The sequence below is a fragment of the Carex rostrata genome, chromosome 9 (genome assembly GCF_964058835.1).
Source record: "Carex rostrata chromosome 9, lpCarRost1.2, whole genome shotgun sequence".
In the NCBI taxonomy this organism is placed as follows: domain Eukaryota; kingdom Viridiplantae; phylum Streptophyta; class Magnoliopsida; order Poales; family Cyperaceae; genus Carex; species Carex rostrata.
The window spans coordinates 10,735,805-10,807,893 of record NC_135926.1 but is presented as its reverse complement, the minus strand read 5'-3'; the positions used below and the strand labels follow the sequence as shown (position 1 = coordinate 10,807,893).

At 33.4% G+C, this 72,089-nt stretch overlaps 5 protein-coding genes across 6 annotated transcripts in view; all 5 read left to right on the top strand.

The window, feature by feature from the left end:
* The first annotated feature begins 1,904 nt into the window (after positions 1–1,904).
* LOC144559136 (phospholipase D alpha 1) lies at positions 1,905–5,899 on the top strand. The gene is made up of 3 exons (XM_078308094.1): positions 1,905–2,008; positions 2,830–4,732; positions 5,173–5,899. The coding sequence occupies exons 1-3, from the start codon at positions 1,907–1,909 to the stop codon at positions 5,604–5,606; spliced, it is 2,439 nt and encodes an 812-aa protein (XP_078164220.1). The 5' UTR covers positions 1,905–1,906; the 3' UTR covers positions 5,607–5,899.
* A 13,764-nt stretch (positions 5,900–19,663) lies between these two features.
* Positions 19,664–53,283, top strand: LOC144559135 (putative RNA-dependent RNA polymerase 3). Of its 2 annotated transcripts, XM_078308092.1 has the most exons (20): positions 19,664–20,065; positions 21,623–21,657; positions 41,950–42,260; positions 42,672–42,801; positions 42,999–43,073; positions 43,231–43,423; positions 43,804–43,999; positions 44,281–44,374; positions 44,724–44,828; positions 45,047–45,112; positions 45,202–45,273; positions 45,808–45,917; positions 46,003–46,151; positions 46,426–46,651; positions 46,888–47,113; positions 50,171–50,325; positions 50,751–50,901; positions 51,294–51,441; positions 52,259–52,425; positions 52,680–53,283. In XM_078308092.1, exons 1-20 carry the CDS (start codon positions 19,720–19,722, stop codon positions 52,920–52,922), a joined length of 3,198 nt encoding a protein of 1,065 aa, XP_078164218.1. In that variant the 5' UTR covers positions 19,664–19,719; the 3' UTR covers positions 52,923–53,283. The 2 variants fall into 2 exon arrangements, with proteins under 2 accessions (XP_078164218.1, XP_078164219.1); XM_078308093.1 differs by lacking the exons at positions 19,664–20,065; positions 21,623–21,657 and adding an exon at positions 40,842–41,410 and having other exon boundaries at positions 41,915–42,260.
* LOC144559137 (putative RNA-dependent RNA polymerase 3) lies at positions 21,707–28,652 on the top strand. Its single transcript, XM_078308095.1, has 17 exons — positions 21,707–21,953; positions 22,503–22,632; positions 22,830–22,904; positions 23,069–23,261; positions 23,643–23,838; positions 24,122–24,215; positions 24,559–24,663; positions 24,832–24,897; positions 24,991–25,062; positions 25,597–25,709; positions 25,830–25,978; positions 26,251–26,476; positions 26,696–26,921; positions 27,047–27,201; positions 27,652–27,802; positions 28,193–28,349; positions 28,526–28,652. Exons 1-17 carry the CDS (start codon positions 21,754–21,756, stop codon positions 28,570–28,572), a joined length of 2,355 nt encoding a protein of 784 aa, XP_078164221.1. The 5' UTR covers positions 21,707–21,753; the 3' UTR covers positions 28,573–28,652.
* Positions 53,284–66,629: 13,346 nt separating the features above from the next.
* LOC144559106 (transcription factor MYBS3-like) lies at positions 66,630–70,156 on the top strand. Its single transcript, XM_078308051.1, has 3 exons — positions 66,630–67,014; positions 68,734–68,942; positions 69,470–70,156. The coding sequence occupies exons 1-3, from the start codon at positions 66,720–66,722 to the stop codon at positions 69,899–69,901; spliced, it is 936 nt and encodes a 311-aa protein (XP_078164177.1). The 5' UTR covers positions 66,630–66,719; the 3' UTR covers positions 69,902–70,156.
* A 1,737-nt stretch (positions 70,157–71,893) lies between these two features.
* Positions 71,894–72,089, top strand: part of LOC144559776 (uncharacterized) — a 1,679-nt gene continuing 1,483 nt past the window's right edge. Inside the window, exon 1 of the mRNA XM_078308896.1 lies at positions 71,894–72,089. This exon is cut by the window's right edge and continues 183 nt beyond it. Coding sequence (XP_078165022.1) covers positions 71,950–72,089 — 140 coding nt within the window. The 5' untranslated portion in view covers positions 71,894–71,949.

Genomic DNA, 72,089 nt, shown 5'->3' with positions numbered 1-72,089 from the left:
CAGATAAAAAAGTGTCATTAACATTTTAATTTGTGCTTTCGATAAAATATTTTTCAAAACAAGAAAAATAATAATAATAATGAATACAACTAATTTGTATTATGAAAATTTAATAAAATACAAACTTTATTGTATCATGTATCATGTATCATCTTCATACAAATATATATCTATATATATATTTTTATTTTTAAAAATTATCTTATACAAAAACTGATAAAATAACGAAAAAAGATCGTTACCTTTACCTTTACCTGTACCTGATAAGCTAACGAAAAAATAGATACGATACGGATCAAATAAACAGATAAAAGGATGTCATTGATGCCCCTAATTAAGGGTGATTCTGCTACAAGGAAAAAAAAAAATGCCAATATACAGTGACCATTTACAATTTAGAACTGAACAGATCAACCCTCTAAGCTTGAATGACAAATTTGCCATCTTTAAGAAAAAAATTGGCGGGTTATTCGCCTATCGCGGTTCCTTGAAAAAGAAAATCATACACGTGGCTTCTTGTTCGTCGGCAATCTCTAATCATTCTTCCGTGACTTGATTAATAAATCATTAAATCGTCACCGAAAGAATTAGATACAGATATTTAAATCCGGATTCATTAAATCATTAATAAATCATTAAAACCTCAGTTTAGGGGTGAAAACGGGTCGGATGATATCCGATCGAATTCGGATATGTAGTAAAAAATTAGATACAGATATTTAAAATTAGTTGTGCAGACAGTGAGACAGATATTATTTTAAATTTTAATTATCCGTATTTAAATAATAAATGTATATCAAATAAGTTTATATATATTATAAATTTTTTGTATTTTTTATAATATTTATATGTTATTTTAATAAATAATAGTTTAAAAAAACAGATATCAAATCTATATTCGGTAAAAAAAAAAAGATGCATATATGATTTTACCACCATCCGATTCATATCTGATCCGTTTTCACCCCTACCTCAGTTTGGTGAATTCAGCAATCCAGTGTATCCGGATCTTCACTTAATATTGGATTTTAAAACCTTATCTTATTGTATAAGAGCTAAGGTAACTCCTATTTTGATATTATAGCAAAGTAGGTCCTTGTTATAATTGAAAGAAGTCATATGCGAATATAAGATACCAACAATAATGCCCATATCTCTATTTTCTATCGGATTGGAATCCTCCATGTTTGGGAGAGAATCGGATCCGCTAGCACCATAAGAGGAAAGGGATACTGGGCCCCCACCGGCCCACCCTATTGAAGGACGCGGCACTCCATGAGTCGCCAATATATCTAAAAGATATTTCACAGAAACCCTTAAAAGAATTTGTTATTGCTGGACATACAAAAACAATACACATCATTGAAAATTCATGTTTCGGTCAAATGAGTGGGTAAATATTTTAACAGAGTGGTTTTAGCTTCATGCAGCGCATTAACTATATTCAGCGATGTTTTAATTCTATGGTCTGTGCGCTGGATTAAGCCAATACTGATCTGTTAAAATCATTACCCCAAATGAAGAAATATATTATAAATTTAAGATTTTGCAGGGATATACAGAAAAATTCTCATAAATAAAGCACCGGTGTCAACTCTGATCTAATCACACATTCACACTAAATAAATATTACAAAAATATATCCATCTTTATATCGAGATCTCTCTCCATTGTCTAAGCACTGTTCTGAGATCGGATACCTCGTCTCCTCCTCTCCTCTCTTCTCGGTACGACTTAATCATCCTCTCTGATATTTTTCTTTGCATTATAATCTCAGAAAATCTGACAAGAGAGGTGCGATATTTAGTTTTCTAGATCTAAGTTGTATTCATCTAGCTGATTATTATTTCTTCTGAAAGATTAATTTTGTTTTTTCTTTTGCTAAAAACCGTTAGAAGGTACAGAAATGGCGCAGATATTACTCCACGGGACCCTCCATGTGACAATCTATGAGGCGGATTCTCTCGACCATCGCAAAACTGGTGGCGCGCCAAAGTTCTTCCGCAATGTATGAGCTTTCTATTTTCACGATCGAACAAATCAGATTTGTACTGTTAGAATAATCTGTCTTTCTCTTGTAGCAGATATTTCTTTTTCTTATTTTCCGTGGCACTATGTCTTGAATCGAGTCTATTATCTCAATGTGTGTGTGTGTGTGTGTGTGTCTGTGTGTTTGTTTTGTAAATCAAAACATCCCCTTGAGCAGGATTGGTTCTACTTATTAGGGTACTTGATCAAGGATCTGAGTAAATAATCTTATATGACTGCTTGGAAATATCAAATTGTCCGTTACTGTTTTTTTTTTTTTTTTACGTAATTCTACGACGAGCTATTGGCTGGTTGACTCTTTTTTTTTTTTTTGTAAGACTGATCTAATACATATCGTAGAGATTATGCAGAGTTTGACTTTAAATTTTAGGACCATTTTTTTTTGCACGAGTTATCGTTGATTGTGGTTATGTAAGCATTACTGGTATCGCCTTGTCAGCAATTTTGTCTTGGGACCGTACACATTCATACCCTTTCTTCAAATTTGAGAGAGAAACTGGTGTTAGGCTTTTCCATTAATATATGATACAAGTCAGGCTTGAGTACCATACTATGAGAATCGGATACTGAAACTGTCTAGGAACAAATTGGGACCTTTTCTGCTGAGGACATGCTCGAAATCATGATGGGAAGTGGTTTTAATTAGGCTGTGCTTGGTACATTTCTGCTGGTTTTCATGTTTGAGCTTAACGCGACCTTGTTGGTAGCAACCTGAGCAAAAATGATACTAATTCACTTTCATTAGTTTTGTTTAATTCTTTATACTTCTATTGATTTCAGCTTGTTGAAGGAATTGAAGAAACAGTGGGACTTGGCAAAGGCACCTCAAAACTCTATGCCACAGTTGACCTAGAGAAGGCACGTGTTGGGCGTACCCGCTTGATAACCAATGAACCCGTCAACCCCCGCTGGTATGAGTCCTTCCACATCTACTGCGCACACATGGCAGCGGATGTCATTTTCACCGTCAAGTTCGACAACCCGATTGGTGCCTCCTTGATTGGCCGTGCCTATCTTCCCGTCACTGACCTCCTTGATGGTGAAGAAGTTGACCGGTGGCTCGAGATCTGCGATGGAGATCGCAAACCTCTGAGTAGCGGGGCCAAGATCCATGTCAAGCTCCAATATTTTGACATAATCAAAGATCGTAACTGGGCCCGCGGCATCAGGAGTGCCAAGTACCCCGGTGTACCCTACACGTTTTTCTCGCAGAGGCAGGGGTGCAAGGTGACCCTGTACCAGGATGCACACGTGCCTGATAATTTCCTTCCCAAAATACCCCTTGCCAACGGGAGCTTCTATGAGCCACACCGGTGCTGGGAGGACATATTTGATGCAGTCACCAATGCAGAGCACATGATCTACATCACTGGTTGGTCGGTCTATACTGAGATCACACTGGTACGGGACTCGAAGCGGCCAAAGCCAGGGGGTGATGTCACCCTTGGTGAGTTGTTGAAGAAAAAGGCAAGTGAGGGTGTGCGTGTTTTGATGCTTGTTTGGGATGATAGAACCTCAGTCGGGCTGTTGAAAAAAGATGGCTTGATGGCAACCCATGATGAAGATACATTTAATTACTTTAGAGAAAGTGAGGTGCAATGTGTGCTGTGCCCAAGGAATCCCGACGATGGGGGCAGTATCGTCCAGGATTTGCAAATCTCAACCATGTTCACTCACCACCAGAAAATTGTGGTTGTTGATCATGCCATGCCTAACCAGGGTTCCCAGCAGCGCAGGATTGTCAGTTTTGTTGGTGGGATTGACTTGTGTGATGGCCGTTATGATACCCAGTATCACTCTCTGTTCCGTACCCTTGACACAACTCACCACGATGACTTCCACCAGCCAAATTTTGAGGGCGCGGCAATAAACAAGGGGGGACCACGCGAGCCCTGGCATGATATCCACTGCCGCTTGGAAGGTCCTATTGCATGGGACGTTCTGTACAATTTTGAGCAGAGGTGGCGCAAGCAGGGAGGAAAGGACCTCTTGGTGAAGTTGCGCGAGGATCTTTCTGAGACGATTATACCCCCATCTCCTGTTGTGTTCCCGGAGGATAGGGAAGGATGGAACGTGCAGCTATTTAGGTCGATTGATGGTGGGGCTGCATTTGGCTTCCCTGAGACTCCAGAAGATGCTGCCCGGGTGGGCCTTGTCAGTGGAAAGGATAACATCATAGATAGGAGCATCCAAGATGCGTATATAAATGCAATTCGGCGTGCAAAGAACTTCATTTACATAGAGAACCAGTACTTTTTGGGTAGTTCCTATGCATGGAAACCTGAAGGGATCAGGCCAGAGGACATCGGGGCGTTGCACCTCATCCCAAAAGAACTTTCCCTCAAGATCGTCAGTAAGATTGAGGCAGGAGAAAGGTTCACGGTTTACGTAGTGGTGCCAATGTGGCCAGAGGGGATGCCTGAGAGTGGGTCAGTCCAGGCAATTCTTGACTGGCAGAGGCGCACAATGGAGATGATGTACACTGATATCACTCAAGCTCTTCAGGCAAAGGGGATTGTGGCAGACCCAAAGGACTATCTGACGTTCTTTTGCCTTGGAAACCGGGAGGTGAAGAGGGAGGGTGAGTATGAGCCCGGGGAGAAACCTCAGCCTGATACAGATTACAGCAGGGCACAGGAGCACAGGAGGTTCATGATTTATGTGCACACTAAGATGATGATAGGTATGTGTTACATGAGGACCCTTCTTTTTGCACATTGGTGCATTTTATTTGAGAATGGCACCCATATATGATAAGCAGTCGGTACCCACCAAATGAGTTTACTGTTTTTTTTCTGTGGTTTAATTGCATCTTATTGAGGTTTAGGTATGTTGACGTGCCATATTTATGTAGTTTTGAAGCCAGTAGTGAGATGCTCGTACTCATGTTGAGACAGCTGATCTTTTTTTTGGCAGTACAATGGTATAAAAGTACCATACTGGTTGATATACTCAATATTAGACACCAGCATATATCATTCTTCTCAAACAATCGGATACGGTGTTTGCAAATTTTAAACAATTGGCAATGGTATCCATGAAGTTGTTCCATTGTAATTTAGCAGCATATATCATTCTTTTCTCACTAAAAAAAAGTTGCTAACAAGAGATTCTTTTTTTCAGTGGATGATGAGTACATTATTATTGGGTCAGCGAATATTAATCAGCGTTCAATGGACGGTGCCCGTGACTCTGAGATAGCCATGGGGGCATACCAGCCACACTACCTGTCAAACCGCCAGCTGGCAAAGGGGCAGATTCACGGCTTCCGTATGGCCCTCTGGTATGAGCACATGGGCATGCTTGATGAAGTGTTCGAGCATCCCAACAGCCACGAGTGTGTCCAGAAGGTGAATAAAATTGCTGAAACTTATTGGGACATGTACGCCGGTGAAACAATTGAGCAGGACCTACCTGGTCATCTCTTGATGTACCCAGTTGGAATTGCCAGTGATGGTACAGTGACCGAGTTGCCTGGTATGGAAAATTTCCCAGATACCAAGGCAAAGATTCTCGGTGCTTTAAATGCCTACATGCCCCCAATTCTCACCTCTTAGACTCATCCTTTTATGATTATCTTTTGGTAAATTTTCATCTTCTTTTTTTATGTAATTTTAATAATAACACTCTGTAGCACCAGGAGTGTGTCTGGAATTTGTTACGGTAGTGGGGGATTTTGGTGTTGCTTGTTTTGCTTATCTTAGGTGTTGATTGAAATGAGTCTGTTTAGTTTTTAATTGTGTTTTTGTGAGTGTTCTAGAGGGTTGTATTATTTTGAGTTCACGAGGACGAGACCATTTCATGTTTATATAGATTTACTATTGCTGGTATGATATAATAGTTAACTGTACCACTATTTCAATACCGCACCATTCTGTACAATTTACACTTCTGTTCTTCTGGACTTGCTTACCAGTAAACTTTTGGTGAATATAATGCTTATTCATTTTTTTTTTTTTTTAATTTTCTGATATGCTACTGTCAGCCAACATCTACAGGATTGTGCTTTGCAAACACATTTTTTCTGTAGATCATTGTCAATTTCAACTTTAACTGAACTTGATGCATGCTGGAAAATAAATCTACAATTTTTAATTTCCAATCTCAATGAATTTTAAAGTCTGTGTAAGAGTTTTTATTAAATAGATAAAGTTAGATCTCATCAGGTTAAGCAGTCTGCGCTGGACTTTAAATGTTAGATTATTTTTTGTTATTGTTGTTGTGGGCATGAGGTTCAGAGCTACAGCTAGAACTAGAACTAGAAGTCATCCATGTAATTGGTAAAATTGCTATCCAACCAAATTTAAATTTGAAATGCCAATATTTCTCATACGTTAAAGATAAAGTGCACCAATATTATGTATTTTTTTTCAAAAAAAAATCACATTACTATTTACTAACCAGTCTATATAAAGTCAGGAAGACCTGTAGGCTGTAGCAGTTTTATTTCTTGTCACCGGAGTTGCTGTAATAATAATCCCACAAGTGACATGTCCTGCGCTCTAATAACCAATTTGTTATTCAAAACGGACTAACTAAGAGACTGATTTTTTTTTTAAATATTCTAAATATTTTTTTCGTTTAAAATATGTAATATAGTTTTAAAGTTCATGTCGAACTAAAACAACCGTTTCGGATCTAATTCTCTATACAGAATATCTACCCGAATCCGAACTTCTTAACCTTGAATGCTCGAACTGTCTTTTCTTTGAGAAAGCTTGAATACTCCAACTGCCAATTGTCAAAGATTAAATAGGACTTATTTGAGACGCAGACGGGCGAAATCACTTCTGTCGTCCATTTGTTGTTTAGTAAAAATCATTGACTTTGACTACTATCTCTGCCATCTCACCTCAAAGGAACACTCACGATGCCACGTGTACTGTTACTGCTAGCTGTTGCTAGAGGTTTGCTAAACCCCTAACGGGTTGAGCCCGTTTTGCCCGGCCCGTTACCCGTTACCCGTGGTACCCGTACCCGTTGCCCGGGTACAAACGGGTAGACGGGTACGGGTAATAAACGGACCGGACACCCCTATTTTGAAATAAACCCATTGTACCCGTACCCGTCTACCCGCCAACCCGTACCCGCCTACCCGTACCCCTATACCCGCCTACCCGTACCCGTACCCCTTTACCCGTACCCGTACCCCTTTACCCGTACCCGTATCCCTTTACCCGGTTGCCCGTACCCGTTACCCGTTACCCGTACCCGTTATCCGTTACCCGTTACCCGTACCCGATCCGTACCGCAAAATTCAAATTTGTTTGAATTTTCCGCCGGTTCAAGACGGGGCCCGGGCCAGGTCAAATCAAACCCGGCCGGACCCACCCGGGTCACCTCAACCGGTGGTTTTTTTTTTTTTTTTTTTTTTTTTTTAATTTCAAATTTTATTCCCTCTCCAATTTTTTTCTTTAAATACACCCCTCTAATCCTCTTCCTCTCCACACTCAAATTTTCAATCTCTCAAACTCAATCTCAAATTCTCATTTTTCATTATTCTAAATTTTTAAATTTATTGTTTGAAAAACATATGGTTGTAATTTAATTCATTTTACAAATACGCAAACGGAATTAGAGGTTCGCTAAACCCGTGACGAAATTACGAAGGTATCGAAATTACAAAGTTGTGCACCTCCCGCAAGATTTCTCCGCGAAATTTAAAGGTTAGATTTATTTTATGTTAGATTAATTTATTTTTGTAGAGTAATTTAAAATTTCATATTAGATTAATTAATTTTTGTAGAGTAATTTATTGTTGTAGATAAATGTATAATTTAAATTGAATGTTAGATTTAGTTTATGTTAGATTTGTTACATTTATTTAATTTATGTTAGATTTGTTAGATTTATTGAATGTTACATTTATTTAATTTATGTTAGATTTATTAGATGTGATTATGTGAACTTGTGAAATAATTAGATTTATTTTGAATATGTTAGATTTTATTTTTGAAATTCGGATTTATTTTTAATAGGTTAAAAAAATATGTTAGATTCATTTTTGTGAATATGTGAAATATTTTGAATATGTTAGATTTATTTTATGTTAGATTAATTGATTTTTGTAGAGTAATTTAAAATTTCATATTAGATTTATTGTTGTAGATAAATGTATAATTTAAATTGAATGTTAGATTTAGTTTATGTTAGATTTGTTACATTTATTTAATTTATGTTAGATTTATTAGATGTGATTATGTGAACTTGTGAAATAATTAGATTTATTTTGAATATGTTAGATTTTATTTTTGAAATTCGGATTTATTTTTTATAGGTTAAAAAAATATGTTAGATTCATTTTTGTGAATATGTGAAATATTTTGAATATGTTAGATTTATTTTTGAAAATGATAGATTTATTTTGAATAAGTTATATTTTTTGAATATGTTAAGTAATTGTATTTATTTTTGAATATGTTAGATTTTTTTTAAAATAGATTAGATTTTATTTTTGTTTTTTCAAATTCTTTTTTTTGCTGTTTTTTCCGGATTTTTTTAATTTTATTTTTTTCTGTTTTTTTTTAAAAGAAGTTGTATTTGAAATTCATTATATAACTAGGTTAGATTTATTTGTTGAATATGGTAAGTAATTGTATTTATTTTTGAATATGTTATATTTATTTTTAAATATATTATATTTTTTTTCTGTTTTTTCCAGATTTTTTTAATTTTATTTTTTTCTGTTTTTTTTTAAAATAAGTTGTATTTGAAATTCATTTTATAACTAGGTTAGATTTATTTGTTGAATATGGTAAGTAATTGTATTTATTTTTGAATATGTTATATTTATTTTTAAATAGATTATATTTTTTTCTGTTTTTTTTTCTGTTTTTTCCGGATTTTTTTAATTTTATTTTTTTCTGTTTTTTTTTAAAAGAAGTTGTATTTGAAATTCATTATATAACTAGGTTAGATTTATTTGTTGAATATGGTAAGTAATTGTATTTATTTTTGAATATGTTATATTTATTTTTAAATAGATTATATTTTTTTCTGTTTTTTTTTTCTGTTTTTTCCAGATTTTTTTAATTTTATTTTTTTCGGTTTTTTTTTAAAAGAAATTGTATTTGAAATTCATTATATAACTAGGTTAGATTTATTTGTTGAATATGGTAAGTAATTGTATTTATTTTTGAATATGTTATATTTATTTTTAAATAGATTATATTTTTTTCTGTTTTTTTTTTTAAATAAGTTGTATTTGAAATTCATTATATAACTAGGTTAGATTTATTTGTTGAATATGGTAAGTAATAAACCTTATTTTTGTGAATAGGTTTACATTTTTTAAAAATGTCATCTCATCGTGATTCGGTGCAAGAAGATATCGCGAGAATGTCGGCCGATATTTTTGGCCCCGAAATACCAACTACAAATTATCCACATCCACAACCTTATTTTGATAGTTCCTCTCAAATGCCGCCACCTAATTATCCACAACCTCCCCAAAATTATCAAAGAAGAGACCAAATGCTACAAACAAATTATCAACTCAACCCCCAAACGGGTGCACCGTATTATACTTCAAATGATCCAAACATATTCATTCCACAAGAATCACATCAACTACCACCACCGTATGCATATGGAGGCACTTCTTCTGTTGCATCGTCGAGTCAACTCAACCCCCCTATTTCAGGTACTCCTTCGACAAGTGTCACTGAAATTCAAGAAGAAACTCTCGCTCCTCCTCCGCCAATTGTCCCCCGCCCCCCACAACAACCAGCAGCAAAGAAGGCTAGAAGACCTCCCGAATACAACCAATATTGGTTTGAATGGTATGATGTGACCAAAGATGACGACGGTTACATGAAAACTCTTTATTGTAAGGTAGACCATTGCAAGAAACCTTATTTTGTTTATAAACAAGCTAGTGGTATGAGTAGCTTTAAAAGACATGTTGATGTGCATATTAGAAAGGGTGAAAACTATAACCCGAATACTACCGCGCAAATTCAAACTGAAATCACCCCGGATGGTACTTTAACCAACCCAAAATTTGATGAAAAAAGAATGCTTAGTGAATTGGCACGGTACATAACCCACAAAGAACAACCAATCAGTATGGGTGGTTGCACAGCCTTTGCCCGGTTGGTCATTCGGGGGTGTGCTCAACCAATGTACAAGAGGATGCATCATAGAAAGTTGGTTGGTGAAATAAAAAAACAGTTTACAACCATAAAAGATGACCTCAAAGGTACATTTGCATATCAATCCAATAAGGTCTCAATTACCTCCGATATATGGACTGCTGGTAAACATGGCCTTGGGTACTCTTGTATTACTGGGCATTGGATCGATGATCAGTGGATATTACAAAAGAGGATATTAAGTTTTCGAGTGTTAGATTCTCCGCACACCGCAAATGTAATTTTTAAATCTATTATTGAGGTTTTACAAGAGTATAACCTTAAGAGGGATATGACTAACAAGGTTTTTTCTATATCTTTCGATAATGCTAGCAACAACATTGCTTCCATTGAAATTTTTAAACGGTCACTAAACCCGATTATGAATGGTGAAATGTTTCACCAAAAGTGTGCTTGTCATATACTTAACCTCGTCGTGAAGGCGGGACTTAAAACAGAAGCCATAAAATTATTGATAATTAAATTTAAGGATGCCCTCAACCACATTGTTTCAAACCATGAAAGAAGACAAGAGTTTGCGAAGTTGTGCGTAACCTATCGAGTAAGCAAGTTGAAAGTACCTTGGGATATAGATACCCGTTGGAACTCAACTTATAGGATGTTGAACCGATGCCTTCCTTACAAAGCTGTCATAGGGGAGTTTTTGAGGGGATCCACCCCTGAGGGAATGCAATTGGAACCCACCGGCAGGGAATGGGACCAACTAGAAAGGCTTTCAGCATTTCTAGGAACCTTTTTTGAAGCAACCGTCAAACTATCCTGCTCGTATTCACCGACGGCATTTGAGTTGTTGGGGCAAATCTATCAAATTTCCAAGATTTATCGTAATTTGGAACAAGCAGAAACTCACGATAAATCTCTCACACCGATTGTAGAGGCCATGAAACTAAAATTTCTAAAATATTGGGAAGATATACCCCTCTTGGCCATTATTGCAAGTTGCCTCAACCCGGCATACAAGAAATATTACACGATAAAAATGGTTGAAGCGTACAAAGATAATCTACATTTAGTCGCAACCGGGGTCGAGGCATACGTGGATGCGAAGTTCGCTGAGATGTTTAACATATACAACTCAAGAATTAGTGGCAACCAGAACCCCTCTTCGTCCCGGGCTGGTCCTAGGTATGAATAAATATACATTATGCTTTTAATCTTTATTATTTATAATATCTACATTATTTGTCCACTAATTTTTTTTATTTTTTAATAGTTCCACTTTCAGGAGCACTAGCAGTAGTGGATTGTTAGCAGATTTTCAATCAGATGGCGAACCGCACGCATCCACAAACGAGTTAGTGAGCTATTTGAATATGCGCAACGAAAATGAAAACGTTGACATCATGACGTGGTGGAAGAGAAATCAAAGGTCTTATCCAACACTGGCGATGATGGCCCGCGACGTCTTTGCCGTACCCGTGTCAACCGTCCCTTCAGAAAGTTGTTTTAGTTCGGCGAACAGGATCCTCTCCGACAAACGTAGTAAATTGGGTCCACATGTTTTTGAAAGACTTGTGTGCTTGAAAGATTGGATTAATGCTGACGAGCGCAACCAACATCAAGCTCAAGAATCATCTTCTGCAGCTGATACTGAAGAAAGCGTTACCGAGCCTCAGCCTCAACCTAATTCAGATTCAGACGGTGCGGAAGAAAACGAACAATGGTATATGAATCCAAACTACTAGATAGGTAGTGTCGGTATAATTTTCTAACCTCTTTTAATATTTATGGTTATTTTAAAAATTATAATTTCTAAACATTTCAATTAGTTTTTAAATTATTCATTTTAAAGAACAATTACTAACAAAAAAAAAAGTTAGAACTCCGCCTATGTTATTTTACATAGCCGGTCCCAAGCCCGGAATAAAGGAGGAGGGTAACTTTTATTTTTTAATCTATTGTTTTCAAATTATTCATAATTATTTTTAATGTAATAAATTAATTTAAGATATTATTATTTATATTTTATTGTTTTAATTATAATGAGAATTTGAAAATAAAATAAAATGACTTGCTTAAAGAAATAAATAAATAGATTTGTACTTAGCCGTATAAATATACAAATTTTCGTACGAATAATTTTTATATATAAGGTACAAATTTTATTCATTTATAAATTATAAAGACGCGAGTTGATAATTTCATGTATATATATACTCTATTTGATATCGAACTATTCATATTATAAAAATTGAATTATAAACACGTAATAATATTTATACGACACTGTAAAAAAAACAGAAAAAAAATATTAAACAAAACAGAAAAAAAAAACAGAAACAAAGACAGAAAAAAAAAAAAAACTGACAAAAAAAACAGACAAAAACCGGAAAGAAAAACAGAAAAAAAAACGGAAAAAAAAACGGAAAGAAAAACAGAAAAAAAAAGGAAAAAATAGAAGAAAAAAAAAAAAACCGGGCGGACCGGACCCGTACCCGTCAACCCGCAACGGGTACGGGTAATAAACGGACCGGATATATGTTTTGGGAGTTTTACCCGTCTACCCGTTACGGGTTTTACCCGTACCCGTTGTACCCCTTTACCCGTCCTACCCGTTACCCGTAACGGGTAACCCGGAACGGGTCACGGGTAACCCGTTAGCAATTGACTAGCTGTTGCTGTTCAGCGTTATGGGGAGCGAACTCCGCCTGCTCTTACTCTATTATTCCAAATCCAACCGTTTATCTGTTTTGAGATTCGTGCACAAAAAAATCAAAGGTTGAATTTGAAATAATAGGGTCCTGCTGTCCTATTTGAAGAGAAACGGAGTGGCATCCGCGTTATGGACCCGAAATTTTTATTTATACCATATTTAAAAAAAATAATAATAATAAAACAATCATGCATTGGAGATTTCAGAAATATACCGGAGTCAAACTAATATGCGTCTTCGTTCTTAGAGGACTGCAAGTTAGTTTGAATGCCTCTCAAAAACATAAAAACACACAGTAATATTAAATATATTTACTTATTTAGATATTTAAAGGATCTCCAAATCAATATGCGGCCCTTTAAAAATGAAGTCGCATATTAATTTGGAGACCCTAACATTTTTTGAAATTCTCAAATTTTTGGTTTTTTTTAATATAGTATAAATAAAAATTTCGGCCTTTTGGCCGCTACAAATCATTGAAAAATTTATTACAGGCATAGGCGGATTTAGTAAAAGATAAATAAGATCAATGGACTTAACTCTCATTTATTTTTAAAAATATATGTATTTACATGCGATTTATTTATAGAATTTAAAATAAAGTATTGTATTTGCTATAAAATTGATTTTTATATTCACGTGGAAATTTTATATAATTGATTTCTAATATATGTTTGATTCTCATAGCTTAAAAGTCTAGTTTCGGTCTTTGATTACATGATTAGCAATAAAACATACATCAATTTTAATATTTTTTTATATATAATATAAATTATACGTAATATAAATCATTACTTACATCAATTTTAGTATTTTACACATAAATTATACATAATATAAATCATAATCATAACGTTGATTTTCAAAGTTTAAACTTTGTTTTGATTAAGAAAATATATTATTTTAATTATTCTTGTTCGGTTAGATAAGCACTTCATCTTTCAGACATTAATGCTGTCATAAGAAGCACAATACTTGAAAATCAAAGTCACCAAACGAACACATGTTAAATCATATCGGGGAATTTGCAAAATGCAAAAGGCCTTATTTTGAAATCCCAAAAAAAAAAAAAAAATTTTACATTTAAAAAAAAAGTTAAATTAAATAACTACGATTTGGTTAGAATTTTATTTTTAACATAGCTGTAACGTGAAATTGCAGACATAAACTGAATATTCGCAATTTTACGTTGAGAACACATTTTATGATCCAATCAAATGATTTTCTTAATCAATCAGTGTTGAAAATCAAGTTTCAAGAAAAAAAAAAATGAAATGTGTCCTCAACTTGAGTTGCAGACACTCAATTTCACATTGTGACCGTATTAAAAATAAAATTATGGAGAAATCGAGGTTATTTTTCTTTTTAAATTTCAAATTGTGGTAGTATTAAAAATAGAATTATGGAGGAATCGTGGTTTTTTTTTAACGGTATATTTAAAAATTTCGGTTGGAAATCACCACTTCAAATTCAAAATCAAGATCATTTTCTGAAATACCATTCATACAATGTGTTTCGGGATAAAGTTTTTTTTAACGGTATATTTAATAATGGTTCGCATTTTGTTTTTAGCATATGAATTCATATCTGCTGTTTTTTTTTCCCCATTTCAAATCAGATGTCTGATGTAAAATAAACGGACCAGATTAGTCGTCATCATTTAAGAAAGGACTCTTTGCTATGAATCCAATCCGTTAATTTTAGATTGATGGTTATATTTCGAACAGTGAGGTCTTAATTTTTTTTTTAAGAAAATAGTAGAAATAAAGTCACAGAATTTCGTTAATATTGTATTAATGTGAAAATGTGTTAGGGATTCATTCCTTGATACAAGGGCCTCATTTTGATATTTAATTTCGTAATTTCAAAACATGATGCAATTTCTCCAATATAATTTTATCTCTAATAATTTGAAGATTCAATTTTGAAAGGCAAAATTTTCACTATAATGCCTTCTGTTTGACATGTACATAATTGACACATAACTTGTTAGTAACATAAAGACTTCATCACGCAAAAAAAAAAAAAAAAAAAAAACATAAAGACTTCAAACCGACTAGTTTTTTTGGCACATCTGTTTGACAAAATGCTTTATATTTACGAGAAAGCTCCATGTACGAAGGCTTTACGACATTTTGCAAGTTTTTTTCTATTTATGAGAAAACTTCTCAGTGCTCCTTAGTGTTCTAAGGAGTCTTAAGTTTACTGAACGAGTGTTTTTTTATCAAGCTTAATGTCACCATTTTAGTGTTCTTTTTGTCAATCTTTTTTAAGCTTGTCTGAGTTTTTAAGTTATGGTTTTACATGACGTAAGCATTTTGTCATGTTTAAAGCTTTCTTAAAAAAATTGCTTTTCGATTTTATTACCGAGCGGATGTTCCTTAATGCAGCTTAAAATTTAAGCTTTGTATAGTTGTCGAACACTACCAATCATCTTAAGTGGAGCTTGTACGAAGAAATTAAAGTCAAAATACATAAAAAATAAAAAATAAGGATCAATTGATTTTTATTTATTTCATTTAAATTCGTCCCTGACCATTATAATGGTGAGGCCTATCGATTGAAGGAGCATCAGAGCACCATGTTTAAAGCTTTTAAAAAAAAAATTACTTTTCAATTTTATTATCGAATAGATGCTCCTTAGTGTAGCTTAAAATTTAAGCTTTATATAATTGCCGAACACTACCAATCATCTTAAGTGGAGCTTGTATGAAGAAATGAAAGTCAAAATACATAAAAAAAATATAAAAAATAGGGATCAATTGATTTTTATTTATTTCATTTAAATTTGTCCCCGACCATTATAATGGTGAGGCCTATCGGTTGAAGGAGCATCAGAGCGATGCGTCCGAACGATTTCATTTTATGTTTTTAATATGTTTCAAATATTTGTAATGAATTTTTTTCCTCAATAGATTATAGATTTATACAATAATAGTTTTCAACATAAAAAATAAGAAATAATAAAATCATATATATATATATATATATATATATATATATATATATATATATATATATATATATATATATATATATATATATATATATATATATATATATATATATATATATATATATATATATATATATATATATATATATATATATATATATATATATATATATATAATAATAATAATAATAATAATAATTTCTACGATGATTCAAACTTTATTTTTATTTTTTTTAAAGGGCGGGACTTCATTCTTGAAAGAGAAAGCTAACTTTCGTATTTGTATTCTTGAGTTTTTTATTCCGACTAGTTTAAATTTTGTAATTCATTTTTTAATTCTAAAGATTTTACGAGGTTGGTTAAGGTGCTATGGATAGCATAAGATGTTTCATATTATTGTTTTAAAAATCTATTAGATTAACTTCAAACGATGAATTCAATATGTTTAAACTGATATACTTTTAATGTGTTTACATACCAAAATTATAAAATTTTGAATTCATTTGATATAAAGTAAAAAAATTATAATTTTTAACTTAATTTTAATATATTAATTTTTCATCATTTTTTTACTACTGGACCTAATATTAAAGTGTACTCGAAAATTTATAAATTTGACATGTAAATACATCAAGTCATCAATGATAAAATATATCAATTTTGATGAGTAGAATTAGGGTGTTCCTAAGTTCCTCGAGTTTCTTTGTGAACTCAACTCTAAAATATATCATATTAACTTTAAATGATAAATCTGAACACTTGAAACCTGTCTACCTTATGAGTGATGCATTCAGATACAAAAATTTCAAAATTACTAATTCATTTTCTATAAAGTCAAGTGGTAAAAAATAATTCAAAAAATGAATTCATTAAAATTAATTTATAAGCCTTTTAATTTTGACCGCTTAACTTCATACTAAATTAATTCGAAAGTTAAAATTTTTTGTATGTAGACGCATCACTCGTAAAGTAAATAAATTTCAACAGTTCAAATTCGTCATTAGAAATCAATCTCATAAATTTTATAATTAAGTTCACATAGAAACTTGACGAAGTTAAAAACACTCTAGTTCTAATTCAATATTAATTCCTCATTTAAAAACAATCGAATAAATTTTCAAAATAATAACACTAAATATCTTATGCTAAAAACACTCTAGTTCTAATTCAATTTTAATTCCTCATTTAAAATCAACCGAATAAATTTTCAAAACAATAACACTAAATATCTTATTCTATCAACGACAGCTCAGCCAAACTAAAAATCTACATTTATTTAAAAGTTTTCCGACCTAGATTCCAACAATTAGTCTGAAATTAAAGAACTCGAAACCTTGAAATTTCGTTCCACAAAATTATGTTCCCACCAACTACCGAACAAACAGTGCGCTAAAATTTAGAATCTCACATGTCACAAAAATTCAATAGAAAAGACACATCAATGTTTATACGAGAATCAGTGACCTTTACTCCGTAGACTTACTCTACGTAATGTCCTATTTCGACAAGACAACACCTTCATCTAAAAAAAAAAAAAAAAAAATATAAGACAACACCTGGCGTGCACAGCTGTCCTGAAATTGTATCTGAAAAAAAAAATATTAAGAAAAATTTAGGTTCAGTTTAAGTTTTACTATTTATGTGGAAAAAAAATTTACTCAATTTTTTTTTTCATTTTTTTACGAAAAATAGTGTTTCTGTAATTCAAATTAGATTCGAATTCAAATTTATTTCTGTTTCCGATTGGTAGCCGAACAGAGCCTTAATACGCACCTTTTCTCGCCTACGATTCGGTACACATTCTTTGTTTGAGACATGCAACCCCTTTTTAATGTCCTATTTTCTCGCCTACGATTCGGTACACATTAATTAAATCTTATAATACCTTTTTGATGTTAAGGATCTTCCAGATCTCCTTCTGTTGGAAGTGGACAGAAGTCCAGAACCGACCCAAGCTTTGGACCTTCTGGTGCAGGGTTCTGGGGATGGCAATCCCCCATCTCCAATGTATGGCGACGAAGAGGATGAAGACTTATTAGATCTGTAGTACTTAGTTTTATGCATATTATTGTTGCCTTCTTGTGCTGTGGACATGGAATTTTGTTTTGATTTTTGTTTTCTATTGTTTTTGCTTATGTTTTGAACAGATACATACTTGTCATATTTGATTTGGTACCAATTTTAGGTATTAGGTCAAATATGTTATGGTTCTTGATTTCAATGAAATCAGTGATAAAATACCACTATTTTTTTAAAAAAAAACTTGAATTATCAATAAAATAATCGTTGCAGTTAGGATGGGCACGTAGAATCATCAGTGTTGTAACTAACGGTATACAGTCATCGGACAGATAAAGTACTGCCAAGTGATTAATCGGTATGTGGCTGATTAATCAGAATTATAAAGATAATTTAACATTTTTATTAAATTTATATATATATATATAGGCTGTGGCTAATTTGCTGCCGGCAGCATTTCTGCCGGCGGTGCTGCCACTGTTTTTTCTATTTTTTGATGTTCAAACGACAAATCTAAACCGTTAGATGTTTAATCTATATTATAATCTACTTGGAGACCAAATTTTACATTTTTTGGAATTTTTTTACTATATATTAAGCTGGTTTGAAAACCGCTGATTTCAATGCTGCAGAAATTTACTGAAATCAGCAGTTTTCAAACCAGCTTAATATATAGTAAAAAAATTCCAAAAAATATAAAATTTGGTCTCCAAGTAGATTATAATATAGATTAAACATCTAACGGTTTGGATTTGTTGTTTGGACATCACACGGCTAAATATAGCCCCGGCAGCACCTCTGCCGAAATGCTGCCAGCAGCAATTTAGACAGACCCATATATATATCATAATTTATTAAAAATAATTTATTTAACTCATTAAACTTTTTAAATAAACTTAATTTAGTATAATTTTATTATTATAACATGATACTGCGATTATTTCTTCTCAACACATTTATTTAATAAAAAATAATTTGAGAATTAAACATTTTTAAATACTAATAACATATTATTCGAAAGAAATAAAATATTCTCACATAAAATCACTAAATTTAATTTATGATAGCAACTTAATTTTATAAATGAATACGTCGTACTAATTGAGAAATTTACATCGAAAAAATTAGCATTAGCATCAATAAGAAAGAAAAATATATGGTGTATAAATAATAGAATAATTTATCAATTTTAAAGTAAGAAGAAAAAACTTATATAAAAAAATATTAGATGCACACATAAAACTATAAAATATAATTTATAAACCTTATTATTACACGCTATAAAAAAAAGAATGTGAAAATAAATATTTATTAGAATAAATAGCAATAAACAGAAATAAACGAACAATTAAATAATAAAACAGCTGATTAATTGAAAAAAATGGACGATTAATCGTTTAATTCACAAACAGACATCACCCGCCTTTGTAGAATTAGATACAAGATTCTAAATCTTTGATAATTAAACAGTTCGATCTCTGCTAATAATTAAACGGCCGATTAAATTAAGACTGTTTTTTACGACAGTGAGAATCATGGCAGCTAATAACGAGTCTCTACCGCCTTTCGTCCCAGAAATTGATAATTGCACTAAAACTCGAGAATATTTTCCTTTCCTGTTAAGTTATTAATTACGGAAATAAATCTTTTCCATTCCTGATTTCTTTGGATTCCTGCAGTAACTGTTACGTCTATAAATATCAAAATATATATTTTTCATTACCAGTACCATTCAGTCCCATCATCATAGCCTTTTATCAGTGTTTTAGTCGTTGGTCTAGTCTCTCTCTTTACTCCTGGAAGTTGTATTTTGAGTTCCAGTTGTAGTCTCTCCCTTCCTCTACTCCAAGTATACAACCAACCTTAAACCCTAAACCTTAATTTCAACTATGGTGCCTCCACCACCTCCTTTTTCCAGGACTTCTCCCTTCTCGCCGACATCGAGACACCGCCATGTGTCACTTCCTGAACTAGTCGAGTATATGATCGCTAGAATCTGTGCAGAGAAATCGGTGACTCCACCTGACCACCTCGCTCGGCAAGAGCTTGACCGATTAGGCGAATCTGAGTCCTTGAAAATTTTAGGTGTGATTGCTTCGAGTAGTACAGTGTACAATTTTTCAGGGTATATAATGTTCTTGGCAAGGAAATCCCAGTCCCCGATTGCAATGGCGCACAACGCGGAGGGTTTATCCACCAGGCTGAGTGGCTGTTTTTCGGGACCATCTGACAGAGGTGACTTTTTTGAGTTAGGCTAATATGACATTGGTGTTGTTTGAAACTAAATAACACCAAATCTTAAACTCTTAGATCTGCTTTAAGATTCGTACAAAATAAAATATTTGAACAGTAAAAACGGATATTACGAATCTTAAAGCAGATCTAAGAGTTTAAAATTTGATGTTATTTAATTTCAAATAACACCAATGTCATATTAGCCTAACTCGACTTTTTTTTATTATTAGATAAAAGGGCGAGTCGTAGCTCGGTAAAATGGTTTTTTTTTTTTTCCTTGTCGGACAGTAAAGCTCTGTTCCAACGGATGATGTAGTACTGAGATCTTGGTCTTTGCATATGTTTATACCACTAGCGACTAATTTAATAAATGTTTTCATTTTTTCATTTGTTGATTTTCTACGAAAGTTAATTTAATAATTCTTTTGCCAGTAAGAAATTACATTCTGCATGTCTCAGAATATATTAACCAAATGTATTTGAACCTTCATTTAGGTCTGTTAAGGAGATATCACACAATGAGACATGTATATATATATATAGAGAGAGAGAGTGAGTAATGTGCATTCGAATGTATATGGGCCGAAATACATACGGTTCAAATTCGACTTTACAAAATCCAAACGGTTGATCCGAACCATTCATCTTGTTCTCCATATTAATATGTGCTTGGAGAAAAATTTTACATTTTTTTGAATTTTTTTACTATTTATTAAGTACTTTACAAAATTGTTGATTCAACCGTGGCTTAACAAAATAGTCACCGTTGGATTAATAATTTTGTAAAATACTGAATAAATAGTAAAAAAATTCAGAAAAATGTAAAATTTGGTCTCCAAGCACATATTAATATAGAAAACAAGTTGAACAGTTCGGATCGACCGTTTGGATTTTGAAAAGTCGAATTTGGACCGTATGTATTTCGGCCCATATACATTCGAATGCACATTAGTCACTCTCTCTCTCTCTCTATATAGAGTTCGGCTAATGTCATAACGTTATAATTTCAGCTTAAGTTATAACGAGTCAGTTTTTGAGATTTCAAAGTCCGAATAACTGATCCGAACCGTTCATCTTGTTCTCCATATTAATATGTGCTTGGAGACCAAATTTTACATTTTTTGAGATTTTTTTACTATTTATTAAGCCATTTTGAAAATCGCTGATCCAACGGTGCCTTTTGGTTTTATTATTGCCATTGGATCAGCGATTTTCAAAGTGGCTTAATAAATAGTAAAAAAATCTCAAAAAATGTAAAATGTGGTCTCCAAGCACATATTAATATGGAGAACAAGATGAACAGTTCGGATCGGTTATTCGGTCTTTGAAATCTCAAAAACTGACTCGTTATAACTTAGACTGAAATTATAACGTTATGACATTAGTCGGGCTCTCTCTCTCTCTATATATATATTTTTTTTTATGAGAATCAGACATGTATTATTATATCTAGTAAAATGGGAATGACACTGACCTGTGGAACCCACCTGTCCTTCCAAAGAAATCGGGCCATCAGTTTAACATTATTTACTTTCTTCTGATCTGATCTCTGAACAGATGATTCAGACACGAGCTCAGTTGGATGGGAAAAGGTGGAGCGGGAGTCCATCCTGTCTGATCAAGAGATGACTACTGATCAAGAGACGACAGTAGTGTCAAAACAATTATCTCATTTCGGAGGCATCAGCATGGTGAATGACAAAATGGTTCAAAGAAGGCTTGAGATGGAGATGGATCAAGCCAGACCACAGAATTATGATAACAATTGTCATAGTTCAATACCTCAAAGAGCAGGACCCTCATGTCAGAGAGTACTAAGTCCTCAGATGAAGGCTCTTGGGAAGTTCGAATTCAGGAAGGCTTTTCTGATCTTGAGTTACCTGGGGAGGTTGATGTGTTTTCCTTTTTATTACTTCTATAAGTGAGGTATTGCAATTGCCAGGGCCGGAGCCAGACTTTCTGGATATGGGGGTCAAACATATGAACTTTTTATGCAGAAAATTGTGTATAGGTACAAAATTTTTGAAAAAAATGGGGGTCAATTGACCCCCATTCCCTCTTCCTAGCTCCGCCTCTGGCAATTGCGGTATCTGTTTTGCTATGTTTTTTTAGTTTAAATTCTCTTAATCTTTTTAATTGTGCTTATGGTTCATATTGATGCTTGTTTTAGAGTCCAGTGTCCATCCTGGCAGTCTGGTACCAGCAGCTATGAGGTCCAATACTGGCAGTGATGTAGTCACACAATGATTCAGGCAAGGCAAAGCCTTCAAAATTCAACAGTGGGTTGAGATATGAGCTCTAGCTGCTGGTCTGGCCTGTTTCAATTACTGAATTATTCAAGATTTTCCAAAGAGAAGATCCATTTTGGTTTGCTGTGTTGATTGGTTAGTCTGAATCTTTTGTTGATATTTATATTTCTCAATGGTGATGAATTTAGGGCTAAATTAGAGGAGACGGTTTCAATGGAATTGTTAAGTTATCTTATTGGCATGTCGATGGAAGCATTCGAGTTTCTTATATGGAAAGAATTTGGGATGAAGAATATTAAGCCATCCGACAGAAGAAAGGTTATGGTCTTTGCCCTTTGTACTTGCACCGACTTTGATTGCTACCTGTATGGCACCTAAAGACCAGAAATTAATATTACACTGCATGTTAAATGAAGACCCATCTACTTTTTCTTGTTGCATTGCTTGCTGCTTGATGTGGAGTTGATTTTTATTAAGATTACATCAAGGAACTGATTTGTTGTCTTTATATACAGCTTTTGGACTGGGACATGGACAAAACACATGTCTATCACTGCTATGTCGATCTTCAAGGAAAAGCTACATTCAAGGTTCTTTATACTACTTTTAAAAAAACTTATATTATTATTAAGGAAAACGTAACAAGGAATTCTAAAATTAGATGCTGATATATATATATTTCTCTTTAATTGCTGTGCCCATCACTAGTGTTTCAACTTTTACATTACATAATTGTTGATTTTCTGTTATACAGGGTCCTTTCCTTGAGTCAACCAAGACTCACCTACAACGCGTTCTTGGTGATGAAAATATTCTTCAAGTGAAATTTGAAGATGTTAGTCAGGAGAAGAAAACTCACAATGACTTTGATAATTACTACTGCGATGTGTACCACAGAGTCGCAGAGCAGGGAATTGAACTCGGAATGCGACAGTATCAGTTTTTGAGTATGTTATCATATGCACTTATGCACTGATTACTGGTCCATGTACTGACTTGAGATGGTTTTATTTTCATATTGGCTGGGTTTTATTAGTCTATATTTTGTCTCTATCGTGATTTCTGGATTTTAGTTTGCACGGTTTTTGGATAAATATTATTATGCATGGACTGGTGTCCTATAGTCACTGGTACCTGATTGGTACCAAATGGAAATTTTGATCACTGATCCAGGATAACCTTAGAAAAAGAAGGAAAAAGGGAAGGGCCTTCAAGTCTTACATCCACCGGTATCATCTGAAATACTTTCGTCATACCAGTGTAGTTTTAATCAGATCTGTAGTAATATTTGGTCTTTTCTTTACTCTATGCACCCTCCGTTTGTGCAGTGTACAAAGATGGTGGGAAGGAGGAGAAGAAGAAAAGCGGTACCAAGTCCCCTGTGAAGTGCTACTTTGTGTGTACTTCTTCGGGCTGGGACAGGGACCAGAATAATAATTTTCACTATGGCAAGACCGTGAACCAAATACGGCGTAGTTTTATGCATATACATACTGTCCCCAGCTTAGCAAAATACATCTCTAGGTAGTAGTTTTTTTTTTTTGAGAGAAAAATGAGGGTCTGAGCCCTTGAGTTCCATTGATAAACAACACCAGAAGTGTCCAATTACTTAGTTTTTGGAAATGTGAAAAAGAAAGAAAAGAAAGATCTTACATGAAGACAAGGTCTCTAGGTAGTAGTTTATTCTAATTTTTTTGGCACTCTTATATAAATTGTCCAGACTGGGGAGTTATTTGTATTTGACCCCTTTTTTTTATTCTCTAAGAATGAATTATGAAAGGACTTCTTACAAATCATAAACATGCAGGCTTTCTTTAGTTCTTTCCAAGACACTCAAGCTCGACATTGATTTGTCTGATCCTGAGTTGAAGGTTGTAACTATTCCAGACATCCCCTGTAAGGTAAAGCCGGTGATTTTTTTATTTGTTATTTTGTATAATTTTACAAGTCCCTGTCTAAACATCAAATGTTATGGAAATGGTATTTGATGTTTGTATGGTTAAATGTCAAATTTGCTCTGTAGAAGGTGTATGTATATGCATGATATTGTTTGTTTCACTAGGCATTATGATATTCCGTGGCCTTAACTTTTAAGAGATGCAAATGAACTTGCTCCTTTTCAAGAATTTGTTACTTATAAAAGGTTCGGATGATGCAAAAGATTATTTTTGCTACCAGCCTTATAAAAGGAAAACCTGGAAATATATTATTAATCAGTACAAATTTTACTTGATTGATTTGTAGGATGGAAGCACTGAATTGAAAGGCATCCATACAGATGGAACCGGTTTTATTTCTGAAGACCTTGCTCTGCAGTGCCCCATTTATGTGTCTAAAGGGAGCATTCAGGTTCATTATCTTTTTCTATTTGCATTGCATAACATGAAATTGTTTGAGGCTATTTAGGAGCTTTTGGTGCTTAGACAAAGTGATCATAGAAATTATAATTGTAGTTTGTAGACAATACCATACTGACAATACCATCTCATTTCAATTTTTTTTTTCTAATTCCTTCAGGTTGGGAGAGATGGCCTGAGTCCTGCTAGTTCAAAAAGACAAAAGATTTTTGATAATGATGGACCAGTATGCAATAATTCATTACTTTATTTGTAGAACTTTAAGTGGTCTCTGGATTTTCTGAAAATTTCTCTTGTTCACCTTGGTTTCCTAAACTAGCCTCTTCTGATGCAAGTTCGGCTATTCTACAAAGGATTGTGTGCGAAGGGAACACTTCTTGTCAACAGGCTGGTAAGTTCAACTTTTCACTATTGTATTGAATGATATTTCAGGATTTTTCCTGCTGGAATTTTAGTGGTTGGACTTTTTTTATGTTTGTAAGAACCTTGGTATTATGGATTTACCAGTCAGTATTAAACAATTTAATTTTTCTTTCTGGGATTAGTTCCTTGTATTTGTGTAGTGGTATCCTTCTTGAATATGTTATGTATTTTTGAGAGTGATTTTTGTGATAACAATTATTAGTGCTTAAATGAGACATTTTACTTCCATCATTTGCTTTTGAAAACAAACCACATAAGACCTAGAGAAGAAGAATTCCACATAAAAAAAGTTCTTTAGAGAACATTTTGTTTTTGTCGACACGTTAATGGTACAATATACATGTCACAGAACCACTTGATTTGTGTGGATCATGCAGTACCTTGTACTTAATTTTGGATATTGCATTGCCATTATAAAGGTACTGCTGTTTTCTATTAAAGTGGTGGATATCCTTGACGATGTCTTTTGTTGACATGTTTATTTATCTTCTGTGTCATATAGCTGCCAAAGAAAACCATTCAAATTCGCCCTTCCATGATCAAAGTGGAGCCAGATCCTTCAATGTGGGGTATTGTTCAAAAACCATTTAACTCTTTGGAAGTTGTCAACACCAGGTACTGAATAAGAAGAACAAATGGACTAAGCAATTATATTTTGGTCTTAATTTTACAGTTTTCATTTGCAAAACTGCCTGTCATTCATTTACTATCTTTTGACTTGTTATACTATTTCAGCACCCGTCCAAAGAAAGTACACCTATCAAGATACTTGATTGCACTGCTTCACTTTGGAGGGGTTCCAGAAGAGTTCTTCTTGGGTCTCCTATCAACTGCACTTGCAGAAGCCGAGTGTAGCCGTTATGACAGAAATGCTGCTTTAAAAGGTAAATATTGTTCCATTTAATCAATTAAGTAATTAAGCCCCCTTCACCCAAATGTAACGAATCACACAGTTGATCTAAATTTAACTCTATTTACTGTTGATTAGATCTGTAAAATCCAGCTTGAAATGTCTTTGATAAAACAGAAATTAACATGAACACCCCATCAATTGAATATTCTAGCAAAAAAAGATCAATACATAAAGGAGAAATAGATACACACACTGTTTTACTTGGTGAAACTGTTTTGTAACCATTTGTTAAGCAAATGGCAGTTGCATTGAACAATGAGGGCTTAGACAATGACCGTCTGATGGTCAGGATGATCATGGCGGGGATTCCTCTTGACGAGCCTTTTTTACAGTACCGCCTAGGCTTGATGATGGGGGAAGAAAGAAAAGGTCTCCAGGCAGGAAAAATCCCAATCAGCGACTCTTACTATCTCATGGGAACCACAGACCCCACTGGAAAACTCTGTGCCAACCAAGTTTGCATAATACTGTATGTACCTTCTGTTCCTGATTTTGCAAAAAGTACGCACATTTGTGCTCCCTAATTTGTGTGCTTTTGGAAGGGAAGGGTATGTCGATAACTTAAAAGTTCAGAATAGTTGACATTCAGAAAAAAGTTGGCTTGTTTTCTCTTAATCACAAACCATAAAACCTTAGTACAATGCTCATAGAACACTACTAAAGATTAAGCAATATTTGAAATATGTAGGGACAAGGGGCAGTTATCTGGCGATGTATTAGTTTACAAGCACCCGGGGCTGCATCCTGGTGACATACACCTACTTCAAGCTACCTTTGTAGCAGGTCTGGAAAGTGTTGTGGGAGACTCAAAGTTTGCCATTTTCTTTCCAGCTGTGGGACCCAGATCACTGGCTGATGAAATGGCTAACAGTGATTTTGATGGAGATATTTACTGGGTGTCTCGGCATCCAGAGGTAATTTTGGCTTCTTCATGATGGAAACTCAAAATGAAGTATGAAAACAAATAGTAAAACATGGAAATAGAGATGCTACAGAAATACATAACTGTTGTGGTTTTCTGATGGATCATTTTGTTCAGTTGTTAAAGCATTTCAAACCTAATCCACCGTGGCTGGCACCCGAAGAAGATTCATCAAAGAATGGAGCAGAAAACATAATACCTGCTAACATGAATGACCATGAACTTGAAAGATTGCTGTTCCACAGTTTTCTGAACAATAGATTTAAACCAAGGTATTCATACACAGTCCTCTCTTCATTGCTAATTTGAAGTGAAGGTGATTTCATTTCTTTGTTCAGTCTTAAGTCTTAGCAACTTATAGTTATAAAAAGAGTGATCTGTGATGCTCTGGTTGGAGTTGGTTCTTTTTATAGATAAAGATGAATCAGCACAGCACCTTGCCTTTGTTATAGTTTCCGTTCTTTCTTTCTTTTTTTCCAGACGTGACACAACTAACCCGCAATAATCATTCAATTGTACTGTTATCTCAAAAAAATAATACATTCAATCGTACAATTGTGCCTCTATAGCCCTAATTTTTTGTCTGGAGATTGATCATAAAAACAAACAAAAAAGAAAGAAACTACTAAAAAATTTAGTCAAATGGTACGGTGCATCAATACTTGGCCCGACCCATGTAAGCATGCATACTAAATGTTTATTCATGATTTCTCATCTTATAGTTACACTGTTGGCTTGTCTGCGGAATGTTGGTTAGTGTACATGGACCGCATGTTAACACCTGGAGTAGAGAGAGAAGAAGTTTGGCCAAAAGTAGAGAAATTGATAAATCTATACTATGATGCCCTTGATGCTCCAAAAACTGGAAAGAAGGTTTTTCTCTTTCTGTGGGTAAATTTAGGTATAATTTTAGGTGGGCTATAGGAGTGAGTAACACTGTATGCAAATTCATATGGCATTGTTGGTTCTTGGTTGGTAAATAACACTGACTCTGGTTTGAACATGATCCACCCAAGCCTATTTAAGAATTCAATGAAATTCAGAAATAGAGTTGGAGCATAACGATCCAAATGGTCCAGACCTACTTGACCTGAACCCAAATAACCCAAAAGGACCTAGACCTGATTTGACTTAGCCAGTACAACTTGGCACCTGAACTGCTAGGACCAACCTGTGGTTTATAAATACTAAAAGTGCTAGAGCTTGCATGTGAAAGATTTCGTGGCTGCTGTATAGATCTGGATTTGATTTTTCAATGCACAGGTTGATGTTGGGAAAGATCTGAAGGTGGACAAATATCCCCATTTTTTGGAAAAGAAGGCCCATTTTGATAAAGCTCTCGAGTATAACTCTACATCTATACTTGGTCTGATATATGACAAGGTACAGTCATTCAAAGCGGAAAAGCTTCAATTGACCGGTAAGCCTTCGCTCTTAGTTTCCAAATTTTACAAAAGATAATCAAATAATGGCGAATTGTGCTTTTCTTGTTGGGTTGGTATGTGTGCTTGCTTTTGTTCTACAAAACTTAAGGTATTTTATAACATTTTAGAAAATTCCATGGAGGGGTTAAAATAATTCTTTTCATCTTTCCAGGGTTGCCAGTGATATGTTCAGCACTAAAAGAGAAAAGAAACATATGACCCAAATTAGTATGAAAAATGTCTTTTCGGCTTTAGTTTTCGGCTTTTCTCTCTTTAAGAACATTTTGGATAATAGGAAAATGAGGAGGGTTCAAATGCCTCCATTTTTTGTGCCTCCACCATGCCTCCATTTTTTAAAACTTTAATAACTCAAAATTTGAAACTTAAAAGTCAAAATAAAACCATTGGATATGATCTACGTCATTTTATTTATGCACGTGTAAAAAATTATGACATTTCAATTTTATTTTAATTGTCATCAAGAGCTTGTAAAAAATGCATTAATATGGATGATTTCTAGATGTTGATTTTTGAACTTATTGATTCACCTAAAAACAAAATTAAAATGTGATAATTTTTTATGAGCACATAGAGAAAATAACATAGATCACATCTAATGGTTTTATTTTGACTTTTAAGTTTTAAATTTTGAGTTATTAAAGTTTTAAAAAATGGAGGCATGATGGAGGCACAAAAAATGGAGGCATTTGAACCCTCCTCTAGGAAAATAGTCTCATGCATAACTGTTTTCCTCTGTATGAATAAGTTAGGGGTACTGTCTCTTTTTACCTTTTTTGGAGTAAGCTACAATGCTTAGTGTAGCACCAATCCTTTTGTGCGTGATTCCGAATGTTATAATTTTTCTGATTCAAATGGTCATATCAAGTTGCTCAAGTTTTATATCTTTTAGGTTATTCTTACTATCTTTTTGGATAGCTAGAAAACCGTTGCTGTTCAATGGTCTAGAGTATTTAAAAGCAACGGTTTATCCTCTATTCCAAAGATATAGGAAAAATCGAACAAATATATGACTTGATTTCTTGCAAGACTTCAATATGTAGAAAACCATTGAGCTTGGATCGGCATTTTAGATCGAGATTTTGAGTCATAGCACAAGAGGCACCGATTGGTGCTTTGCAAAGTACTGCAGCGCACCTTTCTTTGAGAAAATTCAGATATGTGGAGACATCCGAGTTCTCGAATTTCTATACCAGTGTATTCATAAGTTTTAAAGAGTTGTCTATATATGTAATACAACAATATTGGATGATGGTTTTGTTTCAGAGTTTGAGATGCTTCCGTGCTTGAGTACCGAAGTCCCAAAAAATTGCATGGATAAGTGGGGAACTCTTTATGATAAGTACTCGAAGGAAATGAGCGAGGCTTGTGGAATTGAGGAGAAGGACATGAAAAGTACGAGGTGCCAAGAAATCATTGACTGTTATAAGAAGGCAAGTTTACCCTAGAACTTATGATACCAAGATAAGATTTTTATTTCTTGCACTTATAACCGTATTTCTAAGCCTAATCCTAAGCCATACCTATTCAATAGTTATGGCTCAATTTGTCATTGGAGTATAAACTTATCATGGGTCTTAACATAATATAATTTTAAAAATTCAATCACTCTGGTCGTGCAGTTTCTCTATGGAACCAGGGAGTTCAAAGAAAGAACAAGAACCAAAGATCAAATTGAAAATGAGGCACTAGCAATTTATCAAATTGTTTACGAAAAGGCTAAAGCTGCTGGTAAAGTTGAGAAATGCTGGTTTGCATGGAAGGTCGCTGGATTGGTGCTGTGCAAGTATTATGTTTCTTCCCAAAAAGATTATAATGATATGTTTCATGGTAGTTTTAAGGTGCTGCATGAGATTTGTGGGGTGAAGATCTGACATGGAAGGACAATTGGTTGCAACAGTTCACCTAAGTGAGAACATGCTACTATGATTTGTGACTGTATATACGGCTAACATACGGCTAACAAGTAGGATCTGTATATCTTGCTGACGTAGGATCTGTGGGTTTGAGAATTAAGAGCTGTCTCGGCCCGTTAGTGTTTTAATATAATAATTATGTATATAAGTTTGTGTATTGAGGTGAAGTGACAATTTTACACGTTCGGCCAGTTGTATTTATTTTAAACTTTATTGTAGGATTTGTTGTTATTAATGGACCTAAATCGGTTGTAATTATGGTATGTTCCTTGATCTGAAACGATCCTCAACTCTATCAAGACAAGAAACTCTCAATTGAAATGAAGAAACGAACTAATTTGATTAAATTGGGTAATTTTGGATAAATGGGTAAATTAATAGTAAAAATGACGATAAAGCCAGATAAAAGAGAAATACTCAAATTGACATAATTTTTTCCATAATCCAAATGGATACAATTGTTGCCTTTATAAAGGCGAAGCTGTTACAATATAAATTGGTTACAAAGTCTTCTAATCCTATCTTTATTACAATTCTGCCATTTATCCACTTAATTGGCTGAACTGACTTAACTCCAACTAGTCTGCATCTTCATCTCCAGTTCCTCCAGTTCTGTTCCAGCGGGGCCCAGTATCAGCAATGCAGAATTTAAATGAACACTGACCGTTTGTGTGCTCGAGCTACCCCCGAACTTCTCCTCTTTCGTTAATGCGGACCAGTGTTTTAAAATGCGGTTTTGTTCATGCATGCGGAAGGTCACTGCATACCGCATATGCGGTATGCGGACGCATATGCGGATTTATATATGCGGATTTTAAAATAAAAAATCATGTATATATATATATTCATATTCATATATTTGAATATATTTTCACATAATAACATAACTAACAATAATTTTTTGATTTTTTTAATATAAATTTTAATTAAAATACAATCAAATTATCAAAACCGCATGGAAAACTGCATGGCCGCATATTTCAGTCCGCATGGCCGCATATTCAAACCGCATGACCGTATATTTGGACCGCATGGCCGCATTTTTAATTCGCATGACCACATATTCGGACCGCATATGCGGCCGCATGGAAAAACTGCATGGAAAAACCGCATAGGAATTCTGAGCACAGCTGCCGACCGCATACGCATATGCGGCCGCATTTTAAAACACTGATGCGGACTATGTCTAAATTGACCCATTTGGCTAACCCGGGTCATGACATGATCCCTACTTTTCATTGAAATTTTTTAGTTCAAGCAATAAAAAATGAAAATGGGAAATAAGTTGACATCCTGCCTTGTAAATTGCAATTCGTCAAACGCATGGCAGGCAATGTACTTTTGTAAGCAAACCATTTGGTATTCTGGTACTCTGGTCCCATTTTCAAGCACTTCAATCTTACATTATTTTTCAATAATTTTCAAATTTATCAGATGAAATTAACCAATCTCCCAAAGAAAACTATATTCTAACATCTACGGCTCTCCATCAGATAATTTAAATACCTTCCAATTCTCCTGCTATTTGAATTGGATGGGCTAAGAGATCTGCATTCCTCCGAGAGATTGTGTCTGGTTGAGATCTAAAGTTTTGAAAATCTAAGTTAATTATTTTAGTTTAGGCTGGTCTAAATTATTTATATTTAATTGAGATTTAAAGTGATATTGTGACGTAAGTTATTTAAGAAATAGCATGGACTAAAGAAAAGAGAGAAAAAAAATGGAGATTAACTATTAAACCATCATCAGAGATGGTTTAACTTTAGAGACTTAATTTTGAAGTTAAACTTAGTTAGACCGTCGTAATTAATCTGTGATTTAGACCTCAACCAAAACATTAAACACCTCTAAAAATGATTATCCCCTTCCAAACCGAGCCAACGGTGAAATAATTTCACTTTTCGTAAGATAAAACTCGGTGCGTTTTGATCACAAAAATGTTCTTCGCATTACAAGTCTCGTACCGGTTTATGTTAAGAAAGTTATAATATTTTTTTTACTGAGGGATGACGGGTCAGGTGCTAATAATGTGGACTCTGGACCCTATGGCAAAATCTGAGCCCACTAGGTCAGGCTTGATAACACCTAATTGTTCAGGTCGGCTGAGCAAAATGCCGCATTTTTTATTAATAGAAAATAAATAAATAAAATATCATGATGATTTTTGGGTTTTATCGATGTATAGGTAGATCGGGACGAATTTTTACGTCCAACTTATCCCGTCCGACTTTCTTTAATTTACTCAACCAGATTAATTGCTAATTTCACTTAGCAGAAAAAAAAAATCTTGGACGGGATAGATTATCTCGTCCGGTACTGTAGCATTTTTAAAAAAAAAAAATCATTATCTAAGATGAAACAAAAAAAAAATACAGTACCGGACGGAATAATCTATCTCGTCCAAGAATTTTTTTTTTATGCTAAGTGAAATTAGTGGAGCACTAATCTGGACGGGATGATTTATCCCATCCAAAACATTGTAATTGGACGAGATAAACCATCCCGATCTACCTATATATCGATAAAACCCAAAAGTCATCTCCTTTTTCGATATTTTTTTATTAATAAAAAATTCGGGAGCAAAATGAGTTTATCACATAGTTTCCAACCAACTTTTAATGTGTTTTCAAAGGAAAAGAGTGTGTCTGATGTCTATCAGAATCAAATTTGAATTTGATAGGTTCTGTTTTCGTTCGATTAGTTTCAAGATTCTGCGTACTTGATTTGCACAAATATTATAGTAGATATATATACAAATATTAAAGCAAAATACACAGATCTTATAGCGGATCAAACGAAAACAAAGCCCATCAAACTCAAATTTGAGTCCAATGTACATCATACACACTCTTTTCTAGTTTATTTTAAGGAAAGGGGCACATGTTAAATTTTCTAGAGGCTTTTCAACTTTCTGATTTCTTAAGGGCAGATCTAAGGCTTAGCCACCCCTATGATTTGAAAATTTTAATTATACGTGTAAGAATTTAATTGAATTTTTTTTTAAGATATTTTATTTAATATGACCACCCTCAATAAATGACAAATGTTTAATTGTAATATAGTGATCAAAGTTATATTTTGTGGTTGAGATATTTTGAGTTCAAATCTCACTCATCACAATTATACATTTTAATTTTTAATCACATTTATCGAAATATTGTAATTTCGCCCCGTTTCTTAATTACTGCCAATTAAAGTTTGCAAAAAATATATTTTAAGGCTCACAACAAATACAGATTCTTGTTTGTGGAGCTTGATCTAGCATGCATACCAGACAATCTACAGTATGTGATGAAAAATTGAAAACACATTGCTATCACATCCTGTCCAAAGTCTTTCTCATGATACTTTTTTTTAGTAAAATGATTCCTCCTTTCGAAACTTTTTCATGTAAAAAATACTCTTTATCACTTAGCTAAATACTAATTAAGTCTATATGGCACTATGCATATTATGATTTGGTATGTAATATGGATCAATATTTTTGTTTTCAAAATTATAACGGTCGATCCAAACTGCTCAAAACATATTCATATGAGGATCGTGTTGAATGGTTCAGATCGATAGATAAAATTTTAAAAATAAAAATATTAATCTGTATTACAGATCAACCCGTAATATGTATAGTAGCATAGACTCACTCGTATTAGTTCCATTTAAAGTTAGATTAACCTTCGTTGTATGAATGAATAATATAAAGGGCTCAAAAAGATCCTTTCCATTTCTTACTTTCGGTTTTGCTTTTGTATATCGCATATTCGCTTGGTCATATCTAGATTTCACAATTTATTTTTCTTTCATTCCAATTTTTTTTTCTTACTAGATGTAGAAGGAAAAAAAATGACATAGCGGAGCTGCCTCCGTTCCGAAATGACACGGCACGCATGTTAATTGTGTGTTGTGACTCGTATGTTCACTGTCCTGACTATCTTTTAAAAATTTAACACGACACAATACACAAAAAATATAGTCACAGAATGATACGGTACGTGATCATGCGAGTCACGTATAATTAAAACAGTTAGATCTTTCATCAAATGGTAAATTTTGAATAAATTAATCTAAATTATGAAAAAAATAGTTAAACATGACAGATTACGTTTGAACACGTTACGTTTGCTCGTAATACATTTAGGTATAACGTGATTCACGTGACGTGACTAAGCCACCCCTATGATTTGAAAATTTTAATTATACGTGTAAGAATTTAATTGATTTTTTTTTAAAAAATATTTTATATAATATAGCCACCCTCAATAAATGACAAATGTTTAATTGTAATATAGTGGTCAAAGTTTTATTTTGTGGTTGAGATATCTTGGGTTCAAATCTCACTCATCACAATTATACATTTTAATTTTTAATCACATTTATCAAAATATTGTAATTTTGCCCCGTTTCTTAATTACTGCCAATTAAAGTTTGCAAAAAATATATTTTAAGGCTCACAACAAATACAGATTCTTGTTTGTGGAGCTTGATCTAGCATGCATACCAGACAACCTACAGTATGTGATGAAAAATTAAAAACACATTGCTATCACATCCTGTCCAAAGTCTTTCTCATAATACTTTTTTTTAGTAAAATGATTCCTCCTTTCGAAACTTTCCCATGTAAAAAGTACTCTTTATCACTTAACTAAATACTAATTCTTCTTTATTTAATTAAGTCTATATGGCACTATGCATATTACGATTTGGTATGTAATATGGATCAATATTTTCGTTTTCAAAATTATAACGATCGATCCAAACCGTTCAAAACATATTCATATGAGGATCATGTTGAACGGTTCAGATCGATAGTTAAAATTTTAAAAATAGAAATATTAATCTATATTACAGATCAACCCGTAATATGTATAGTAGCATAGACTCACTCGTATTAGTTCCATTTAAAGTTAGATTAACCTTCGCTGTATGAATGAATATTATAAAGGGCTCAAAAAGATCTTTTCCATTTCTTACTTTCGGTTTTGCTTTTGTATATCGCATATTCGCTTGGTCATATCTAGATTTCACAATTTATTTTTCTTTCATTCCAATTTTTTTTCTCACTAGATGTAGAAAGAAAAAAAATGACACAGCGGAGCTGCCTCCGTTCCGAAATGACACGGCACGCGTGTTAATTATGTGTTGTGACTCGTATGTTCACTGTCCTGACTATCTTTTAAAAATTTAATACGGCACAATACACAAAAAAATATAGTCACAGAATGACACGGTACGTGATCATGCGAGTCACGTATAATTAAAACAGTTAGATCTTTCATCAAATAGTATATTTTGAATAAATTAATCTAAATTCTGAAAAAAAAATAGTTAAACATGACAGATTACGTTTGAACACGTTACGTTTGGTCATAATACATTTAGGTATTACGTGATTCACGTGACGTGACTAAGCCACCCCTATGATTTGAAAATTTTAATTATACGTGTAAGAATTTAATTGAATTTTTTTTTAAAATATTTTATATAATATAGTCACCCTCAATAAATGACAAATGTTTAATTGTAATATAGTGGTCAAAGTTTTATCTTGTGGTTGAGATATCTTGAGTTCAAATCTCACTCATCACAATTATACATTTTAATTTTTAGTCACATTTATCAAAATATTGTAATTCCGCACCGTTTCTTAATTACTGCCAATTAAAGTTTACAAAAAATATATTTTAAGGCTCACAGCAGATACAGATTCTTGTTTGTGGGGCTTGATCTAGCATGCATACCAGACAACCCGACATTTTTTAAAATACCCAAAAAGAAAAACAAATTATTAATAATAACCAGATTTTTGGAAAAATTTTAAAAATGCCCAAACTGCCTCAAAATTCGGGGGTCCGGAATTTTTATTCCAAACCGCCTATTTTCCGGGCAGTCCGAGAATTTTTTTTTTTTTTTTTGCAAATCAAATTTGCATATCTGGTTAACATAGAAAAACACCTTAAAAAATCATAAAAATTGACCGACATGCAGTCTTGACATTGTAGAACAGGACTGTGAAGTTTTATACAAAATCTCCGAACAGATCGTGAGATATCAGCTCTCAAAAATTACCCGAATTGCTGAATATTTCATTCTGAGCCCAACTTTGCACATCTGCTTCACATAGAAAAATACCTTCAAAAATTGTGAAAATTAACCGACATGCAGTATTGACATCGTAGAATAGGACTGTGAAGTTTCATACAAAATCTCCGAACAGATCATGAGATATCGGCTCTCAAAAATTGCCCGAACTGCTGAATATTTCATTCTGAGCCCAACTTTGCACATCTTCTTAACATAGAAAAACACCTTCAAAAATCGTGAAAATTGACCGATATGCAGTCTTGACATCGTAGAACAGGACTGTGAAGTTTCATACAAAATTTCCAAATAGATCATGAGATATCGGCTCTCAAAAATTGCCCGAATTGCTGAATATTTCATTATGATCCCAAATTTGCACTTTTGGTTAACATAGCAAAACACCTGTTCGGAGATTTTGTATGAAACTTCACAGTTCTGTTCTACGATGTCAATACTGCATGTCGGTCAATTTTCACAATTTTTGAAGGTGTTTTTCTATGTTAAGCAGATGTGCAAAGTTGGGCTTAAAATGAAATATTCAACAGTTCGAGTAATTTTTGAGAGCTGATATCTCACGATCTATTCAGAGATTTTGTATGAAACTTCACAGTCCTGTTCTACGATGTCAAGACTGTATGTCGGTCAATTTTCACAAATTTTGAAGGTGTTTTTCTATGTTAAGCAGATGTGCAAATTTGGGCTCAGAATGAAATATTCAGCAGTTCGGGCAATTTTTGAGAGCCGGTATCTCACGATCTATTCGGAGATTTTGTATGAAACTTTACAGTCCTGTTCTACGATGTCAATACTGCATGTCGGTCAATTTTCATAATTTTTGAAGGTGTTTTTCTATGTTAAGCAGATGTGCAAAGTTGGGCTCAGAATGAAATATTCAGCAGTTCGGGTAATTTTTGAGAGATGATATCTCACGATTTGTTCGGAGATTTTGTATGAAACTTCACAGTCCTGTTCTACGATGTCAAGACTGCATGTCGATCAATTTTCACGATTTTTGAAGTTGTTTTGCTATGTTAACCAGATATGCAAATTTGATTTGCAAAAAAAAAAAAAAAAAATTCTCGGACCGCCCGGAAAATAGGCGGTTTGGAATAAAAATTCCGGACCGCCGAATTTTGAGGCGGTTTGGGCATTTTTAAAATTTTTCCAAAAATCTGGTTATTATTAATAATTTGTTTTTCTTTTTGGGTATTTTTAAAAATGTCGGCCAGACAACCTACAGTATGTGATGAAAAATTGAAAACACATTGCTATCACATCCTGTCCAAAGTCTTTCTCATGATACTTTTTTTTAGTAAAATGATTCCTCTCGAAATTTTCCCATGTAAAAAGTAGTCTTTATCACTTAACTAAAGACTAATTCTTCTTTCTTTAATTAAGTCTATACGGCACTATGCATATTACGATTTGGTCTTTAATATGAATCAATATTTTCTTTTTCAAAATTATAACGGTCGATCTAAACCATTCAAAATGATTTTCATATAAATATGCACTTGCAGCCTGAATTTATTTTTCTTTAAGATAGATAGAAAATCCCCATTTTTGGTGGTCCAAAATTTCTAGATCAAGTGACTTTCTAGCTATCTTAGAAAATATAAAATTCAGTCCATAAGTACATATTCATATGAGGATCATGTTGAACGGTTCAGATCGATAGTTAAAATTTTAAAAATAGAAACATTAATCTGTATTACAGATCAACCAGTGATATGCATAGTAGCATGGACTCACTCATATTAATTTCATTTAAAGTTAGACTAACCTTTCGCTGTATGAATGAACATCATAAAGGGCTCAAAAAGATTCTTTCCATTTCTTACTTTCGGTTTTGCTTTTGTATATCGCATATTCGCTTGGCCATATCTAGATTCCGCAATTTCTTTTTCTTTCATTCCAATTTTTTATTTCTCACTAGATGTAGAGGGGAAAAAAAATGACACAACGGAGCTGCCTCCGTTTTGAAATGACACGGCACACGTGTTAATTATGTGTTGTGATTCATGTGTTCTCTGTCCTGACTATCTTTTAAAAATTTAACACGATACAATACACAAAAGATATAGTCACAGAATGACACGGTATGTGATCATGCGAGTCACGTATAATTAAAACAGTTAGATCTTTCATTAAATAGTAAATTTTGAATAAATTAATCTAAATTCTAAAAAAAAATAGTTAAACATAACAGATTATGTTTGAACACGTTACATTTGGTCGTAATACATTTAGGTATAACGTAATTCACGTAACGTGACTATTTACGTACCGTGATTACTTTTGATATTTTAATTACAACATAATACAACACATGAAAAATTGACTTAATCTCATTACAATACAATCAAATTCACAGAATCAAAATAATAGAATATTAATCACGACACGATAATGGCAAAATACCTTTTTTTTTTCACTCCAACCAAATGACTAATAAAAGATAAATATTCGAATCTTTGTTGTAGGTCGACAGTCCGAAAACATTCTTTGTTTGAGACTGGCAATTTATTTCAGTCCGGAAACATTAAAGTTTGAATTATCAATAAAATAATTGTCGCAGTTAGGATGGGCACATACAATCATGGCAACTAATAAAGTGATAATTGCACTTAAACTTGAGAATCTTTTCCTTCCCTATTAAGCTATTAATTACGGAAATAAATCTTTTTCTTTTCTTTTCTGTTATGCTATTAGTCTCGGCACGACATTTTTTTTCAACTCTAACTATGAAGTAAGAAGTCAGAATTAAAATTTTTGAAAAATTGTTAAGAAAAATTTAAGATAAGTTGGCCCTTAAGGAAAAATCTAATGCGCACGATTCGTGAAACATTATTTATTTGAGACTGACAATTTATTTCAGTCCGAAAATATTCTTTATTTGAAACATAAGAGTTTGAATTATCAATAAAATAACTGTTACAGTTAGGATGGGCACATACAATCTGACAACTAACCTACTTTTAAGCCGAATTTTTTATTAATAGAAATAAAATAAATAAAATATTTAAAAAGAACACTACTGTTGAGTTTTTTCGAAAACTAAGTAGACCGGGCCCTGTAAACCCGTCCCATCGGACGGGTCCAATTGACCCGTCCCGGTTAATCGGATTAGCCGTTAACTAACATCACGGAAAAAAAAAAAAAAAAAAAAAAATTCCCGGACGGGTTTAAACATCCCGTCCCGAGTCTGTTAAAAAAAAAAAAATTCCGGACGGGTTTAAGCATCCCGTCCCGAGTCTGTTAAAAAAAAAAAAAAAAAAAAAAAAAATCTGGACGGGTTAAGTAAACCCGTCCAGAATTTGAAATATTATATTATTATATTATATTATATTATATTATATTATTATATTATATTATTATATTATATTATATTATATTATTATATTATATTATATTATATTATATTATATTATATTATATTCTATTCTATTATATTATATTATATTATTATATTATATTATATTATGATTTTATATATATTATATTTTTTTGTTTTTTATATTATATTATTATATTATTATATTATGATTTTAAACATTTGAATTAATTTAGTATAAAGTCAATCGGTCAAGATTAAAAGATTAATAAATTAATTTTAGTGCATTTATTTTTTGAACGTTTTCTTACCGCTTGACTTTATACTAAATTAATTTGAACGTTTAAAATTTTCACATGTAGATGCATCACTCGCAAGATGGGCAGGTTCTAACGGTTTGGATTCGTCATTTGAAAACGATTTAATAAGTTTTGGAGTAAAGCTCACCAAACACTTTGGTGAACTTAAGCACAACTAAACTAGTTCTATTCATAATATAATATATATATATATAAGTATATTAATATAATAATATAATATAAAAAACAAAAAAATATAATATATATAAAATCATAATATAATATAATATAATAATATAATATAATATAATATAATATAATATAATAATATAATATAATATAATATAATATAATATAATATAATATAATAATATAATATAAATATAATATTTCAAATTCTGGACGGGTTTACTTAACCCGTTCAGATTTTTTTTTTTTTTTTTTTAACAGACTCGGGACGGGATACTTAAACCCGTCCGGAATTTTTTTTTTTTTTTTTTTTTTTTACAGACTCGGGACGGGATGCTTAAACCCGTCCGGAAATTTTTTTTTTTTTTTTTTTTTCCATGATGTTAGTTAACGGCTAATCCGATTAACCGGGACGGGTCAATTGGACCCGTCCAGTGGGACGGGTCAATTGGACCCGTCCGGTGGGACGGGTTTACAGGACCCGGTCTACTTAGTTTTCGAAAAAACTCAACAGTAGTGTTCTTTTTAAATATTTTATTTATTTTATTTCTATTAATAAAAAATTCGGTACTTTTAAGTCTTTACCGCCTTTCGTCCCATCAACTTATAAATTGATAATTGTACTAAAACTTGAGAATCTTTTCCTTCGCTGTTAAGCTATTAATTCTGGAAATAAATCATTTCCTTTGATTCCCTGCACTCCTGCAGTATGTATTTTTCCTTATCAGTACCATTCATTCCCATCGTCATAGCCTTTTATCGGAGTTTTAGCCGTTGGTCCGTCTCTCTTTACTCTTTGAAGTTGTATTTTGAGTTCCAGTTGTAGTCTCTCCCCCTCTCTACTCCAACCTTAAACCCTAAACCCTAAACCTTAATTTCACCGATGGTGCCTCCACCACCTCCCTTTTCCGGGACTTTTCCTATTTCGCCGACATCGAGACACCGCCATGTGTCACTTCCTGAACTAGTCGAGAATATGATCGCTAGAATCTGTGCAGAGAAATCAGCGACTCCGCCTGACCACCTCGCTCGGCAAGTGCTTGACCGATTAGGCGAATCCGAGTCCTTGAAAATTTTAGGTGTGATTGCTTTGAATCCTACAGTGCGCAATTTTTCAGCGTTTATAATGCACAAGGCAAAGAACTCCCCGATTGCAATGGCGCACAACGCGGAGGGATTATCTACCAGGCAGAGTGACTGTTTGTCGGGACCACTTGACAGAGGTGACTTTTTTTTATTAGATAAAAGGGAGACTCGTAGCTCGGTAATATTTTTTTCCTTGTCGGACAGTAAAGCTCTGTTCACATGGATGATGTAGTACTGGGATCTTGGCCTTTGCAGATGTTTATACCACTAGCGACTAATTTAATAATTGTTTTCATTTTTTAATTTGTTGATTTTCTACGAAAGTTAATTAATAATTCTTTTGCCAATAAGAAATTATATTTTGCATGTCTCAGAATATATTAACCTAATAAATTTGAACCTTCATTTAGGTCTGGTTTTCCTATTGAATTAAGTATCTGTTCAATACCGCATTGCTGTCTGTTAAGGAGATATAACACAATGAGACATGTAATTTTTTTTTTTATGAGACAATCAGACATGTATTCTTATATCTAGTAAAATGGGAATGATACTGACTTGTGGAACCCACCTGTCCTTCCAAAGAAATCGGGCCATCAGTTTAACATTATTTACTTTCTTCTGATCTGATCTCTGAACAGATGATTTAGACACAAGTTCAGCTGGATGGGAAAAGGTGGAGCGGGAGTCCATCCTGTCCGATCAAGAGATGATTACTCCGGGCAGAATTGTAAATTCACCTCCGACAGTAGTGTCAAAACAATTGTCGCATTTCGGAGCCAACAGCATGGGAAATGACAACATGGTTCGTAGAAGACTCGATATGGAGATGGATCAAGCCAGGCTACAGAATTATGATAACCATTGTCATAGCTCAATACCTCAAAGAGTGAGGCATTCATGTCAGAGAGTAATAAGCCCTCAGATGAAGTTTTTGGGGGATTTCGAATTCAGGAAGAGATTTCTGATCTTGAGTTACCTCGGGAGGTTGATATGTTTTCCTTTTTTCTTTTTTATTACCTCCGTAAGAGAGGTATTGCAATTGTGGTATCTGTTTTGCTATGGTTTTTGAGTTTAAGTTCGTTTATTTTTTTCAATTTTTTTAATTGTGTTTGTGGTTCTGTACTGATACTTGTATTAAGGTCCAGTGTCCATCTTGTCAGTCCAGTACCAGAAGCTATGAGGTCCAATACTGGCAGTGATGTTTTCACACACTGATCCAGGCAAGGTTCTGTGCCTTCAAATTCAACAGTTGGTTGAGATATGAGCTCAAGTTGCTGGCCTGGCCTGTTTCAATTACTGAATTATTCCATAAGAGGAGACCCTTTTTGTTTTCTATGTTGATTAATTAGTCTGAATCTTTTGTTGATATTTATTTCTCAATGGTGATGAATTTAGGGTTAAATTAGAGGAGACGGTTTCAATGGAATTATTAAGTAATCTTACTTACATGACGATGGAAGCATTTGAGTTTCAAATATGGAAAGAATTTGGGATGAAGAATATTAAGCCATCTGACAGAAGAAAGGTTATGGTCTTTTCCCTTTGCGCTCACACTGGCTTTAACCGCTACCTGTATGGCACCTATAGACCAGATATAAATTTTACACTACATGTTACATGAAAACTTATCTATCTTTTCCTTTTGCATTGCTTGCTGCTTGATGTGGAGTTGATTTTTATTAATATTACATCAAGGAACTGATTTGTTGTCGTTATATACAGATTTTGGACTGGGACATGGACAAAACACATGTCTATCACTGCTATGTCGATCTTCAAGGAAAAGCTACATTCAAGGTTCTTTGTACTACTTTTAAAAAAACTTATATTATTATTAAGGAAAACGTAACAAGGAATTCTAGAATTAGATGCTGATATATATATTTCTCTTTAATTGCTGTGCCCATCACTAGTGTTTCAACTTTTACATAATTGTTGGTTTTCTGTTATACAGGGTCCTTTTCTTGAGTCAACCAAGACTCACCTACAACGTGTTCTTGGTGATGAAAATGTTCTTCAAGTGAACTTTGAAGAAGTCAGCCAGGAGAAAAAAACTCACGATGACTTTGATAATTACTACTGCGATGTGTACCACAGAGTCGCAGAGCAGGGAATTGAACTCGGAATGCGACAGTATCAGTTTTTGAGTATGTTATCATCTGCACTTGTGCACTGATTACTGGTCCATGTACTGACTTGAGATGATTTTATTTTCATATTGGCTGGGTTTTATTAGTCTATATTTTGTCTCTATCGTGATTTCTGGATTTTAGTTTGCACGGTTTTTGGATAAATATTATGTATGCATGGACTGGTGTCCCATAGTTACTGGTACCTGATTGATACCAAATGGAAATTTTGATCACTGATCCAGGATAACCTTAGAAAAAGAAGGAAAGGGAAGGGCCTTCAAGTCTTACATCCACCGGTATCATCTGAAATACTTTTGTCATACCGGTGTACTTTTATTCAGATCTGTAGTAATATTTGGTCTTTTCTTTACTCTATGCACGCTTTATTTGTGCAGTGTACAAAGATGGTGGGAAGGAGGAGAAGAAGAAAAGCGGTACCAAGTCCTCTGTGAAGTGCTACTTTGTGTGTACTTCTTCGAGCTGGGACAGGGACCAGAATAATGATTTTCACTATGGCAAGACCGTTAACGAAATACGGCATAGTTTTATGCATATACATAATGTCCCCAGCTTAGCAAAATACATCTCTAGGTAGTGGTTTTTTATTTTTTGAGAGAAAAATTAGGGTCTGAGCCCTCGAGTTCCATTGATAAACAACACCAGAAGTGTCCAATTACTTAGTTTTTGGAAATGTGAAAAAGAAAGAAAAGAAAGATATTACATGAAGATAAGGTCTCTAGGTAGTAGTTAATTCTAATTTTTTTGGCACTCTTATATAAATTGTCCATACTCGGGAGTTATTTGTATTTGACATCTTAGTTTTCTCTAAGAATGAATTATGAAAGGACTTCTTACAAATCATAAACATGCAGGCTTTCTTTAGTTCTTTCCAAAACACTCAAGCTCGACATTGATTTGTCTGATCCTGAGTTGAAGGTTGAAACTATTCCAGACATTCCCTGTAAGGTAAAGCCGGTGATTTTTTTTTTTTTTTTATTTTGCATAATTTTACAAGTCCCTGTCTAAACATCAAATGTTATGGAAATGGTATTTGATGTTTGTATGGTTAAATGTCAAATTTCCTCTGTAGGTGTAGGTATATGCATGATATTGTTTGTTTCACTAGGCATTATAATATTCCGTGGCCTTAACTTTTAAGAGATGCAAATGAACTTGCTCCTTTTCAAGAATTTGTTACTTATAAAAGGTTCGGATGATGCAAAAGATTCTTTGCTACCAGCCCTATAAAAGGAAAACCAGGAAATATATTATTAGTTGGTACAACTTTTACTTGATTTAGGTGCACTTTTTGTAGGATGGAAGCACTGAATTGGAAGGCATCCATACAGATGGAACCGGTTTTATTTCTGAAGACCTTGCTCTGCAGTGCCCCATTTATGTGTCTAAAGGGAACATTCAGGTTCATTATATTTTTCTATTTGCATTGCATAATATGAAATTGAATGAGTCTATTTAGGAGCTTTCGGTGGTTAGACAAATTGACCCTTGAAATTGTAATGGTAGACAGTACCATGATGACATGTACCTCAATTTTTATGTTTATCATAGTTATACCATGAAAGTGCTTCAAGTATCCTTTACCATCTCATTTCAATTTTTTTTTTCTAATTTCTTCAGGCTGGGAGAGATGGCCTGAGTCCTGCTAGTGCAAAAAGACAAAAGATTTATGATAATGATGGACCAGTATGCAATAATTCATTACTTTATTTATAAAAGTTAAGCGCTCTCTGGATTTTCTGTAGAAGTGAAATTTCTCTTGTTTCCTAAACTAGCCTCTTCTGATGCAAGTTCGGCTATTCTACAATGGATTGTGCGCGAAGGGAACACTTCTTGTCAACAGGCTGGTAAGTTCAGTTTTTCACCATTGTATTGAATGACATTTCAGGATTCTGGCTGCTGGAACTTTAGTGGTTGGGCTTTTTTTATGTTTGTAAGTACTTAAGGTATTATGGATTTACCAGTCAGTATTAAACAATTTTATTTTTATTTCTGGGATTAGTTCTTTGTATTTGTGTAGTGTGTCCTTCTTGAATATGTTATGTATTTTTTAGAGTGATTTTTGTGATAATAATTATTAGTGCTTAAATGAGACATTTTACTTCCATCATCTGTTTTTGAAAATAAACCACATGAGACCTAGAGAAGAAAAATTCCACATGTGAAAAGTTCCTTTAGAGAACATTTTGTTTTGTTGACATGTTAATGGTATAATATACACGTCACAGAACCACTTGATTAGTGTGAACCATATAACACCTTTTACTTAATTTTGGGTATTGCATTGCCATTATAAAGATATTACTGTTATCTATTAAAGTGGAGGATAACCTTGACTATATCTTTTGTTTACATGTTCATTTATCTTCTGTGTCATATAGCTGCCAAAGAAAACCATTCAAGTTCGCCCTTCCATGATCAAAGTGAAGCCAGATCCTTCAATGTGTGGTATTGTTCAACCATTCAACTCTTTGGAAGTCGTCAACACCAGGTACTGAATAAGAACAAATGGACTAAGCAATTATATTGTCTTAATTTTACAGTTTACCATCTTTTGACTTGTTATACTATTTCAGCACCCGTCCAAAGAAAGTACACCTGTCAAGATACTTGATTTCACTTCTTCACTATGGAGGGGTTCCAGCAGAGTTCTTCTTGGGTCTCCTATCAACTGCACTTGCAGAAGCCGAGTACAGCCGTTATGACAGAGGTTCTGCTTTAAAAGGTAAATCTTATTCCTTTTAGTCAATTAAGTAATTGATCCCCCTTCACCCAAATGTAACGAATCACACAATTGATCTAAATTTAACTCTATTTACTGTTGATCAGATCTGTAAAATCCAGCTTGAACTGTCTTTGATAAAACATAAATTGACATGAACACCCCATTAACTGAATATTCTAGCAGAAAAAGATCAGCGCAAAAAGGAAAAATAGACACACACACACTGTTTTACTTGGTGAAACTGTTTTGTAACCATTTGTTAAGCAAATGGCAGTTGCATTGAACAATGAGGGCTTGGACAATGACCATCTGATGATCAGGATGATCACGAAGGGAATTCCACTTGACGAGCCTTTTCTACAATACCGTCTAGGCTTCATGATGGGGGAAGAAAGAAAACGTTTCCAGGAAGGAAAAATCCCAATCAGCGACTCTTACTATCTCATGGGGACCACAGACCCCACCGGAAAACTCCGCGCCAACCAAGTTTGCATAATCCTGTATGTAACTTCTGTTCCTGATTTTGCAAAAATATGCACACTAGTATTTTTATTTGCCAAAAATGACCCTAATTTGTGTGCTTTTGGAAGGCATGTCGATAATTCAAGTTCAGAATAGTCAGCATTCAGAAAAAAAGAAGTTGACTTATTTGCCCTTAACCACACAACCACAAACCCTTAGTACAATGCTCAATATAGAACACTATTGAAGATTTAGCAACATTTGAAATATGTAGGGACAAGGGGCAGTTATCTGGCAATGTATTAGTGTACAAGCACCCGGGGATGCATCCTGGTGACATACACCTACTTCAAGCTACCTTTGTAGAAGGTCTGGAAAGAGTTGTGGGAGACTCAAAATTTGCCATTTTCTTTCCAGCTGTGGGACCCAGATCACTGGCTGATGAAATGGCTAACAGTGATTTTGATGGGGATATGTACTGGGTATCTCGACATCCAGAGGTAAGTTTGGCTTCTTTAATGATACAACAACACCACTTACCAAGTCTTTAGTCCCAAACAAGTTGGGTAGGCTAGAAATGTAACTCAATTGGAGTCACATCGTGAGGGTTTTCATTTCCATAAAAGGCTGTATTTTATGTCGGCTCACCATGCCTATCACAACCCTCCTTTTTCCTAGCTTGGGATAGGTTGTGTAGAAACTACACCGGCGTAGTTTTTTTGGCTTCTTTAATGATGGGAACTCAAAATGCTTTGTCAGGCTAGAAATGAATTATGAAACAAATATTAATAGTTTGGAAGCCCAGGAAATCCATGGAAATAGAGATGCTACAGAAATACATAACTGTTGTAGTTTTCTGATGGATCATTTTGTTCAGTTTTTTTTTAAAAACAATAAGGTTGTTTAGGCCCGTTTCATTACATGAAACATTAAGTTACAATGTTCTAAATGATCACTGATCAGGCTATTTTCCTGATATAGTAATGTCTCGTTCTTCTAAATGCCTATTAACCCACATACGTCCTAGCATTGTTTTGGCATCAAGCCTCATATTACATTAAAGCACAAAACAGCATACAAGCTATTTCTGCTGCAATACCACAAAGTACTACGATTTTTAGTATAGTTAGCTATATAGGTAAGTTCTTTTGCTTCGGGCATTATAGGGACCAACATCATCCCCCCTTAGCACCAGTACTCCATCATCAGGCCCCAAAACCCTCAGTGGGATGCATTGCTTTACTGCCTCCTCCAGGGTGCCCTCCTCTGTACCTGTCCAATTGTAAAGTAAAGAAATAATTAGTATCACTAGGTTTCTTCCAGTGGAACAAGTTTTATTAGTAAAACACAATTCATTCCTTGATTCCCATATAACCCAAGTCAATGCACTAAACACCATAAGAAAGGATGTTTTGTATTGTCCTTGTAAAGTAAAGGCAAAAGTGAGTATGTCTTCTATGTTATTCCATTCACTAATTCTAACCTAACCAAAACCAGACCTACCTAATTAGAGGGCATTGGATAAACAAATGATCAATTGTTTCAATTTCACCCCAAAACTGACATCCTCTGTGAATTAGATTAGATTTGGTTAAAATTGTGTTTTTATGCACTAGCCACATAAAAACTTTGATTTCAGGAGGAAGTTTCAGCTTCCGCCACAGTACGGCTTGTTCACAATGAATTCCCCTAAAATTGAGAAAATTGTAACAGGATTTAACAGTAAAATGTTCATTGGCTTCCCATCTCCAAGACAAGTGATCATTGGTGTGAGTGGGATATAAAAAGTGTGTATAAGAGTTAGTATTTCCGTCCAATCCCTCATGTCTATTTCATGGAGTATTCTTTTAAAGGTTAATGCATCTCCTTGTGTAGTAAGCACTTCATGTAAAGAAATGTCAGGGGTAGAATTAATATGAAACAGATAAGGATAGGCTGTTGCTAAAGAGCATTGCCCATACCAAGGGTCTTTCCAAAAAGACACTGAACTCTAGCTGCCAGGAGAGTAGAACTACAGTCAACAATGGGAATAATTTGTAACATTGCTTTCCAGAAAGGGAAAGTAGGAAAATTGTTGAACTGAGTATGACTAATAGGATTATTTTCCTTCCAAAGGCATAAGTGGGGTTTTTGAATTTTCACCACCACTTAGGTAACAAAACTATGTTCATTACATCTAGATATAATATGTGCCCATACCCCCAAATTTTCTTGCTATGCAAATGGATTTCCAATTCACTAGTGAAATTTTCCTTTTTATTATTACCGTAACCCTGCCGTAGAAATTGTCTCTTACATATATCTAATGTCAATCTACCTCCAATAGAGATTAGTCTACCTTTCCAACTTTGCAATTTATTTTCTATTTTAGCTAGGAGGAATCTCCGGTCTTTTTTGGTCGGTTCGTTATTTTGGAGGGGTACCCCTAAATATTTCAAAGGAAATTCAGTTGTATTACATCTAAAAATGTCAGCCAAAGCTAGTGCAAAATCTTTGTCTACATTGATGGAAAACATGTTTAATTTTTATGCCCGACAAGGCCTCAAACGTGACCATAGTCCACCGTGCTCTTTCCACATTAGTTTGCTTAGCATGTAGAAACATGATGGTATCATCTGACAGTTTGTCACTGCCTCATTAAGCATGGTGAGCCTAGCCCTTTAAGATGTTGCTTATTCCTACCCTTAATAAATAATCTACTTATAAGTATCAGCAACCCAGGATGTACAGAAAAGGTGATAGAGGATCCCCTATCTGACCTCTATTTTACAGAAGAAATATTGTGTGAGGTGTCTATTAACATTCACACATGACTGTGAACTATTTAACCATTGTTGAATCCATGTAATCCATCAACTGCCAAAATTTCTACCTATCATAACCTCTAGATGATAATCCCAATGAATCTTATCATATGCCTTTTCAAAATCGATTTTAATAACTATCCCTAGCTGGGTAGTCATCTTGGCATAATGAAATAAGTTCTTAGTTCAATACAACATTGTCAAGAAGATATCTACCTTGTAAGAAGGTAGATAGATTGTCATCTATGAGTTTATGCATTAATATGCTCCAATCTATGTGTTAACATCTTAGATATTATTTTGAAAATGCAATTAACTAAACTGATAGGTCTGTATTGCTTAAGGTGGGTTGCATTTTTGTCTTTAGGTATCAGGTAAATGACAAACTTATTGATGTATTTAAGGTCTAATCACATGAGTAATAAATCTGATTTAATAAGGTTCCAAAACACTTGATAGAATTTGAAAGACAACTTATTTATGTATTTAAGGTCTAATGCATTGTTATGAAAATTCTGACACACGAGTAATAAATATGATTTAGTAAGGTTCCAGAACACTTGATAGAAATTGAAAGACAGACAATCAGAGCCAGGTGCTCCCCGAGGGTCAAAAATTGGTTTGTGGTAGTTCATCCTCTGAAAAGGATTGTTTGAGATGGAATTGATCATCATCAGTAAGTAACTGAGAAGTGTGTCAAAAATTGGTTTGTGGTAGTTCATCTTTTTTTTTTTTTTTAATTATTTTGTTCAGTTGTTAAAGCATTTCAAACCTAATCCACCATGGGTGGCACCGGAAGAAGATTCATCAAAGAATGGTGCAGAGAACATAAGTCCTGCTAACATGAATGACCATGAACTTGAAAGATTGCTGTTTCGCAGTTTTCTGAACAGTAGATTTAAACCAAGGTAAGTTTCATACACAGTCCTCTCTTCATTGCTAATTTGACGTGAAAGTGATTTCATTTCTTTGTTCAATCTGAGCAACTTAGTTATAAAAAGAGTCATATGTGATTCTCTTGTTAGAGTTGGTTCCTTTTTAAAGATAAAGATGAATTGTTGAATTTCCATTTTTTCCTTTCTTTTTTTTTGGAGACGTGACACAACTAACCCTCAGTGATCATTCAATTGTACTGTTACCTTAAAAAAATAATCACATTCAATTGTACAATTGTGCCTCTATGGCCCTAATTTTTCATTTGGAGATTGACCATAAAAAGGAACAAATAAGAAACTAGTAAAAAATTTAGTCAAATGGTACGGTGTATCAATATTCGGCCCAACCCATGAAAGCATGTATACTAAATGTTTATTCTTGATTTCTCATCTTATAGTAACGCTGTTGGCTTGGCTGCTGATTGTTGGTTGGTGTACATGGACCGCTTATTAACAGCTGGTGTAGAGAGAGAAGAAGTCTGGCCAAAAATAGAGAAACTGATTAATATATCCTATGATGCCCTTGATGCTTCAAAAACTGGAAAGAAGGTTTGTTTCTTTCTGTGGGTAATTTTAGGTAATGCTGCCTTGAGCATTATTTTGCTAATATGCAAATTCATCTGGCATTGTCAGTTCTTGGTTGGTAAATAACATGGACTCTGGTTTGAACAGGATCCACCCAAGCCTATTTAAGAATTCAATGAAATTCAGAAATAGAGTTGGAGCATAACGATCCAAATGGTCCAGACCTACTTGACCTGAACCCAAATAACCCAAAAGGACCTAGACCTGATTTGACTTCACCAGTACAACTTGGCACCTGACTTCTAGTACCAACCTGTAGTTTATAAATACTAAAAGTGCTAGAGCTTGCATGTGAAAGATTTTGTGGCAGCTATTGGCAACTGATATTGATTTGGGTTTGATTTTTCAATGCACAGGTTGAGGTTGGGAAAGATCTGAAGGTGGTCAATTATCCCCATTTCATGGAAAAGGAGTTTGCGAAAGATGAGTATAACTCTTCATCTATACTTGGTTTGATATATGACAAGGTGCAGTCTTTCAAAGCAGAAAAGCTTCAATCGACCAGTAAGCATTCGCTCTAGTTTCCAAATTTCACAAAAGATAAGTAAATAAAGGAGATTGGAGCTTTTCTTGTTGGTTATTATATGCTTGATTCTGTTCTACAAGACTGAGGTATTTGATAACATTTTAAAAAATTCTACAAAGGGATTAAAATAATACTTCTCATCTTTCCTGGGTTGCAAGTGGTATGTCAAGAGAAAATAAACATATGACTTAACATAGCATGATTAATGTCTTTTTGTACCATTTTTTGCCTTTTCTTTCTCTTAAAGATAACATTTTGGAGAATAGTCTTGTGTATTACTGTTTCCCTCTTCATGCGTGAGGAAAAATAAGTTTCGGGGTATTTGCCCTTTTCTTTTTAGAGTAAACTACAGTGCTTAGCAAAGCACCAATCCTCTTGTGCTTCGACTCCAAATTTATATTTTTGTGATTCAAATGGCCAATCTGAGCTGCTCAAGTTTTATATCTTTTAGATTATTTTTATTGTCTTTTTGGATATCATAAAAATCATTGCTGTTGGACGGTCTAGAGTATGTAAAAGCAACTGTTTATCCACTATCCAAAAGATATAGAAAAAATCTAAACAAATTATAATTTGATTTCTTTCAAGATTGTGAGTCACAGACTCACAGCACAAGAGGATTGGTGCTTTGAAAAAGTGCCATGCGACCTTTATTTAAGGAAATTGATTTGTGGAGATAGATGAGTTTTCCAATTTTTATACAAGGTGTATTCATTAGTTTTTAAAAGTTTTCTATATAGTTAATAGGACAATATTAATGATGGTTTTGTTTTTAATATAATTTAATGTTTTCAGAGTTTGAGGTGCTTCCGTGCCTGAGCGGCGAAGTCCCAAAATATTGCATGGATAAGTGGAGAGGTCTTTATCAAGAGTACTTGATGGAAATGACAGAGGCTTTGCAAATTCCGGAGAAGGGCATGAAAAATAATAAATGTCAAGAAATCATTGATTGTTATAAGAAGGCAAGTGTACCCTTAGGGACCCAACTTATGATACTACTGAAATAAGATTAGTACAATGGCATACACCAGAGAAAATATAGCAGCACGAAAATTATTAATTTTGTGCACCTTCAACCATATTTATATGGCTAATTGTAAGCTGATCTATGCAAAAGTTATGGCTAAATTTGGCAATATGGAGTAGCACCAAAAAAAAAAACTATCATGGTCTAACATACTATAATTTTATATTCAACGACTTTGTTCATGTGTAGATTCTCTATGGAGCTGGGGAGTACAAAGAAAGAACAAGACACAAAGATGAAATTAAAAATGAGGCACTAGCAATCTATCAAATTGTTTATGAAAAGGCTAAAACTGATGGAGTTCAGAAATGCGGGTTTGCATGGAAGGTCGCTGGTTCGGTGCTTATCAAGTATTATACTTCTTCCCAACCTGATTATATGTGCTGCATGAGTTTAAATGTTCTGCATGAGATTTGTGGGGTGAAGTTCTGACATGGAGTTGCCAATTGGTTACAACAGTTCAGCTAAGTGAGAACATACTACTATGATTTGTGATTGTATGTATGGCTAATAAGTAACACGTCTTACTGATATAAGATTGGTGGGTTTGAGAACTAAGAGCTGTTTCGGTCCGTTAGTGTTTAAATATAATAATTATGTATATAAGTTTGTGTATTGAGGTAAAGAAGTGACAATTTTACACGTTCCGTCAGTTGCTTAGTTGTATTTATTTTAAACTGTATTGTAGGATTTGTTGTTATTATTGGACCTAAATGGATTGTACTTATGGTATGTTCCTTGATCCCAACAAGTATAAAAAAAGGAAAATAAGAATGCTTAAGATTCGCTGTTTTGGATTCTGAGTCTTGACTGTTATTTATCCTTCGGCTCATGTACTTGTTGAAATATGTTACGCAAGAGAAATTAGTTGACATGCCGCGCAACGGTAGACTGTGCCTTTGTAAATTGTAATTCGTCAAACGCATGCTAGACAATCTATATGCTAGTCCGGTCCCATCTTCAAGCACTTCAATCTTCTGAGTTTTTTTATAGAACGGGTTGTGTTATCCTGTCCAGCAGACGGGTCTAATTATCCCGTCCAGATTATATTCCTAATTAACACTCTTTAATCAATTTAGCGGTAAAAAAAAAAAAAAAAAAAACGGACGGTATAATCTAACCCGTCCCGAAAACAAAGAAAAAAGGCAGATCTTTCGGAAAAAAAAAAAAATTCTTGGAGGGAAAGGAAGACCCGTCCGAGAATAACTATATTACATTTTGTTTTTATATTATATTATTATATTTTATTTTTTATATTATATTATTATATTAATATACTTGTATATAGAGATGGGCTATGGTGCATTGCAATGCATGAACCCCCTTATGCATTGCACTATAAATCACGGATTTAAAGTCCAAACGACCGATCCGAACCGTTAGATGTTTAATCCATATTGAAATGTGCTTGGAGACCAAATTTTATATTTTTTGGAATGTTTTTACTATTTATTAAGTATTTTTGAAAATTGTTGTTTTGCTGTGAACAATAAAATTTTCTGGACCATTAAATCAGCGACTTTCAAAATTGCTTAATAAATAGTAAAAAAATTCCAAAAAATTGTAAAATTTGGTCCCCAAGCACATATTAATATGAAGAACAAGAATGGTTCGGATCGGTCGTTTGGACTTTAAATCCGTGATTTATAGTGCAATGCATAAGGGGGTTCATGCATTGCAATGCACCATAGCCCATCTCCTTATATATATTATATTATATTATTTTTTGTTTTTATATTATATTATTATATTGTGAGGAGGGTTCCAATGTCTCAGGCCTTTGATACCTCATATGCTAGATGTTCGTTTTTAAAGTCTAAATTGTCGATCTAAACCGTTCAACGTGATATCCATACTAAAATATGATTAGAGATGAAATGTTATATTTTTTGAAATTTTTTTACTACTTTTTAAGATGGGTAGAAAATCACTGTTTTTTGAACAATTCAAAAACATTGATTTTGTATCTATCTTAAAAAATAGTAAAAAATTCCAAAAAATATAAAATTTTATCTACATGCATATTTTAGTATAAATATTATCTTGAACTGTTTGAATCGACAATTTGAACTTTGAAAACGAAGATATAAAATATGAGGTATGATGAGGTGTGAAAAAGATGAGGCATTGGATCCCTCCTCTTATATTATATTATATCATATTATGATTTTATATAAATTATATTATTATATTATTTTTTATTTTTATATTATTATATTATGATTTTATATATAATATATGATGAGGTATGAAAAAGATGAAGCATTGGAACCCCCCGGTTATATTTTTTGGAATTTTTTACAATTTTTTAAGATAGGTACAAAATCAATGTTTTTGAACCATTCAAAAAACAATGATTTTCTATCCATCTTAAAAAGTAGTAAAAAAATTTCAAAAAATATAACATTTCATCTCTAATCATATTTTAGTATGGATATCACGTTGAACGGTTTGAATCGACAATTTAGACTTTAAAAACAAACATCTAGCATATGAGGTATGAAAAGTCTGAGGCATTGGAACCCTCCTCATAATATAATAATATAATATAAAAACAAAAAATAATATAATATAATAATATAATTAAAAAACAAAAAAATAATATAATATAATATATAAGTATATTAATATAATAATATAATATAAAAACAAAAAATAATATAATATAATATAACATAACATAATATAATATAATATAATATAATATAATATAATAATATAATATAAAAAACAAAATATAATATAATTAGAATTCTCGGACGGGTCTTCCTTTCCCATCCGAGGATTATTTTTTTTTCCGAAAGATCCGTCTTTTTTCTTTGTTTTCGGAACGGGTTAAATTATACCGTCCGATTTTTTTTTTTTTTACTGCTAAGTTGATTAAGGGGTGTTAATTAAAAATATAACTCGGACGGGATAACACAACCCGTTCTACTTATTTCTCGACAAAAATAAAAAACTATGCCGTATTTCGATATTTTATTTATTTATTTTCTATTAATAAAAAAACTCGGCTTCAATCTTACCTAAGCTATTTATATTTGATTGAGGTTTAAAGTAAGAGTGAGTCTATGGTACTATGCATATTACGATTTGGCACCATGCTACGGCTCTATATTCGAGTTTTCAAATCCTAACGGTCAATCCGAACCATTCATATTGTTCTCCATATTAATATGTGTTTGGAGACCAAATTTTACATTTTTTGAAATTTTTTTACTATTTTTTTAGATTTATTGAAAATCACTGTTTTTGGATGGTCCAGAATTTTCAGATCAAGTGATTTTCTAAATATCTAAAAAAATAGTAAAAAAAATTTCAAAAAATGTAAAATTTGGTCTCCAAACACATATTAATATGGAGAACAAGATGAACGGTTCGGATCGACCGTTAGGATTTGAAAACTCAAATATAGAGCCGTAGCACAGTAACAACCCGTAATATGCATAGTACCATAGACTCACTCTTAAAGTAATGTTGTGACTTTAAGTTATTTAAGAAATAGTATGGACCAACTGATAGCCTCTATCAGTTCTTTCCAAAAAAGAAAGAAATAGGATGGACTAAAGAAAAGAGAAAAAAAAATGAAAGAGATTAACTATTAAACCATCATCAGAGATGGTTTAACTTTAGAGACTTAATTTTGAAGTTAAACTTAGTTAGACCGTCCTAATTAATCTGTGATTTAGAACTCAACCAAAACATTAAACCCCTCTAAAAATAATTATCCCCTGCCTAACCGAGCCAAAGGTGGTGGAATGATTTCACTTTTCGTAAGAAAATTATAATATATTTTTAATGAGGGATGACAGGTCGGGCCCTAATAATGTGGACTCTGGACCCTATAGCAAAATCTGAGCCCACTAGGTCAGGCCTGATAACACCTAATTGTCAGGTCGGCTAAGCAAAATGGGTTTATTTATCCCACAGTTTCCAAGCAACTTTTAATGTGTTTTCAAGGAAAAAGAGTGTCTGGATTTGAATTTGATAGGTTATGTTTTCGTCCGATTCGTCTCAAGACTTTTGCGTACTTGATCTGCAAGAATATTAAAGCAGACACAGATCTTGAAGCGTATCAAACGGAAACGGAGTATCAAACAAATTTGAGTCCAATGTACTCATACACACAGCACACTCTTTTCCAGTTTTTTTTTTTAAGGATATTGGGGTATATGTCAAAATTTTCAAGAGGGTTTCCAACTTTCCTGTTTCTATTAATACTTGGGTTTCTTAATTACTGCTAATTAAAGTTTGCAAAAATTATATTTTGAGATTTACAACAGATACTGACTCCTGTTTGTGGGGCTTGATCTAGCATGCATACCAAACAACCTACGGTATGTGATGAAAAATTGAAAAAAAATTGCTATCACGTCCTGTCCAAAAACTTTCTCATAATATTTTTTTTTTTCGAGTACATAATTATTTTTTTGAATTTCGAATATGCGACTTCTCACGTAAAAAAAATACTGTCTTTACTATTTGATGGAAGACTAATTCTTCTTCCTCATAATATTAATTTAATTTAAGGTTAGATTAACCTTTGCTGTATGAATGAACATTATAAAGGGCTCAAAAAGATCCTTTCCATTTCTTACTTTTGGTTTTGCTGTTGTATTTCACATATTCGCTTGGTCATATCTAGATTCTGCAATTTCATAGTATGACGATGTCTATGCGGTTTTCACGTGATTTTTATTAATAACCTACAACCAAAAAAAAATAGTAAATATGCCCTTTGAGTTGAATTTTTTTTCAAAAAAGGCCCTAACCGACCAACGTTTGGGCAGTCAACTTTTTTTTTTTTTTTAAGATATCTTAATATTTTCTTCTAAAAATAAAAAATGTTCAATTTTATAGCAAACATTCATTTTGATATTTTTCTTGATGTTCAATTCAGTGTCAAAAATGAGAAATGTCGAGACAATATCCCTGCGCCGTGAAACCTCTGGGTAATAAATCTAACTTGAAAGACAGTAAAAAGATATAAAAATATTCATTTTAATGTTCAATTTTTATAGCAAACATTCATTCTATACATACTAAACATCTCTAAAAAAAATGTTTAGCAGACCGCCTCACAATGAGGCGGTTTGCTATAATTTTTTTTTATAGATGTTTAGTATGTATAGAATGAATGTTTGCTATAAAAATTGGTATTCTACTTGTTCGAAAAATAAAAATGAAAAAACTTAATCGGAAACTTCCAACTCAAGTTTGAAGGCTCTTCCCTTTATTTTTTGACAACTTTGGATATGCAATTGTCAATTTTACGTCTCCAATGGGTGCCTGGCGGCTATTCTAGTATTTGCAATATAATCTGACAAATTAGAATGCATCTTCAAAGTAATCTAATCTCATCGATATAATATCACAAAATCTCTCTATGATTACAATCTACTCATCTATGATAGGTGTCATATAATATATATATTAGATGAAAATATTAAAATCTCTCTAAAAAAAAAGTTATTGTTTGGTAAACATCTGTAAAAGAAAAAAAATCACAATCATTTTAAAACTAGTATATATTTGCTATATATTTGTTATTTGCTAGTATAAACTAGTTTGTACTTTGGTAAACATATGAAAAGTTTAAGATCTCTAAACAAACAAACAAAATACTGTAGTTGACCGCTCAAAAGTTGGGCAGTTTGGTAAATATCTGTAAAGAAAAAAAAGTTGACTGTTCAAATACTGGACAGTTAGGGTATTTTTGAAATTTGTTTAGTCCGGAGAGCATTTTTTTTTTTTTTTTTTTTGAAAACCTGATAGTGGCTATCAGTTACATACATCTGTTACGACAAAAATCAGCAGTAACTGCCTCCTCTAAGAACTATACTAAAGAAAGCATTTTTGTTATTTTTTTTATTGGAGGGTATTAATAAAAATCACGGACGGTTTTCATGAGGGACTGATAAGGCAATAAAATAACAAGATTCCCTTACATGCTGAAAATGACATTAACGTCTCTCAGACATAACATAGTCGCTTTCTACAATTTCTTTTTTGCTTTTTAAAAAAAACCAAAAAGTAAATTGCAGAGAAATGTCTCGTTAATTCGAAGCAACTTTCACACGAAACCAAGGGGAAAGTCAGTCCATGTGTTTTTAAGTGCGATGCATTTGTTTCAACTTTCAATAGCTCCTTATATTTTTCAGATCAAAACGAGGTAATAAAAGGTATGACATCCTTGATTTTTTTTCTCTCTCCAATACATAATTGTGAAAGCAAATTAACCTGGAGATTTGCAGATTCCTTTTTCCTTTATTCCAATTTATTTTCTCACTAGATGTAAAGGAAAAAGATGACACGGCGGAGCCATCTCTGTTTCAAAATGGCACGGCACGTGTCGGTTATGTGTGGTGATTCGCATGTTTCCTACTGTGACTATCTTTTAAAAAGTTGACACGGCACGACACACGAAAGATGTAGTCACAGAACGACACGGTATGTAGCCATACAAGTCACAAATAATTAGAACCATTAGATATTCATCAAACAGTGAATCTTGACCAATTAATGATTAATAAAAAATAAGAACTAGACTCTTATTGATTCTAAAAAAAATAATGAATCTTGAATAAATTAATTTAAATTATGAAAAAATAGTTAAATATAATTAATCACGTTTAATCACAACACGGTATGACACATAAAAAATTGACTTAATATCGATATAATACATATTCAAAATTACAGTATATTAATCACAGCATGGCATGAGTTCCGCTCCAATCAGATGTCTTATAAAAGAGAAATATTCGGATCTTTGTTGTAGGTCGACAGTCGTTGGTTTAAAATCTAATGAGGGACCACTATCATTTATCTCACAAATAAATGTGCTCAAGCATGTCTCTCTAAAATAATTAGAGATATAACACGTGTCTCTCAGGATGATTGGGTCGTTTTCTTTGACTTATCTGTCTCGAAAAGAGCAATTATTTGTCAGTTAGATTAGATGCCAATTCGCTTCAACTTGTTTGTTAATTTGTGGATGCCCCATTTCGCCACTTGCGTTTAAATCAAGTAAAGCGGTAAATCAATACAGTAGCAAGTTCTGAATTATTGTGGAGTAAACAAGTTCAATGACTTTTTGTACAATTGCAGCAACCCCAAAATGGCAACCAGCTTTTATCTTAAAAATACAAAAGGTGTAAAAGCATTCACAATATTTTCACAAGAACTTTCAAAATTTATTTTTGTATTTCGCTTTCTCTGTGTTTTTGTCTGTATCTGTAGATATTTTATTATTTAACATATGAGTTATTTATTATTTAAATTTGTAAATATTTATATTCAGTACACATTTTTTTTTCTAATGCTCATGGTTATAATTAAAATTATACATAAAATAATAATTTCGAGTGAAAAAACTTACATGAACAAAACATAATAAGTGCCATTCAAAGTCAAGTAATCAAGCAATATAGTAAACAATCCAAGATCTTTTTGTAAAGAATTTTCTTTTCAAGATATTAACTTTGACTATTATTTAGTACAACTTTTTTCTTTCTCTCTTGAAAACTTTTATACTATCTCCTCTCTCTTCTCTCTCTGTAGATACTACCAGTCTACCACTTTCCTCAATGATGATCCTTAGTGAACTTCGATGGAATTTTCTTTAGTTAAGATTGAGATTAAGACATTAAATCTCACTTATTGCTCAAATTCTGATTAATTTTATCCTCCTCGCATAGATAACAATTCATCATTGTAGTTCATATTTTTAGTTGCTGACTTTTATTAGATGAAGGAACGGCTAGAACACAAACAATTAATTTAGGAATTTGAACCTTCCCCTCCACATAAAAAAAAAGAAAAGAAAAAGAATTCCTCAGAGTGGGTCATCTTGTATTGTTTATTTATTTGTTACTTCACCCAACCCGCACTCAATTAGTAACAAGTGGCTCCTTGACTGAGGCTTACATTTGCTTAATTACTTAAATTTTTGATGTGTTCATTCTACTTACCTTGTCATAAGAGCTTCGACTCACACAAACACTTAATTGTTTTTTTTTTTTTTTTGTTGGTTTTACACATGCACTTATTAAGTGATGCGCGCGTGATTGCTTTTCCTTACAATTCGATATAATGTAACTGCTATTGTTAGTGACTATGTCGGATAAAGTGAAGGGGATTTGGGTGGGACCAACTTGATGGATGTATTGTAGCTAAGAGGAAGAAATATGGATCAAAATCTGCTGTTATTCTCGTACATGAACAGTGTTCTTGCTATTTCTGTTTTTCTAAATTCAGTCATTGAATTGTTTTGAAATGCGTGCATAGAAAAGTTTCGAAAAAAGTTGTTTTGAGATTCGTTCCCGAAAAAATTGAACGGTTGGATTCGAAAAAGCAGGGATAACAAGGTTACTGTTCACGGGAAGAGAATAGCAGCGAATTTCATTCCAAAAAATATATAGAGAGATTCCAATTTAGACAGCTTGCTTAATTTCTGGTTAACATTAACATAGTTTTTTTTTTTTTTGAAGCTGTGGTAGCTGCTAATAAGTGTATGTACAGTAAATAAATGTGATTACAACTCCCATTCTCTAATATAATCACCTAATTAATGCATTTGAAAAATAAAATTTACTCTCTAAACATCATCAACATTTTTCTACGTGAGTTTCCACATTTCAGCCACAATTCAACTTCCTCTTGATTTTGCTTGCCAAGATATTAGTGGAATTTTCTTACCACGAATGATATATTCATTTCGCTGACTCCAGATGCTCCATAAAACCCCAATAAATTGGGTAGCCCACTCCCTTTTGCTCCTTCTATCAGTCCTGTACTGCTGCCAAGAGTCCTCCCATGGGTCATGTTTGATTGTGAAGTAACTTTAATCCGGAGTAAATTGTTTACTCCAAGTTAAGGTGGAGTAAGTTAATCATGTTTGGTTGAAGTAAGTTAAACCACATCTCTAGATGGAGTAAACTAAACCGGATTAATTCAAATCTTACTCTCACTTACTCCATCAATTTTACTTCTTGTTTGATGGATTAAGTGTGGAGTCAGAAGTTTAATCCACCCCTTACTCCACAACCAAACATGACCATGATGATTAAGCAAAATCAGAGACGGTAACGAGGTCTCCAAAGAAACTCCAAACTTGACATGCATACTAACATAAAAAATAAAAAATAAAAGGTGATAAACTGACAGCAAGTGCAATCGTATTTTAAAATTTGTAGATTGCGTAATTTTCTTTCTAAATCTGTAAATGACATTTATTTTTCCAAATCACAAGAACACTTATATTTATGATTTATTCATTCAAGAGCTAGAAACTTTATAGTACAGTACGAGTAGAACTAGGGTGTTTTTAAGCTCACCAAGGTGTTTGGTGAGCTTAATTAACTCCAAAATATATTAGATTAGCTTCGAACAATAAATCCAAACTGTTGAAATCAATTTACTTCACAAGTGATGAATTTACATATAAAGTTTTTAGAATTTCGAATTAATTTTGTATAAAGTCAAGTGATCAGAAAGTATTAAAAAAATGAATGCACTAAAATTAATTTATAAATCTTCTAATTTTGACCACTCGACTTTATACTAAAATAATTTGAAAACTTAAAATCTTTACATGTAAATTCATCACTTGTGAAGTGGATGGATTTCAACGGCTTAGTCATTTGAAACCGATATAATATATTTTAGAGTTAAGCTCACCAAACACCTTAGTGAGCTTAAGAATACCCTAGTTTTACTCAGTATAGTACAAATATAAATAAATAAAGATAATATGTTATACATGTTTGATTAAAAAACGATGTAGTTCTAAAAATTCCTTCTATAATGCATAACAAATATTTGACATGTTTGATGCATCAGTTGGATCCAAAAAGTCGCTGACATTGTAAATTCTAAACTGCTCAATATTATGTTATTTTTTTTAGGAGGAATCCACTTACACTCTTTTTTAATGACACCAAATTACACTATATTTTTAAAGTTTTCAAAGTCCAAACAGTCAATTCAAACCGTTCAATATGATGAATATATTAAAATGTGCTTGCAGATCAAATTTTACATATATTTTAATTTTTTTTACTATTTATTAAGTATTTTACAAAATTGTTGTTTTCAGACCATTGAATTTTTGTATCAATCTTAATAAATAGTAAAAAAAAATATAAAAAATATAAAATTTGATCTGCAGGCACATTTTAGTATATCCATCATGTTACACAGTTTGAATCAAATGTTTGGACTTTAAAAATATAGAGTATAATTTGGTATCATAAAAAAATGGGTGTAAGTGGATCCTCTTTTTTTTTCAATCTTGAAGTAATTAAAAATGTAAAAAAAATAAAAATTGATCCATTATAAATGTTAAGTGTCTAATCAAATTAAGCTACTTAAATTGAATATTAAATCTATAAAATAAAATTTGAAAAACCATAGAATAACCAATTGGTATTATTTGAGAATTGATTATGGTTTGACCAAATATTCTAACTTGTCAAAGTGTCCTTGGGCGACTTGCCGACTTGGTAAGTCTCAACGTCAAGCGAAGCATGGTATATTTTCATAAAAGACCCTACGAAGTAACCTCGAAATTATTTGTTTGTAGTGTATTTATTTTTTATAATATATGAAAAATAAGAGGAGGTTCAAATGCACCCAAATACACCCTATCCTTTTTCTCCGTTTTCAAAGTCCGAATAGTCAATCCGAACCGTTAGATGCGATCTATATATTAAGATGTGCTTGGAGACCAAATTTTACATTTTTTGAAATTTTTTTACTATTTATTAAGCCACTTGAAAAATCGCAGATCCAATGGTCTAGAAAATGTAAAATCAGCGATTTTCAAAGTGGCTTAATAAATAGTAAAAAAATTCCCAAAAATGTAAAATTTGGTCTCCAAGCACATCTTAATATATAGGTCGCATCTAATGGTTCGGATTGACTATTCGGACTTTGAAAACGGAGAAAAAGAATTTGAAAGATAGAGTGCATTTGGGTGCACAAAAATTTGGGTGCATTTGAACCCTCCTCGAAAAATAATTACGAGCAAATCAAGCCTATTTTTTTTAATTGCTTTAGTTTTTGGTCTAAAATATGAATAAAAATTTTAAACTACCTATTTTTTAAAAATTGCTTTAATTTTTCGTCTAAACATGAATAAAAATTACATAGTTCAAATATTCATGTATACAATTCATTTTCTGTATATTTCATAAAAAAAAAGATAAATCGCTGAATAATCATATTATCGTAGTATTATAACTTATAAGTTGAATTATTTTAAGTGGAGCGAGTTTTAATTTGATGAGATGATTCAAAATTTCTGTTTTAATGTTTGGTCAAAAATCATTCAATTGATTTCAGATATACGTCTTACCAGATTAAGTTAGACATAATTTTCAAATAAAGCCAATCAATTTACACAAATAAAAAGTTTCTGCAAAACAACGTTTAGTAGTTTCCTAACAAGAAACTTGCTAATAAACTAATAAACATGGGTAAATATTTTAACAAAGCGGTTTTGGCTTCACGCAGCGCACAAACCATATGAAGCGTAGAGGTTTAATAAAACCCAGGTCGGGTATACCCGACCATACCCGCCCGTGCCCGCCGCCCGAGCCCGGGTATGGGTCGGGTACGCGGGTACGGGCAAAAAACGGACCGGACGGGATTTTTTGGACCCATACCCGACCATACCCTACTCGACCATACCCGTACCCGACCTTACCCGTACCCGACTTTACCCTACCCGGATACCCGTCTACCCTTACCTATACCCGTACCCTTATACCCGACCCACTTTAATTCAAATTCAAACCCAAAATTTGATTTTCCCCCCACCCGGTTCAAAAAAAAAGAAAAAATACAGAAAAAACAGAAAAAATAAAATAAAATACCCGTACCCGCCCTACCCGTACTCGTACCTGCCTTACCCGTCAAGGGTACGGGTATAGGACGGGTAGGGTATGGTTTTTGAAAAATATACCCGCCATACCCGTACCCGTATACCCTTGTACCCGTCCTACCCGTACCCGAGACGTACCCGTACCTGTCCCGGGTATACCCGCTGTACCCGTACCCGCCCTTGTATTAATACACTAATGAAGCGCTTTATTATTCTCTAGTCCGTGCGCTGCCTGAAGCTAAAACTACTCTGTTAAAATATTTACCCATAAACATCGGAAACTGTCTCGTTAGTTCTCACTCGGTGATTTTCCGCGTAATTACTGTGAGGAAAAGTCAAATTTCTCCTGGGAAACGCGAAAATACCGTGCCCGAGTACTATTGAGCTGTTTTTTTTTGTCTTACACCGATCAATTTGGACTGGGTATTGAAACTAATTACCGAAATACCACTGTACTGGGTCCGGTGCTGGATTCTATGAGCTGACGCCGCAAGGTCAACCTCGTAATTTGGTCTCACCAGCTGTCCCTTCATTAATTACACCGTACACGGGTTTCACACTCTGCTGGCTCCAGATCTTCTGTGGCAAATACAAACTTGATAGCGTGTCGTGTGATGGACAAAAGAATATTCTTATGGGAGCTGCACTGTCCAAACTGTTCGGTGGTCAATTTTACACGGATTGGAAAGGAATCTAATCATTGCATCTCCTGAAATCAGAAGCACGATAGAAAAAACATTTCAATGGCTGTTCGGCTCTACAGAGTAATTATAGTTAGCTAGGGGTGTTCATTGGGTCCGGTTTAGTTGGTTGAACCGAACTGAATTAGTTTGGATCAAACGATTTTGTTTTTTTGGTTTAATGATTTGGTTTGGATTGAAAATTTTCAAAATCAAAATAACGGAACTGATCGAATTTTTATATATTATGAATTTGGTCCGGACTATCCCGATTTATTTCTTAATCAATTGTTTTAAATAATTCGATTTATTTCTTAATATACTTCGATTCGGTTTATTATAAATAAATTGCTTTAAATAAAAAATTAATATATATCTGTTTGAACCGAACAAACCAAAATAAAACTTTTGTTTGGTTTGGTTTGGTTCGGTTGTAATGCTAAATCGGTTCGGTTTGGTTCTATTTTTGAAACCAAATAATAACTTTAGTTTGTCTAATTCGGTACGGTTTCAATCGAGCCGAACCGATAGTTATGTAAGAATGTTGATGTGTTAGTTTTTTCAGAAAGAAAAAAATATGGGAAGAATGCTATAAAAGAAAAAGATCATAAAATAATATCTATAATGAAAAAAGTAGTTCAATTGTATATTAAGATTTGAGAGAAAATTTTAGATCCAAATGAGCAATAATTTGAGTGGGACAAAATGACATTGAAAGAAAACAAGGAGGTGGCCTTTTGTTTCACGTGATAAAGCAAAAAAAAAAAAAAGAAGTTCAAGGGTTTAAAAGGAAGGTGTTAGGTGTAAATGAAAAAAAAATCGAACATATAATTTTTATTTTAATGAAATCAACACTTTTTCTTTCATTCTCAAATTTCTATCAGGCAATTTAAATTAGAACCAAACTCATGTTAGAAAATTTTATCTCATAAATAAATTTATGCCGTAATATCATATTTACTATTTACAAAAATATATAATTTGATATGAATATTTAGACCTCACTAATCACAACTCTCATAATATGTATAGAATCTTTTGTCTATCTTATTCTTTACAATTTTTCTTATTTCATTTTCTGAATAATAATTTGTGTAAAACTAAACTTAAAATGAGAAAGAAATATTTCCTTTGGCGATAAGATAAACTTAAAAATAAAAAAAGAGTATATTTTATATAGCAAAACTTGTCCGGAAAGGAAGCCAAATCCCTCCTTTCCTTCTGTTGAATTATTCCTAAAAAGTAAAATCTAAAAATTCAATAAATATTTCTCTTAAACTTTCCTAAACTCACGTGATCCACTATATCGTACAAGATAGTTTAAATATTTAGTACAATTTTTGTTTTTTAATATGAATACCATGTGGCTTTATAGTAATTATTTCCAAAACTGTGCCCCATTTCCAAATCAGTTCGATGAAGTATGAAAATACAAGGTTAACATTTTAACAGATAAGTTTTGGCTTCACACAGCGCAGGAACTGTAGAATCAAAATAGCGCTTCATATGTTTTATGCGCTGCATGAAGCTCAAAACTATTCTGTTAAAAGCTTTACCCAAAATACAGAAAAAAAAAAAAAAATCAGCTCTTTATAAGGTTTCTCTCCGCTCAGACGCCAAAGCTCTCTGTTTCTTTCCAAACAAATCCTCACGTCAGGTGCGATGACGAGGCGATGCTCGAACTGTAGTAACAACGGCCACAACACTCGCACGTGCCCCTCACGTGCGTCAGGCGGCGGAGGCGGCATACGGTTGTTCGGTGTGAGTCTGACAGAGGGCGTTGGGCCCATGAAGAAGAGCGCAAGTATGAGCTGTCTCGCCTCTACCTCCAGTGTGACTGGCGCAACCGCCGCCGGAGGGAGTGGTTCCGGCGATCATCCCCGGGATTCTGGTTACGTGTCCGACGATCCAGTGCATGCATCCTGTTCGTCCAATTGTCGCACCGAGAGAAAGAAAGGTTCCTTTTTCTTTTCTAGATTTGGTTTTCACCGTGTTGTTTTTCCAATCGCATTTGTTTTGGGATTTCCTTCGGGTGGATAGCCTTTTCTTTTTACTTGTTAATCAAGCTCTCTATTCCTCTGCATTAGTTACATGTTTCTTTAAAAAAATTCAAGGAGATCAGAGAAACACGCTCAAATTCATAAGTTTCAAATCTTAAAAATATTTTCAAAATTTGATATAATTAGTGAGATGTTATTAATTAAGGTTGTAATAATTTGATAGTTTGGGGACATGATTGCTGAGGGATTTTTATCTTTGTCGATTTTATCATTTTTATTTTTTTACTGTCAGACAGAGACAGTTGGCGCAACCGTTCAAATTGGCCGACACTACACGTGGGCCCATCAAAACCGACCAAAATTTTTTCTATATAAAATCTAGTTTGACGTCAATTAATAGGAAACTACGAATTTTGTGTATTGATTGTTAGACTTTCAGTAGCACTGATTGTATCTATCTTTGCATAGTCAAATTTGTGACTTAAAAATTCTCAAATGACGAATAAAAATGTGCCAGATAATGATTGCTTTTGTGTAAAATTTCATATCAAATTTGGGGTCTTTGTTTATTATTATTTTCTATCCTTGTCCAATTTGTTAAGGTAGCTTCTGTTGAAAATAATTTTAAGAGAAATGTAAATGGAGGCGTTAGTATTTTAGCAAGTATCACAAATGAATTATCCGGGTTTGGTTCGTCGATGTCAAAAATTTGTGATTAAGGAATAATTCAGAAATGATTCGGAATTATCCGGATTAGATAGTCCTACAAGGGAGAAAAAAAAACAAGAAAAATAAATGTTATGTGAAAAATTTGCAAATAATTCGTAAATTTCGGAAAAAAATTGTAAAATTCACGAATTATTCAGGTTTAAATCGTAAAATTCGGTCAACCGAATAATTCGACATTCTTTTCAGCATCACCAAAAAAAAAATAATAAATTTAATTCGGATTTAATTGGCGAATCGTATCAAGTATATGCACAGATTAATTTGCCATGACTTCTATAACTTTCCCTTGAATTTGCCATGACTTCTATAATTTTCCCTTGAATGATGTGACCTATTGAATCCTTGTACATGTCGTCATTGGTTTGTCTCTTATGTATATAAACTTGGGAAAGGGAAAGCTTTGTTGGGAAGTGTGCCAATTAAAATTTTATAGTTCTACTTGGTGCTATGAGTTTTCTAATTAAATATATATTTATGTGGCTATATAATGAAATTTGTGTATTTTTAAAATTTGATAGCAGGTTCTATGATCTGTCTATCACTAAGTTATTTTAAGCTCTAAGATGAATCATGAATATATGTTTGCCATATTACTGTTGCAAAAGGCTATTTTAAAGACCATATTATATTTATTTTGAGGTAATACGAGTTTGGATGTGCATGTAAATTCATACCACCTACATTTTTTTAATTCAGCCATTGCAGTTTCCGAGCTGTCATGCTAGCTATCAGTGCTTTCCTGTATGATCCTATCATAAGCTTTCACAATTTGGTTAAGATACTTTCAAGCCATACATCAATGCCGGTTTCTTTTTGTTACATTAAGCCAATTAAACCTTAATAAATCCAAAAATGCACATAAGCCCCAAAAAATATGGTACCAAAAACCTCGGTAATTAATCAACCTATACATAACTCACACTTGTTTGTAAAATGGATAAATTCAGGCACACCATGGACAGAAGAAGAGCACAAGATGTTTCTGGTAGGGCTGCAGAAGCTGGGGAAGGGAGATTGGCGTGGCATTGCACGTAATTATGTCGTCTCTAGGACGCCGACCCAGGTTGCTAGCCATGCTCAGAAATACTTCCTCCGTCAGAGCAATGTCTCTCGCCGCAAGAGGCGCTCTAGTCTCTTTGACATGATTCCTGATCTGGTAATAACCTTTTCTATATCCCCAACAACTTGAAACCAGAAAGAAAAAGGCTCCTCCCCTTTTCTTTTTGTTCTTAAATTTACTTCTATTCTTTGATTGGTATGCACTTGTTAATTGGTTTGTTAGAGGGATTTTGGTGGGTTTAGGTAACACAAGCAAATGGGTTTGGTACTGAACATAACTACTAAGAGAAAAATTACTCAAAAACCCTGTTAAATTTTGCATGCATAGACAAAAGGGATAACTTATACAAATAATTTAAAATAAATGAAATTTCATCGATAAATTTAAGAAATATTTTTCCCTTTTTATAATTTCGTATATTTGCAGGTTGCTCGTGGGGTGTTTGGATGGTTGATTTTTATTATAAATGGTACCTCAACTTTGCAAACATTATGAACTAATCAATTTTTTTTCTATAAACTCATGCATAGAGGGTTTTGGATACTTCTAGAAGGAATTTTTTGTTTCCTTTGGTTATTCATTAGTCTTGAATCTTACAGAATGACATTTATCAAATTTTGCAGCCATCAGATCCAGCCCCACCTGTTGGAGGAGAATTGCTAGTCCCACATCTCAGCCAAAACCAAGAACCCAATCATGTAATACCACCATTTGAAAACACTATTCCCGAGCAATCTAGAGGAAGCTGTCAGCATTTCACAAGCACACCTCCCATACCACCCACTTTCTATGCTCCTGTTGCTTTAGCTCATTTGCATCCATTCTGGTACGGCTCAACCCACAAGATTTCGAAACCGGTACCAGTTCATGTTGATGAAGTCGCAAGCATGTCGAAGCTTCAGATTAGTGATTCTACGGGTTCCGGAGAGCACCTTGGCCTCTCTCTTAAGCTGTTTGAGCCGACCAGCTCAAGGCAATCAGCTTTCCATGCAAGCCCATCGTTATCTATACCAGAGCTGAATAAGAATAAAGGCAGTGCAATACATGCTGTGTAATTAATTAGTAATAAGATTATTGGTCTGTTTGTGCATCAAGCTCTCTATGTAGGAAATCAATGGTTTTCTTCAGTAAAGTTGAATATTTCTGTTTAAGTTGGAGGGGAGATATCTCTTGATCCGTAGAAGTTCTTTGTTTTTGTCAAATTGTTCGTTAGAAAGGTCTAGCAGTTGTTATATTAAGTACTTGTGTTGGAGTTCCAAACCAACTCTGTATGTTTTATTTCAAAGGTCAATTAGAATTCTGAAAAGACCCATGAGATGTAGCACTATTTTTGTATCTCTTTTTTTTTTTGGGATCCCCTGAAGCAATTATGCAATAAATTTTAAGTACAATCACCTCATATACAATCAAACTGAAAAATAACTATTCTATTGTACCCAAAGATGTGATACAAGCATCACAAGAAAATGGAAAAGGAACTTTACCCTCCAGTTCTCTGAATGCGGTACGGTGGTACAGGGAATGTATATATATATTTTTTCTTCTGAGAATTAAGTTCCAATTAGCTAAAAGAAAAAGAAAAGTTTTCAATGGGTTGTATTTCCTAATGTTATTTCTTGACCTGTCATCTTTTTCGATCCGGTCCTAATTTCTTTTGGCGGCCTTCATTAGAACAGCCCAGTATTAAAGAAAGTTGAGTCTGTTGATGCTGGGCCCATTTTTGGGAAACGGAGCTCTCTGGAACCTTATTTGCTTTGTTAGCTTTCCTATAATTGACGATTGCAATCCAATTAATTAAAGTTTCGTCTTATTTTCTGACCAAGAATATGTGAGGCTGATTAGTAACTCTTTTCTTTTTCATGTGGGGGTGCGTCAAAAATTAAATAACTCACGAGGGGCAGCAAAGAAAACTCGCGGATTAAAAGTTAAAAGAATATGTACATGTGAAGGATCAATTCAAAAATTCCGGAACTGCCGCCATCTCGTTAATTTTTTTTTAAGTGCATTGAAGATATAGACTGTCAATTACCCAAAATAAAACAGTACGAAAATAAGAAAAGCAAAAACACGAGCACGACTGCAAGAGAGGACATTTTCACAGTCAAGTGATTATACTTAATTCTCTGGTCAAGCTTTTTTCCAGCCAATAGAAATCTATGCATCTGTCCCTGAGCAGGTCTTTGTCATCTCAAAGCAGCCAAGGAAAAGTCATCATACAGACTTGGTCCATGGTGGTCCACCGTATATTGCTCCTTTTGCTATATTTATATTTTATTGGGTGATGAAGCATATTTTCATAATAATTGCTCTAAGGCAATTTTATATACTAGCAGGGCGGCGCTCAGAAGTATGAATAGGAGTTAATTGATCTTTATTTTATTTTTTTAATTTTTTATATTTATATATGATTTATATATAATTTAGTGCAAAATGTTACAAAACTGTAAAATTAACTTCATTTTACGTAGAAAAATTGTATATGATTGACTCTTATATATATTTGAATACCATAATTCGAATATTGCCCCTATATATTGGATTTAATTTTGGATTTGTTCTAAAACCTTTATATTATTTTTGTTAGTACATAAATGAGTATCTAAATGTGCTTAAAACATAAACATATTTATATATGCAACGCATAGTTGTTAGAATTTATAGGGGCAAAATATAAAGTAGAAAATACTATTCAACACAAATAATTGTAAACCAAGTCTATGGAAAAATATTTTTTATACGTAGTGCCTACCTGTTATTTGTCGGCACTAAATTCACATAAAACGATCTAGCGCCATCGGTACATTGTCACTCCATCCACTTTAGATTCCGTGTGGCTTGATCTAATACTTACTTCTCTAATGCATCTATTAACTACATCTTACATTATCGTTCTACCAATGAAAATCTTTTGTGTTGGGTTAAAACTTTTGCACATGACTCGATGTAGAATAGTCTGCAAATACATATGCCACATAAAATCCGGACTTGTCACCAATTTGGCAACTCCACTCAGAGCTAACTCTTGTTGATAGTTCTATCCCGATTCATCTATCTTCCTCAGGAAGCAAACCCCAGATCGAGCACAAGAAAGAGAACAAAGAAGATGAACAGTTCTGTAATACAAAATTCTAGGGTTGCCAGACGGGGCGCAACGGGATCGAAGGGCCCCACGCAGTGCTGCAAGAAAGACGAGGGGATAAAGCGGGGCCCATGGACGCCGGAGGAGGATGAAGTGCTTGCAGA

Bases quoted from the DNA above. Each gene is read 5' to 3' on its own strand.
- LOC144559135 (XM_078308092.1), top strand. From the start codon at position 19,720: ATGGTGCCTCCACCACCTCCTTTTTCCAGGACTTCTCCCTTCTCGCCG. The intron at 21,658-41,949 runs GTGGAGCGGGAG...GGATGGGAAAAG, and splicing joins GCTCAGTTGGATGGGAAAAG to GTGGAGCGGGAGTCCATCCT. The intron at 43,074-43,230 runs GTTCTTTGTACT...TCTGTTATACAG, and splicing joins AAGGAAAAGCTACATTCAAG to GGTCCTTTTCTTGAGTCAAC.
- LOC144559137 (XM_078308095.1), top strand. From the start codon at position 21,754: ATGGTGAATGACAAAATGGTTCAAAGAAGGCTTGAGATGGAGATGGAT. The intron at 22,633-22,829 runs GTTATGGTCTTT...CTTTATATACAG, and splicing joins AGCCATCCGACAGAAGAAAG to CTTTTGGACTGGGACATGGA. The intron at 25,063-25,596 runs GTAAGTTCAACT...TGTGTCATATAG, and splicing joins CACTTCTTGTCAACAGGCTG to CTGCCAAAGAAAACCATTCA.
- LOC144559106 (XM_078308051.1), top strand. From the start codon at position 66,720: ATGACGAGGCGATGCTCGAACTGTAGTAACAACGGCCACAACACTCGC. The intron at 67,015-68,733 runs GTTCCTTTTTCT...GGATAAATTCAG, and splicing joins TCGCACCGAGAGAAAGAAAG to GCACACCATGGACAGAAGAA. The intron at 68,943-69,469 runs GTAATAACCTTT...CAAATTTTGCAG, and splicing joins TTGACATGATTCCTGATCTG to CCATCAGATCCAGCCCCACC.
- LOC144559136 (XM_078308094.1), top strand. From the start codon at position 1,907: ATGGCGCAGATATTACTCCACGGGACCCTCCATGTGACAATCTATGAG. The intron at 2,009-2,829 runs GTATGAGCTTTC...TATTGATTTCAG, and splicing joins CGCCAAAGTTCTTCCGCAAT to CTTGTTGAAGGAATTGAAGA. The intron at 4,733-5,172 runs GTATGTGTTACA...TCTTTTTTTCAG, and splicing joins GCACACTAAGATGATGATAG to TGGATGATGAGTACATTATT.